Genomic DNA, 72,089 nt, shown 5'->3' with positions numbered 1-72,089 from the left:
AGAATCTGCTTTAGCAGGCATTAGGAAGAGCCATGTATATCCTAAAGAAATCATCAACTAGAGTCAAAAAGTATCTCTTACCATCATGAGTGGGAACCTTATAAGGACCCCATACATCAGCATGCACAAGATCAAAACACTTAGCAGAACAAGTAGTACTTAGAAGAAAGGGTAGTCTTGCCTGTTTAGTAATACGACATACAGAGCATATATGATTATTCGGCTGAGAGTTACACAAGCTTTCTATATTTCTCAACACTCTTAAAGTAGCATTCCCTAGTCTTCTATGCCAAAGAGACAAATCAACAGTCTTAGTTTTATTCTTGGAACTATCTTCACTTATTGAACTGGAAATGGTATTTACAGAAAACTGATTGATGACATCCTTATTCTCAGAGACTTGCTGTGAATTTGAGTTTCCTCTATTCCTCAGAATGTAAAGGCCATCCTCTTCTCTACCAATCCCTATCACCTTCCCACTTGAGAGTTCCTGAAATACACAGAAATCAGGAAAGCATGATGCACAACATTGTAACTCCTTGGTGATCTTTGATACTGATAATAGGTTGTATTTGAATTCAGGTATATATAATACTTCTCCAATTGTCTTGTCCTGAAATATGTGAGATTCTCCTGTCTTAGTGATAGTAACTTGCTCTCCAGTAGGTAGGTGTTATTCTTACTCATTTGTGACAATTCTTTGAATTTGTGAAGCAAACCTAACTGATGTACCATATGATTTGTAGCCCTGTGTCTACTATCCAGTTATGGTCTCCTAGACTAGACATTAGGGCAGTAGGAATACCGGATGTTCCCATTTGAGCTGCATTAGCCACAGGTTCTCCCTCTTTTCCTTTGTTTAGCATTTGCAGAATTTGATTGTATTGCTCTGAAGTGAAGAACTAAACTGGAGATGGTGGTGCTGTATTAGAGATAGGTGCTGTTTGCTGGGATGATCCTTGAGCTTTAGATCCCTGATTTCCTGCACCACACACATTGTTAGCATAAGTATTTGGAGTGCCTCCTTTCTTCCTGTATTTGAAATCAGCTGGATATCCATGCAGCTTGTAGCAGTTGTCCCTTGTGTGACATTTAAGCTTGCAGTAGTCATACTGAAGTGCAGACCTTCCATAGCTGTAATTGGTCCCAGCTTTGTAATTGATGTTACCACCACCAGAGTTGTTACCATTGTTGTTTCCTCTGCTGCTTAGTAGTGCAGTAACATCATTGCCATCAACACCAATGCTAGCATTAATCCCACAACTGTCATTTCTCCTTTGACTTTCTATATTCACTATCATAGCATATACTTGGTTTATGTTTGGTAAAGGCCTTGTCATAAGAATTTGATCCTTTGCGTTCTCATAGGAATCATTTAGACTTGTTAAAAACTTATATAGCTTTTGCAACTGATAATGTTCTGCATGTTTGACAGACTCTGGACATCCACATGAAGGAGGAGGAGCTAGTGTCTCATACTCATCCCATAGTTCCCTAAGCTTCAAGAAGTACACAGACACAGAGGATATGCCCTGAGTTAGTGCAGCCATTTCCTTGTGCAGATAACAGGCTCTAGAGGCATTTACTTTATCAAACCTCTCTTTAAGGTCTTCCCACACCTTATGAGCATCAGATGCATAAATTACAGTACTAAGTAGATTTGGAGATACTGTGTTCATTATCCAAGCTAGAACAATGTCATTACATCTATCCCAGAGTTCATGCAAGCTAGGATCATACATTTCTCTTCTACAAGTTCCTAAAACAAAACCTAGTTTATTTTTACCATGCAACACAATCTTCATTGACCAACTCCAAATTGAGTAATTTTCAGAGCCTTAAAGTTGAATTGAGATAAGAATAGAACCTTGTGTATCTGAAGGATGAATGTACAGAGGGAGCTTGTAATGTAGCAGATCTGGAGCATTTAATGTTTGAGCCTGAGTTGCAGTCGCCATTGGAGGAGTTGAAGCCGAGATCCCGTCATCAATTGCCATTGTAGACAGTATAGATTATATCGCACCACACTAATTGAGATGATTTAGGTCACAAATCACTAGATTTCAGCAGAAATTGAGGCTAATCGAACAAGCCCTAATTTTAGGGAATTTGCTAAAAAAATGATAAAGGAACAGAGTAAAGGAAGCAATTAACCAGTGATATTCCTCTCCTGAAGCTGCTGAGTTAATTGATCTAGCCTTAAAGCTCTGATGCCATATTGAACTAGTCAGCCATGGCAGAAGGAAGTCGATGAAGAAGAAGGAGAAGCTCCATTCTCTGTATTTGAAATGAACTGTTCTAACTAATTCTCAAAAAGCTACTATACAAGTGTAACTAACTTCTATTTATACAACTAACTAATTAACCTACCTTTTTATCAACTAACTTCACCTAATTATAATATATTAAATTAACTACTAGACCCCATATCTATTCCTTCTACGATTCTCTTCTTCTTTTTTGCTACGTGATGATTCCAAGAATAAAGTATCAAAATTTGACACACCTAATAGTCTTTTTGCACAAAATAGAGAAGCAAGTTATTTACGTGATTTCAAAGCTGGCAACACTTGTGGATGGAGTAATTTATTCTATGATCTGCTTCTGATTTAACTTCTCAAATTTTAATTTGATTTTCAACTTTGTACTGATTATACTGAGTAATTAATAAAGGGATTGTTCCAATATTAGGATTACAGCTACTCCCTAATCTATATCTTTTTTCAAATTAAGAAGTATTCGCACTACTAGAAATGCGCCAAAAACCGACCAAAAAAATCGACCAAAGTTGGTCGATTATGGTCAATTACCGACCAAAACGCGACCATTTACGTGTGGACGGTATTTTGACGGTCGATTAAGAATACCGACCAAAGTTGGTCGGAAATTACCGACCAATGTTGGTCGGCCAATTAAATTCAAAAAAAGATATTGCAAAAAAAAAACCGACCAAAGTTGGTCGGTATTTTAATTATGTAATCAAAAGATTCACCATCTGGGAATCAAATCGGGCTGTGTACTGTGGCAGGATACTATTCTACCACTAGACCATTGGTGCATTTTATTTTAAGATTGTCTTTTTATTTATTTATACTCTTTAATTGTATTTTCGCACGAAAATAACCGACCAAAATTGGTCGGTTTTGTTAAAACATAAAATTACCGACCAAAGTTGGTCGGTTTTTAAAATGACTGGCCTAAGAATTACCAACCAAAGTTGGTCGGTTTTTTTAATATTAATTTTTATTTATTTTAATTGAAAAATCGACCAAAGCTGGTCGGTTTCTTGAAAAATAAATTTCGCGGGACTCAAAAATAGTTTCCGCATTTTTGCGCCAAAGAAAACCGACCAAAGTTGGTTGGTTTCGTAAAAAAAATTAAAAATTAAAATATTTTAAAAAACCGACCAAAGTTCTTCTTGATCGGTTTTTGCCGAATTTCTAGTAGTGTCGAAATAATTGTAGAGTTGGAATTAAATGGTTATAGTTTTACTCCAGATATTGTTTAGGCTACTAAAATCAAATCAGCTACACTACATTTGGAAAGCATTTGAGTTCAATTTGAATTAGAAGGAAGGTAACAAGAGATTATGAAATGCTGAAATGGAAGAGTACTATACGCTGGAAAAAGGATGTCAATCAAGGTTCGGGTCAAAGGACGTATGCGCATTGAAAAGAAAAAATGTCGGAGAATCTCAAAATGTTCGGTGAATTATTAACATGGCTAACTTGATTTACCTAACAATATATGAAGGTGAACCGTTTTCTACCTTCATCTCTTGTGGTCGTGGGCCTATCAATCTCAAGTCTCAAAAGTACAATTTTTTTTTCTTCTTTTTACAAGTAATTAATTTGATGATCAACTAGTTTCAAACATGAAATAAAGCAGCCATATTAAAATTGCTTTGGGCTATCACAGCAAAGAAAGACGCTCTCTGGATACAATGGATCCACAGTTTCTATATTAAGGGTAGAAGCAGTACTATGGAGACACCTAGGCAAGCATGTTGGCTTGTTAGGAAAATCTTTGATGTAAGGAAATGGTATGGGAGAAATGATGTGTGTGAAGAATTACAACAACTCACTCATGCTGGGAAGTTCATGATCAAGAAGGCATACCAATACTTACTCCCTCAATATCCTAGAGCTATATGGAGAAACCTCAATATGATTCCATGTTCTGTACCAAAGTATCAATTTATACTTTGGCTTGCACTTCAAAGGAGATTTAGTACAGCAGATAGAATGGCTAAATGGGGAATACAAGTCCCTATGAACTGTGTACTATGCAGAGCTGATATTGAAGAAACTCACGCTCACTTGTTCTTTGAATGTGAATATTCCAGACAGATGTGGAGCTCCTTCTTACGATGGATAGGAGAAAACAGGCAAGTAGGGACCTGGGAAGAAGAGATTAAGAGATTAACGACCAAACAATGTAACAGCAGAGCACATGCAGAGGTGCTAGGATGGCTAGTTGCTACTGTTTACCACGTTTGGAATGAAAGCAATGCTAGAAAATTTCAAGAACAGCAGCAGGAATGTGTATCAAGACTAAGAGAGATTACCATTCAATTACATAGGACAACTTAGAAGCAATTGAAAAAAATTACTTGATAGATTAAACTCATACCCAAGTCTAGTATAGACTAGCAGTGTATTAGGTATATAGAGGGGAGGAGTAATTATAATTAGCGTAATTTAGGACTAGTTCTAGAGTAAAAAAGAACTAGTGGATGTATATATTATACTTGGTTGAATAAAATTTTATTGTTTGGCAAAAAAAAATGATCAACTAGTTTCATTTTGAAGTTGACCTATTTGTTTGACAAATGCATCCAAATCTTGACTAGAGCTCCCTCCCTTTTGAAGAGCCTCTAAGACAGAATCATGGAGTTTACTCATTCGCTCTTTCTGTGGGGGAGCTCCACTAATTGACTCGGATAAGATATGAACCAATTTGACTGAATCTGGGACTACCTGACAACCATCTTCGCAGGCTCTAATTCCCACTTTGAGTTCGTTAACCAACAATTCTGCACTTATAAATTGGTCTGCACCCATAGGCCATGTTAGCATGAGCACCTCAGAGGATATGCCTTCTAGTATGGAGTTCCATCCGCAATGAGTCAAGAAAACGCTCACAGCTCGATGACTTAGTATCGCAACTTGTGGAGCCCAACCTTTGATTATCAACCCTCTATTTGCTATTCGATTCTCATATTCCTTCGTGACTACTCCCTCGTTGCCTGCCACCTGTCCTTCCTCTTGAATTTCAAGCACCACACGAAATTCACCCCACTACACTCCAAGGCCGTCGCCAGGGCATCAACATTGCACGACTCCCGAAACTCACGTAAACAACTGAATCATCGGCCTTGTCATCTAACCACGTCATCACTTCATCACGTGGCATCACACTCGACCCGCCTCGTTGAAAATAATATGGGCCTACCAAATTATTGTCCAAAGGTAGCAAGGGCCCAACGGCCCAAACCCTATCATGGCCCATTTCTTTCTTTACTCGATCAATAAAAACGCCCTCCACTTCTCTACAAGAGTTAAACACAACCCCCCAACTCTTCATATTTTCAAAAAGAATTCCCAATCGGGGTCTCCTTTCTTGTATTGACTGCTCAAAGTACACACCTTCCATCGAGGATATTCCGGCGTATTGGGTATATTATGGAAAGTAATCAAAGAGTTTTCATTAGTTGTAGACAAGATTTCTTCAACGTTGCTCCATGTATGACTTATAACTAAGCAAGTAAAAGCTCCGGACGGCCAAAAGGCAATACGTCGAACACCTAGTCGGCATGCCAGTTCATGAGTCCAACCAAGGAAGAAATCTGAGATAATGGCCACAGGTGACGGGTGGGTACGGAACCAATCGACAATCGGATTGTAAAGCTCAGAGGTTGAACGAACCCTTGCAGCAAAACTGGATCCAGCTGGGAGTTGGGGAAATGAAAGGCAAAGTGTTTGAATAGAATCGGAAGGGTGAATTGCTCGGATTGGCTCGAGTAATGGTAGGTTTTGAGGTGTGACAAGAATTGTGAGTTTTAGGTTATGATTTATGAGGTGGTTGGCTAGGTCAAGGAGGGGGATTATGTGACCTGCAGTTGGAAATGGAAATAGGAGAACTTGTGCACCGGAAAACGCCATTAAATTTTAGCTCAAACCAAGACTTTAATTTTCCTCAAGTATTGCAAGTTTGTACACTTATTTGGTTTATACTGTGATATGATATGTTGTGACTTCTGATGTCATGCCTGACGCTTACAAAAGTATTATATTTCAAAGTTTGGGTGGTTTGTCTTCTTTTTTTCCGATCAAATGAAAATAGTTTTGGTACACGGACTAAATTATTTCGGAGGAATTAATTTATTTCACTTGAGATAATATAATCTCAAATTTGATGGAATAAAGTGGAATATTATGTAGTAAGATTGATATTAAATTTATACCGTCAATCAAATATAATATAAATTTAATCTCATACCTTATCCATATTCTAAATGTGTCATATATGTTTAACACGGCATGGACTTCTCACACGTTAGTAGTTTCATCATATTTAATCTTCTAACCACTACTATTGCATGTGGCTTCCTTTCACACGACGTTCGTCGTTTATTCGTCCTACTATTCCATTTACTATTTCCTTTTGAGCACCTGCGCAAACCTATTCACTGACGTTTTATAATCAATAAGTTCTGGTGGATAAGGCTCCATATTGTTGTTTTATGATTAAGGACTATAGTTGAACGCGTTATAATTTAATTAATGCATGTGTCTTGATGATCTGTTTTTAGAGGAAAATTTCGATACTTGCGAGTTGTTAATTAATCAATTGAAGTGTTTCAATACAGTGAACAGTATTTTAAAAGATATTTTCTGGGCGAGCCCTGAAGCAAGGCGTATCAAAAACTCACCGAGGCATATGTATCATGACGCATAAGCCTCGGCATTCCGGGCGTCCGTTTAGGGGCGTAAGCCCCGATAACTTTTCCGAAATTGAGCTAAAATTGCTTAATATTTTTTTTTAAAACTCAAATATATAAAAGTTAACTAGTAGTAAATTCTCAAACTAAAAAACTCAAAAGTCAGAGATCATTTTAATTGTTTATACTAATTTCATAATCTATTCTCTTTGTCGTTTGATGAGTAACAAATATGGACCTTTGTCTGCGAAGTGCAAACTACGAACAAAGAATTTTGTCCTCCAATTTTTACTCAGCTTTGATGCTTGCATTTTCCTTTTTTGTGCTTTATCTTTTCAGTTCCTTTTTTTTGTTTTGCATTCCTTAATTTATTCTTTTCAAGTTAGTTTTTGATTTTAGAATTTCTTTGCGCTAGTTTAGATATTATTTTGAAATGCATGTCTCTATTCTGGCTATTTGTATAACTAGTCTTGGGATACGCGCGTTGCGCGCGAACACTATCTCGATGAGTATGAACTATTAAAAATTATACTAAAAATTAAGTTTGAATGATAAACAAAAGTCATAGAAAAAATATGAGTTCTTGAAAATAGTATTTGTTGTATGTCGCTAACACAATAAAGAAAGAAACTATACCCCATATAAGTGTCACGACCGAAAATCCCACCATCGGGACCGTGATGACGCCTAACATACTACTTGATAGGCAAGCCAACGTTAGAATAATTTATCCATTTTTAACAGCTCAGATTAAATAATATAAAGAAACCGAAATAAATTCTAAAGTAAAGTGCGGAAAACCATGACATCTGAAATATCTAATACAACCCGAATCTGGTATCACAAGTGCACGAGCTACTAGAATACTACAAATAGATTCTGAAATAAATACAACTGTTTCGAATGAAATGAACGGTAAGAGAGGAAAGAGGAAGGGGACTTCAAGGTCTGCGAACGTCAGCAGATCTACCTCAAATCTCCGAATGTGAAAATCCGAGCTAGTGCACCTCACGTACAACTGGGACCAGTACTGAGATATGTACAAGAAGTGTAGAGTGTAGTATGAGTACAATTGACCCAATATACTCCGTAAGTGTCGAGTCTAACCTCGACGAGGTAGTGACAAGGTTATGACAGGACACTCACGTAATTAAACCTGTATAAACCTAGCCATTTGTACCAAATAACAACAAATAGAGATTTATTATGTACGGTTGGGAGGGGACATGCAAAAGGGGGACAAGATACGATAACTACAACAGGAATGACAACACAAGGCAGTCAACTAAATCATCAACCAATAAAGACGGATAAACATACGGAATAAAGATGGCACGGCATCACCCTTCGTGCTTTTACTCTCAATCTTATCATGTAATGATGACATAAGTAGAATGAAATGGCACGGCATCACCCTTCGTGCTTTTACTCTCGATTTGCCCATGTAATAATGAATAATTGATATAGATGGCACGACATCACCCTTCGTGCTTTATCTCTCTTCCTCACTATGTATTAGTCAATAAATAATGTAATAAAATGGCACGGCATCACCCTTAGTGCTTTAACACTCTACCTTACCATGTAAATAAATATAAAAAATTCGGGAGATAAATAATGCAAAGGGTGTACTTTACATCAATAATGATTCCAAGATACCAAACATCAACTCCCAAAATACTCAACCATCACAATTAATCCATAAATCGAAAGGAACGATCAAATAAGTAATAATCTAATCTAAGCATGGATGTCATAAATAAAGAGGAAATAAATCCCCAATTTTCATCATGAAAATCTCTAATTATACCGAAATCTCCAATTTTCACCATGAAAATCCTAGGTTTAATGATGAAAACTTATGAAATGTAATGGATAAATGAAAGGAAGTAGATTAAGGTCACTTACCAATGAATTGAGGAAGAAAAGTTCTTGGAAAAATCGCCTCTAAGGTGTTTAGGGTTGAGAATTTGAAAGAATGAGCTAAAATCTCGTTTTTCCCTTTTTATGTCCAGGCGCAGATGTCGCAATTGCGAACCCCGCAAACACGAAAAATCCTTTGCAAATGTGAAGATTTCACACTTCTGTTGCCATCGCAATTGTGATGGTTCGTTCGCAAATACGAACTTGGACTTCTCGCAATTCCAACTATATTACATGATTATATATGAGATTTAACATCAAATTTATGAGAATCAAAGGGGAATTTTGGGAAAATTTGTCTAAGTTTTGAAAAATATATATTTGGAATTTGAGAGTCGAATTGGACTCAGATTTTAAAATAAAACACATATATAGACTCGTGGGGTTATGGGTAGTCGAAATCTACCCTTGGACCCGGGTTTTGACCGGGCGGACCCGAGGTTAAATTTTGTTGACTTTTGGAAAATTTTGTAAAAATCGTAGCTTTATCTATCGTAATTAATTTCTCTTGCATTGCTTGATGTTATTAAGTCGATTTTGGTTAGATTTGAGCCGAGCGGACGCGAATGTTTAGGAAAAGCTATTGTTGAGTGTTAATTTGGCCTAGTGGAGGTAAGTATCTTGTCTAACTTTGTGGGGGGGGGGGGGGGGGAACTACCCCGTAGGGATTGGTTTGATTGCACCATTTGAATTACGTGAAAGACGTGTATATGAGCTGACGAGTGTGTACACGACCTTATATGTGAAAATGATCGGTTTAGACTCTTAGGTTTCTTATGTATATTAAATTGAAGTTGTTCTATCATGTTATATCCTCCATTGTTAAATCTACCCTTACATGGTTTATTTGAATTGGTTAGTTCATATTCTATATCTTATTGCCAATTATACTCTTATATGTTTTAACTCAAGTTGTTGCCTCTTTTTTTGCCATGTTATCTCTTTCATAGTTGAGTTATCCTTATTTGAAGTCGTTGCTACCTGTTACCTATCTCATTGTCGATTTATTCTTATTTGAAGTCATTATTATTTGTTATGTCTTTCATTGTTGAGCTTATCCTTCTGTTTCATTGTGTTGTTGTAATTCTTGTGTTGATTTACTTGTCGTACTCCCGTGTTATTGTTGTTGTACTCAGTGTTGTTGGGTCGTGGGCTATGTGTGGTTGTGGCATATGGGCACATGTGGTGCGAGTTGTTATATTGTGTTGTTATATTTTTGGCACACGTGGGATTGTTGAGAGGATTGTCGGGGTATTTGCATGAGAGTTGTGCGTGCTATTGTTATTATTGATATTTGCACACGCGACGTGATAAGGCGGGCTCTATATATGTTGGATTTGCGTATGTGGCGAGACAAGGTGGGATGATTATTATGCGCATGTGGCGAGACAAGACGGGCATTTACTTTATTATTGTGCATGTAGCGAGACAAGGTAGGCTATGTCACAGATGATTTGTGATGGCCTAGGGGCATTGTTATTAATGATATTTGTGGTGGTATGACATCTTTGCGTGTGTCATGATATTACGAATTTTGTGGTGTTGTTTCCAATGTGCCACTCGGTGTCTCTGATTTTACCTGTTGATTTGAACTGTGATAGTACACTTGCACAAGCATACACCGTAACATGTCACCTATATCAGTTCAGGAGTATGAATCTTGATGTTTATTGATCATGTACATGTGTTCTTATACCTGCCTTCTGTGCATGGATTGGACTGTGGCATGTGAGTTGTCTGTGCGGATATGAGATATTGTTACTATTGGCACGTGAGTTGTCCGTGCGGATATGAGATATTGTTATCATTGGCACGTGAGTTGTCCGTGCAGATTTGAGGTGATAATGGTATTGGCACGTGAGTTGTCCGTGCGATTATGATTGATAATGTGGGCACGAGATGCCATGCGATTATAATTCGTGACTTGGGGCCCGTGACTCGTGATTTTGAGGTGTAGTACCTGGAGGTGATTCTTGTGTAGACCTTGTGAAAGAACGATTGATTATTTGGTTGTCATTTGCTTTTCCTTAGTTGGGTTCGCAGGTACCCTAACTGCATTCTGATTACTTTGCGGCGTTATCACCTATTTACTCCTTGTTGCTATGTGTTGCTTCTACTTTTTATTTGCTAGTGTTATATTACTATTCTTTCTATGTTTAGCTTTATATTGATACTAGTTTCTCGACATGTGCGTTGCACGTGTATGTCAAGTCGTGTAGTACACCATTTTGTAAAATAATATCAGTATTATTAAAACAAAGTTTTGAGTAAATAATTATAAATGAAGAGCAACGTACAACTTTTTTTTGAAAATGATTAATGGGGATCATCTTATAGTGACATGTTTATCGAGGTTAAGATGATTGGATATTAATAGAATCTACGAAAATACATATTCAAAGGTTAATTAGATGCATGTAATTTTTATTTATTTATTTTAATTTTGTGAATAACGGGCTGTAAACAATCGTTTTTATTAACAATTTAACAGATAAATGAGCAAAAAACCATCCGTCTCATTTTCCTTAAGGATTATGTTTGCACCAGTCGAATATTCAAAGCAAAAGCAAGGAAGCCTAGGATTTTCAGCTAAAATCTTTATAGCTTAATAAGTAAATTTTTGAAACTTGTCCAAATATGCTTTATAGTTAATGCATTAAATAATTCTAATTAGTAAAAAACAGAAGTATCACCAACAGTGTGGTTGCATAATTCAAGAAACCTGTTAGAAGAAAGCAAATTAACATTGGATAAAAATATGTTCTTTCCAAATGAAAGTTCGTTCCAAACAAACATAAAACAGATTGTTCATTCCAAAAAACAAAAAAAGAATTATAACGTACCAAACTCTGCATAATGATGATTTACTTAAAAATTTGTACTCCATTACAGAGTAAAACGTCATATATAAGATGTTGACTAAAGGAGCCAAGTCTTATTAAAAACATAATGCCAAACATCTCACTATAAGACAATCTATTACTCATGTACTCATATTAAACAATATATATTTTACTTATTTGTAAAAATAAATTTAAGATCTTCTGCATTTGATCTATTTTTATTTGGATTTATTTTTGAATCGTATATGTACAATTTTTGTCTTTCGTTTAACCGTGCCTTTCTTCACTAAAGTTAGCGCTTCATATATGCTTCTATCTATCAACAAAATTTACATATAGTAGCAAAAGAGTAAACATTCAACTGAAATAAATTTCCAAAATATATATCTACAAGAAGAGAAAACAGAGCACCCATTGTCATTAGTACCTCGTTAGTATATAATAGCATAGATTGCAAATATGCACAAAATAGACACCCAATAATCCTTCACATATAGCAAAATAATACCTTGGACTAAAATTTCTTAAACCAATGCCCTATATATAACAGTATTTCCTAACTCTTTTTACGGTAGACATGTATTGCGTGGAATAAGTGAATTTCATCTTCGGTGCGGCCCTTATTAAGGTTTTGATATCATTCTGTCTGCTACGAATATTAGTTAGGAGAAATACAATCTAATTGTTACTGAAGATATCTATGGATGATGTTCAAAAGACTAATTACTTCTCTAATTATTGTTAATAGTCATTAATAATTAATGCATAAGACTAAATACCGTTAATCTTTCTTGTAAGATTACACAATATTTTGTGCCAAGACAAAACTCTCTCTGCAACTATTCCTCTCCCGCAAATACCACATCAAGGGCAAAACCATTTCCACCTTAAGCAAATCAAACTTTATCCCATAAATGTTTCTCTTTTTAACAATTATTAAGAATTAAGGAGAATAATTTTTTATTTTAACATGACCACCGCTAGATCCTAGAGAAGATAGTGAGTAAAGAAAGTTGTATACAAAGGTTTCTGAATAAGGACAGATAGACAAAGCGAAGTGATTCAAAATACAATGTTAACATTCAACTAAAATAAAATCCCCGAACTTGTTTGTAAAAAATCATAAAAGAAAAAGAAAACCCAAAATATTGATTTAACCGATAACTAATATATATGATATATGCTTTCACACCCACGCATAACACCTGGGGAAACTTTCAATGTTGACAACATGTATTTGAAAACTAAACCATTTATAACACAAGAGTTATCTACAGAAATTTATAGAGAACAAGAGAAGAACTGATCGAATGGATTCACTATGACAATATTGCTAGTATATATTCATATTATCAGTATAGGTAGCAAATATGAATAGAGGCTAACGAATACCTGGAAAAGGAGTAGACCTTGCATAACCAGAAAGAGAACAACATACCGGTAAAAATATTGTTGTGTGGTTGTAGACGTGTTTATTTTTTGGCCGAGAGAAACGTTAGAAGCAGAGTGCAAAAGTGTCAATGAACCGTTATTTTTTTCTTTGAAGCGTTGGCTTTTAGTTTTTTTGCTGTAATTACATTTTTAAAAAGGGTAAAAAAGTAATTTAACTTTTAACTTAAGGGCTTCCTACTTTTAATGTAATATAGATATAGATTCGTTCCTCTGTTAGTTTATATTAATACTTGCACAGGTTATTATGTTTAGTAGGTGTCTCGTCACTACTCCACCGGTGTTAGTCTTAATACTTATTGGGTACCACTGTGGTGTACTCATGCTACGCTTCTACACATTTTTGTGCAGATCCAGCTAATTACTCTAAGCATGCCGGTTGTTAGCTAGCTATTGGAGATTTACTACGGAGACTTCAAGGTATACTTGCCACTACGCTCGTAGGCCTCGAAGTCACCTTCTGGAGCTTTACTTTGTTACCGTTTACTTTTACTTCAAACAGTGATGCATTTGATATTCTTAGTTACTCTTAGAAAGTCTTATGACCTGTACTACCGGTTTTGGGATGTTGTATATTTCTTGATGGTTGTTGGTTATGTACGGGAATTACTGGTGTTTAATGGTTAATTGGTTTAAATCTATTAATAACTCATTATGTGTTAGGCTTACTTAGTCATAGAAATTAAGTGTCATCATGACTGCTAAGGAGGTATTTTGGATCGTGACAAAAATAAAAGAAGAAGAAGAAGTAACAGACAAGGGAAAATAATACTACTACTTAATTAGGAGTTTAAAAAAAAGGGAATGAGCCAAGCAGGAGGAGGAAACAGAAGTAGAAAATCGTCGGTGAAATTAAAATTCACCAAGAACACATCTAAGTCAATTATTTACGAGATGTTGCAGATAGAAATTAATGCACCGATGATGTTAAATAATATATATAAAGTTAATAGCAGGAATATTACGAAAATGATAGTACAAATTTTCACTCTTGCAGGACACAATAATTTATCACAATTATCACATGTTGGGTTTGTTATTTCTCGTTTTTTGTCGTACCGATGATAACAAAATCAATAGATCAATCAAGCTGTGTCAATATTAGATGGGTTAATACTCCGTACTTATATTTACACCAACTCAATAACATGGTACATATTTTCAGATATATTCTTCTTATTAAATCATAGTAGTAATTTAATGCATATTCTCTTATTAATTTTTGATTTAATCATAGTAAATTAGTCTGAGCATGAGATGTACCATGGTTTTTTTAATTCAATAATTGGTCACTCTTTCTATGTGAGAAGGTGTGAACGGTGAATATAATTAAATAACGCCAAGGTGGTTCATGCCGAGCGAACCACAAACAGTGGCGGTGGTGCTGGAAAAGAGGAAGTGGTAACAAATGGGAAAATAATAACACCCAATTTGAAAATGTACAGTTTTGCGGAATTGAAAAGCTCAACGAGAAATTTTAGACCAGATACAATATTGGGGGAAGGAGGATTTGGTAGAGTATTCAAAGGTTGGGTTGATGACAAGACATTAGCTCCTTCCAAAGTTGGCATAGGAATGGCTGTTGCTGTTAAAAAAATCTAATGCAGATAGCCTGCAAGGTCTCAAAGAATGGCAGGTAAAAATTTAAGTTATATATACAGACGCTAAACACTTGATTATATATATCGACAGTGCAAATGTTATAATAATTGAACGCGTTTCTATGATTATGTGTGCAGGCAGAGGTAAAATTTCTGGGAAAATTTAGTCATCCAAATCTAGTAAAATTAATCGGATATTGCTGGGAAGAGAAGCAATTCCTACTTGTTTATGAATACATGCAAAAAGGAAGTTTAGAAAATCACCTTATCAGAAGTAAGAACCTATATTTTTTTTTTCCATTCAAATATTTGTTATTGAATATTGATAATTAAAAGAATATATATATATATATATATATATATATATATAAAATCTAAAATATTGACACAAATATTATTGTTGGAAAACTAGAAGAGGGTGCAGAAACACTTTCGTGGGACACAAGACTTAAGATAGTCATAGGAGCAGCTCGAGGTCTAGCTTTTTTGGACACAACAGAGAAGCAAGTCATTTACCGTGATTTTAAAGCTGCCAATATTTTATTGGATGGGGTAATTTCTTTTTCTCTGGTTTGTTTAAAAGTTCAATAGTAACTTATTAATTTTCGAATTATACTGTGTAATTAACAAAGAGATTAATTGTTCCATATTTACTTGGGGCAGGATTATAATGCCAAGCTTTCTGATTTTGGATTGGCTAAATTGGGTCCTGCAAATGGCAACTCACATGTAACCACAGGAGTTGTTGGTACTTATAGCCTATGCAGCGCCGGAATACATGGCCTCTGGTAATTTTCACCCTCCTACTTCTTCTACCCTTTTGTTGTCAAATTGCCTTGTATTTAGAACAATATTAATACTTAAGTGCATGATTCGAAGTTTCGAACCACCCCTTCTTCATAAAAGAAAAAGAATTAGAAAATGGGGCTAAATCAACAAGCTCTGAGGAGATTGATTTTATGACTCATTAGAAGCGTTGTTTAGTTAATAACTTTTTTGACAACAAATAGGCATAACTTAATACGAGAGATCAATAAATAAACAGGAAATCTTGTAGGATCATTTACTTTAAATTGTAATTGGTCATAGAATGTTGGGCGAAGTGCAGCAATAGCCACTTTTAATCCCGCTATTTAAAGTATATCCATAATTTGCAATATATTTAAATATTAGCCAATTCACCCAAGCTTCAGGACTAAGTATCCTGAATTTGGAAATTCAGAACTTAGTGTCATGAATTTTTGAGCTGGTAATTTAAAATTCAGGACATAAGATTCGAACTTCATGACACAATTTTCGAACTTTAGGACACAATGTCCTGAAATTTGAATATTGAGGTTTAAACTCTAGGACGCCGTGTCCTGAAGTTTGAGCAAAATTGACTAATTTTCAAATAAATTATAAACTGTGAATATATTTTAAACAACATGCTAAAAAGTGGCTACCTGGTATCATTTCTACGAAGATGTTTCCTTCTCTTTTTCTCTTTTTCCTGGGTGCTATATGAGCAGGACCAATTTTAGCCCCAAATAGAAAAGAACAATGCGATAAATATTCAAACAGTCGTTGACCTTGTGCTACTTTATTTGGAACAGGACATTTATACGTGAAGAGTGATGTGTATGGTTTTGGTGTTGTATTGCTGGAGATCTTAACGGGCCTCCGGGTACTGGACCTGAACCGGCCCAATGGAGAACAAAATCTAGTGGACTGGGCCAAACCGTTATTACCAGACAAGAAGAAGCTAAGGAAACTAATGGACCCAAGGCTAGAGGGAGAGTACCCTACAAAGGCTGCATTTGAAATAGCACAACTAGTACTTCAATGTCTTGAGCTTGATCCTAAAACTAGACCTTCCATTTAACAAGTTTTGGGGATCAAGAAGGAACATAGAGAATACAATGCCACCCATCCACAACAACATCGACGCCACCCACAGCGTTCGCCTCTCCGCACTAAGAAAACTGGTAGTGGTACTGTAATTGGTAGCAACGCGCACCATTCACCCATCAATAAAAGCTATTGAAGCTCGAATGCGAGCATTTAACTTTCTGACAGAAATAGATTCTGAGTTAGCTAGGTCACTATGCCTTTGTAACAACAGTCTGACGTATAAATATATATATTTTTAAAGGATTTTCTGAATTACAACATCGTTATAGTAGGTTAGCATTATCTTCATTTTTCTTCTCATGATTTGCCCTTTAAGTTACTCAAGTTTTCCTTTGGGAAAAAATTATTGTCAGAGTACTCATTGCTCAACCTCACTTCTCCTCCCCCTTTTACTTTCTTGTCCTCTTCTCTATGTAATGCAATCTTAACTAAGGAAGATCTAATGGATAGAAAAGTAATACTTCCTTTGTTCCAGAACTTATTTCCTTTTTGTTCCGTTCCGAAAAAATGATCTCTTTCTAAATTTGGAAACAATCTAGCTTAAATTTCTAGTTCTACCCTTAATGAGAAGCTTTTATAACAACATAAATACTCTGGACCCCTTTCTGACTTGTTTAGGACCACAAATTTCAAAAGTCTTCTTTTTTTCTTAAATTCCGTGCCCGGTCAAACAGATTCACATAAATTGGAACGGAGTACAGAAGACAGAGAGTAGCAACTCTTCTTATTGACATGTCAATAAAACTACAATACTAGTGGCATTATAGAATTGGGGGTATGCTCCAAGCACCAAAATGAGCAAGTATGACATAATTTTGGCACAAAAACTTAGAAGTGTGAAACAAGGTAAAATAGAAAGAAGATGACAACAGTACTTGAACATACATCTGTACCTTATTCAGGTGCAACATATATTGTGTCATAGTAAACACAAGTTTGGTACAAACACATCATAAAAAAAAAAACAGTACATTTTTATAGCAAAACAGAATAAACGCAACGTTTTTCTTGGTTTAGAACTCCTTCAAACTGCACCTTGAGACGTTTTCCCAGTAGTATTTTCATCCTAGCTTCATCACATTGTAGGCTTTACAGTGAGACGAGAAGCGACCTTCTGACCACAAGACTTGTCAGCCTGCAATGCATCCGCGCAAAAGATTAGTTTCTGTTTCCCGCTCTTAATTAGGAGAAATGTAGCGAAAGAAGAAAAACTCAAACCTGAGACAAGTATGATATCCATATACTGCGTATCTCATACGTGACTCGGGGATCAGATAAATGCTCAACCCATTTGCTAACATATCTGTCTTGCCTGAAATAGTACAAGGATACTCAATTATCCCCAGGTTCTTGAGAGAAGGAAGAATTGGCGATATTAATGTTATAGAATAACAAATTTTACCTGTCAGGTTCCCAGGATCTGTATCTCTCTCCTGCCTGCTTGAAGTTGTTCTCTTTCTCAATGACACACTAAAACACCAATAATATATATGTGAGTGATAATTAAACTCATTTAAGAATACAACTCTCTGTACTGATTATGATGAACAATAAGTAAAGAGGGTCTCACCATTTCACGCCTTCCTGTCAAGACACGAGAAGGAATTGGGTACTGTTCAGCATGACGACAAGGATCGAACCTTGAGGGCAAATAATCCACCTGCAACATTAAGTCAAAACATCAGAAGAGTACTAATATGAAGTTGCAATTAGCCATGCAAGTCAATGATTTTCAAAAACATTAGTATACCTCTTCATCGCGATGCATGAAGTTCATGGCACCATCGCGGTGATTATTGTGATGAGCACACTTGGGAGCATTAACAGGAAGCTGCATATAGTTTGGTCCAATACGGTGTCTCTGAGTATCAGCATACGCGAATATCCTAGTCTGGAGAAGCTTATCCTCTGAATAGTAAACACCAGGGACAATATGGCCAGGGTTAAACGCGAGCTGCTCATTCTCAGCGAAGAAGTTATCAATGTTCCTATTCAATACCAATCGACCAACTGGCATCAGTGGCAAGATATCCTCAGGCCAGGTTTTGGTTACATCAAGAGGGTCAAAGTCGAATTTGTCTACATCCTCAGTGTCCATAATTTGGATAAAAAGTTTCCACTCGGGATAGTTTCCAGCAGCAATCGAATCGTAGAGATCCTTGGTGGCGTGGCTATGATTGGTACCTCCGACCCTAATAGCTTCTTCCTCCGACATGCACTTTACACCACAAGTTGGCTTCCAGTGAAACTTGACATAATGTGCTTTCCCAGCCTTGTTGATTAACTGATAGGCGTGAACACCATAACCTTCCATGTGTCTGTAATCTGTCGGGAGACAAACATCATCGAAGAACCAGGCGAACGTATGCAAACTCTCCGGAAGGAAAGAGAAGAAATCAAGGATCCTCCAGTATTCCTGAATGTGTGACTTTGGATTTGGTTTCAGTGCACGAATCGTGTCAGGGAACGATTTTGCATCACGATTAAAGAAGACGGGGACATTGTTTCCAACCAGATCAAAGTTACCCTGATTCATAAAAACAAGTAAGATATATACACAAGTAAATTAAGAAAATACAATTGAACAAATACATTCCAAGAAAGCAGTAAGTTCATGTGATGAGGCAAATTACCTCTCTGGTGTAGAATTTGACAGCAAAGCCACGAATGTCCCTGAGGGACTCGGGGCTTCCACGCTCATGGACGACAGTAGAGAAACGGCAAATAACAGGTGTTTGAACCCCAGGCGCTCGGAGAAAATCAGCACAGGTAAGATGAGAAATATCATGAGTGACTTCAAAGAAACCTTTGGCACTGGCACCTCTAGCATGAACAACACGTTCAGGTATCCGCTCACGATCAAAAGTCGCGAGCTTCTCTATTAAGTGATAATCCTCAAGAAGAACAGGCCCTGCCAAAAATATATAAGCAATTTACAAATTCAGCCAACATGTTCAAGTTTAGCTGAATGGAAAACAGAGGATTTCTCTTGAATGGAAAATATGAAGTATTAACTTAAACTTTATCCAGGGCTGAAACATAAGATTATTTAAGAATATTAGAGTGTGAAAAGATATGATCTATTACTTTCCATCATGTATTATTGCCTAATTCTATCATTTTTCATCTATAAAACATCTAAGTTTTCCCATAATTCTCTTACATTTTCTATGTTGACCATTATTATGGAGTATCAAATTAAGCAAACCATTTCTTAAGATTCTGTTCCGATTCACAAAAGTTGATTAAAAGACCAAACACCTAACACATTTATTACCCCCAACCAAAAATGGAAATTGCACTGAAATTTTAATTGAGATCAGAATTTCATAAAAACTGCTGATTGCCCGAGATTAATGAATAAAATATTTATTCTCCCACTAAATACATAAATTCAAATTAGGTGATCACACAATAGGTCCTGTGTTCAAGTCTCACCGCAACCATGGCAAGTGAAAGACATGCTGATATGTTAAAAGTAGTGGTATTTCTAACAAAGAGTTTTATCTTGTAAATATTATATATTGATGAACACATGGAAACAGTAGTACTAAAGCAACTCATATCGCTTGTTCTAAAATCAGATCTATACAGTTCTTTATGTGGATCATTAAAAAGTTGCATTTCACACTTAAGTAGAAACCTTAGTTAACATGAATATATAGTTTAGAAAAGAAAAAAAATAAAGATAAATACCTCTAGGTCCAACAGTCAAGGAAGAAACGTTGTTGTAGACAGGACCACCAGCATTTGTTGTCAAGAAAGGGGAATCATATGCGCTTGATGGTCGAAACTGCATCATAATTAATTAATTCCCAATCAAATCCAACATTAACTATAATAAAAACAATATCCATAGAAATAAATTACTATCCCACTAGTTAGAATAATCGGCTATATATAAGTCCGATGTAAGCAATTATATAAGTTGACTATAATCCTCTTTTGTATATCTGAGAAAAAGCTATTGATCCCTCATATATCGTCCCTTATACGTTTACATTATGAAGCATTAATATAGCATATATATTTGGTTTCTTCTCACTGAAATATAGTTTACTTGTTGTAAAGGAAGTGGAGAAATCAGCACAGCTCAGACCCAATTCCATCTGTTCCAAGTTATTTATCCACATAGACAAAGATTCAAAAGCCTAGACCCATCATGGCCTTGTCTATGGCGTTTCTAGTGGCGCTTTCAAGATTTAGAGACGGACTCAGAATTTTAATATGACGGTGCAACCACTATTTTGCTCACTTAGTGTCCCTAAATGCTTTTAGTATTTAACGTGTCATGTTATAAGATTTTTGGCAAAGTTTACGTGACCCCACAATACTACACATAGATCCGCTTCTGCCTTTGTACACAGTATAATTTTGAAATACCGACCACCTTCACAATATGTAGCTCCGCTACTGCGTATGCCGCCGTTTCTCAGCCCAAAGAAGGGCTGTCTTACGTTGTTGTATTCAACTGGAAAGATCGGCGGCGAAGTGAGCCGATCACATGTCGGAGGTTTTCCGACAGCTACAGACAGTTTGTTTAATTAGTTGCTTTTTTTCTTCTTCTCTCTTTTTAGGGGCTGATTTAGCCATGAGCACGTGACAATTTTACATGAGAAATTAATTTATCAAATGTGTCGGTGATGTTTGTCTTAGAAATTTATTTTGAAGGAATTTGAGGATTTTTTTTCTTTTAAATATCCTATTTTCACATAGAAGATTCGTATAATTTTTTTACAAAATGAAAAATTATAGTATGTATATTTTTTTCGCAGTCTATTCAAAATACTATTTTTAATGGCTTTTTCCGAAGTTGTTCGAATGAGTAGGGAGAAATTCAAAAATAGTTAGATTTATAAGAGGTCATTCAAAATAGCACAATTTCAAAAGTAATCGAAATTTAATTAGTCACTTTTCATGTAAAGATAAATCTGAACGAAAATACTGTTCAAAATCCGGAAAAATACTCCAGTATAATATACTGGAATTCCAGTATAATATATTGGAGTTCCATGATAATATACCGGTCCAGCATAATATACTGGAACTTTCCGCGTGTTGGAGTTCCAGCATAATATGCTGGAAGTTCATACACAGGTGTACCGATTTCCAGTATATTATGCTGGAACTTTCCGTGTTGCAGCAAAATAATGGTTATTTTACAATGACTTTGCAAATGCTGGCTATTTTTGAATGACCAGTCCGAAAACTGGCTAGTCCGTGCTATTTTTAGGTAATTAGAGGGTGTGTGGCCCGTGACTTCACTCAGCAGATACTGATGTTATTGTTTGCAAGTTAAAGTTTGGAAATCAGTATATATTTCCATATTGAACCTAATCAGGTGTTTAAACTACAAAATGGAAAAGCTTTTAATTACCAAAGATTTATGTATCCAAATGATAATACCATTTAATCAAATAACACAAGAACTAAGAAAACAAAGGATCAATAAAAGGTGTTAAATAAAGCAACATCAAATTGATATACCTTAGAGAGATCCATATTGATCGAAATTAAACGAGAGGAGAGAGAGGAGCAGAGATCGATATATATCTTTTGGTTCGAGTGTGCTGAGAGTGAGAAACAGCAGCTTATTTATAAGCTGTGGAGGGCACTTAGGTAAAATGTTGATACACGTAAAGATCTCATAATGTAAATATATTTTTGGTATATGTTCTTTCAAACGAAATTATATTTCTCAATAATTGATGATACTGTTCAAACAGTGGCGGACCCAGAATTTTGTGCAAGCGGGTTCAATCTTAGGTTCAATCTTAGAAGTACATAATTTTAGTCATAAAATAGTAGTTGTCAAGTGGGTTCAAATAAATTTATACAAAATTTATGCAGCTTTAATCGCAATTTATACATATACACAGTGTGACGACCCAAAGGGGTCATCACCTGTTTCCTCATTTATTCCGTGCTTCCAAGGCCTTGAAAACCCCATTTTTTTTACTTGCCTCGATTTGCGTGCGCAGTCCGGGCGCGTAGCCGGAAAAGCTTAAATATGAGTTCTGTGTGAAAAATGATGAATTTTGATATTAATATGATTAAAGTTGACTTTGGTCAACATTTTTGGTAAACGGACCCGGACCCGTGATTGGATGGTCCCGGAGGGTCCGTAGAAAAATATGGGACTCGGGCATATGCCCGGAGTCGAATTCCGAGGTCCAGAGCCCGAGAAATGAATTTTTCTGTGAAATTGTTTTTCTGAAATTTATATGAAAATTTGAAATGAAAATTGATTAAAAGACTGTGGTATCGGGCTCGTATTTTGGTTCCGACGCCCGGTACAAGTCTTATATATGGTTTAAGCGCTTTGTGTGAAATTTGGTTGAAATCGGACATCATTTGACGTGTCTCGGACCCAAATATCTAAAATTTGAAGTTTATGAAGTTTGATGAAAAAGTGATGATTTTGAGGTTTGATTCCTCGTTTTTGATGTTATTTTGGCGATTTAACGCATGGTTAAGTCCGTAAGATGTTGTCGAGTTAGTGTGTGTGATTGGTTAGGAGCCTCGAGGGCTCGGGAGTGTTTTCGGAGATTTTCGGAGTAGTTTTNCTTCCCAGTTCCCAGGTGGTGCACTTCAGTTTTTTGATCTTCTCCTAAGGTGTTACGCCTCTTCAAGGATAACCTGCTCTGATACCAATTGATGTTTTAGACGTCAATACCACACAAGAGGGGGTGATTTTTGTGGTACCTAATTTTCGCACTAGAGAACCTGGTTCTTCTAGGTGTTCTAACTTCTACTGTTTGCGGAATTAAAATACAGAAATAAAGAACACAGAGATTTTTACGTGGAAAACACCTGGCTCAAAAGGTGAAAAAACCACGACCTACTACTCAGTAGGATTTTTCCAAACTTCCACTAAACTTCAATGAGCCAAAAACAGCATTTACAAAACTCTTTGTAAACCTAAGGATTAACTCTAATCCCAGTGTAGCACACAACCTCAACTGTTGCGAACTTTCAAGTTAACTCTAACTTGAATACTCAATGCACCTAATACAATTGCTTCTAAGAAAGCTGGAAAGGTACAATGTTAAAACACCTACTACAATTGAACTAGAAATAAAGAAAGACACAATAGAATTGGTTCTTCACACTTAGTTCTTGTAGCTTCAGATTTGCACACTTGTATCACAAATTGCTTGCAACAATCGCCTAGCTCTTTTGCTCTCAATTTGGTTTAACTTCAGCTTATGTGCAATCACCTGTAAAAGAGAACAATCGTTATATTTATAGAGTTAGTAATCAGAGTTTGATAAGAACTCGAATTGTGGATCCTTTGACAATTCGAGTCCAAGAACAACTCTAACTCCTAATCCATATTCTTGATCCGGATGTAATTCTCTTTTCATAAGGAGACTTCAGCTCCTTATCCTATATGCAATTTTTTCGATCAGTTCAGAAGATATTCATCAAGATATTGCTGCTTCATCTCAAGGACTTATCTTCTTCACGTGCATCTTATGTGTATGGGCCATAACAACTGTGTCTCCTTAGATGAACCTGGTCCTTTACTGAGTTCGTTTGTCATTCTTCATAACTTCAACTGATCTTGGGCCAACAGCTCTGATACCAACTTGTCACGACCCCAACCCCGGTCGTGATGGCGCCCAACACACTGCTAGGCAAGCCCGACCAATTTAATAACCTTAACCATTTTTATACAGTTCATGAATTAATCAACATGGATAAATTACTAAGTCATAATAATGGAATTCTGAAATAGAGTTAAAACATGCAGAAATCCGAAATATCAATACTACTACATAGCCCGAAGAATCCGGTGTCACAAGTCTGAGCCTCTAGTACATGGGTATCAACCTACTACATATCGTTCTCTAGAAAATACGGAAATAAAGCAATAAGATAGAAGGAAGATTAGAACTGCGGACGTCAAATGCAGCTACCTTGATATTCCCGGATAAGCTGCTAGGCAGAGAAATCCTCACACAGCCTCAGATGTACCTGGATCTGCACGCAAGGTGCAGGGAATAATGTGAGTACTCCGACCCAGTGAGTAATAAACATAAATAAAGACTGAGAATAAGAAATCCTGAGTAGGCACAAAGTAATTTTATAGATACAACAACTTACCAAGTAGTCTAAAATCAGTAAATCAATGAAAACAATTATGGAAATACCACAACAGGTAAATAAGTAAATGACAATCAAATATGCAATGCAACACATAAACCGGTACTCTCCAGTACCTGCTGCGGCGTGCAGCCCGCTCCAGTTATTTATCGTCGGCAGCGCTCACTAGGGGTGTACAGACTCCGGGAGGGGCCCCTTATGGCCCAAGCGCAATAATAAGTCATCTCGTGGCATCAACTAGGCCCTCGGCCTCATATCAATATGTGACGACCCAAAGGGGTCATCACCTGTTTCCTCATTTATTCCGTGCTTCTGAGGCCTTGAAAACCTCATATTTACTTGCCTCGATTTGCGTGCGCAGTCCGGGCGCGTAGCCTGAAAAGCTTAAATATGAGTTCTGTGTGAAAAACGATGAATTTTGATATTAATATGATTAAAGTTGACTTTGGTCAACATTTTTGGTAAACGGACCCGGACCCGTGATTGGATGGTCCCGGATGGTCCGTAGAAAAATATGGGACTCGGGCATATGCCCGGAGTCGAATTCCGAGGTCCAGAGCTCGAGAAATGAATTTTTCTGTGAAATTATTTTTCTGAAATTTATACGAAAATTTGAAATGAAAATTGATTAAAAGACTGTGGTATCGGGCTCGTATTTTGGTTCCGACGCTCGGTACAAGTCTTATATATGGTTTAAGCGCTTTCTGTGAAATTTGGTTGAAATCGGACATCATTTGACGTGTCTCGGACCCAAATATCTAAAATTTGAAGTTTATGAAGTTTGATGAAAAAGTGATGATTTTGAGATTTGATTCCTCGTTTTTGATGTTATTTTGGCGATTTAATCGCATGGTTAAGTCCGTAAGATGTTGTCGAGTTAGTGTGTGTGATTGGTTAGGAGCCCCGAGGGCTCGGGAGTGTTTTCAGAGGTTTTCGGGGTAGTTTTGGACTTAGGGAGTTAGCAGATTTTCTGCAATTTTTACACAGGGATTTTCTTCATCGCGTTCGCACTAGCCCTCCCGCGTTCGCATAGCCTTTCTCCCTTTTCTCCTTCACGTTCGCGTTCTGGCCATCGCGATCGCGAAGCTTTGCTGCTTCCTTCAACGCGTTCGCGTGTCACCTCACGCGTTCGCGTAGGCCCAGATCCTAGACCCCAGCCATTTACTCTACGCGTTCGCACTCCCCCTGTTGCGAACGCGGTGCTTCTCAGCCCCCTTCTTCGCGAACGCGACCCCCATGTCGCGAACGCGAAAGGCAAATTTGTCCAGCGATTTTAAATACCCAAAACAGAACCCATTTCGGGATTTTTCCCCATTTNGACACCAGTCTTGGGTAGAGAAATGTTAACTTCTGCAAATTTTTTGGGTTTTCAGTTATTTAAGTTCTAAAGACTTTCGCTTTTATATTAACTGTCTCGTTGATCTTTATATTTGTTGATGATGTTAAGAGTAATATTAAATCAATTGGCTTGCCTAGCTCCTATTAGTAGGCACCATCACGACTCCCGATGGTGGGAAATCCGGGTCGTGACACACAGTATTATTTTTTTATGAAGCGGGTTCAGTTGAACCCGCTTGCCACCACGTGCGTCTGCCACTCCGTTCAAATGGATAGGATTTAGTACATATAATAGTTGTAAGCTAATAATAAAACTACAGCACACTAATATATAGCATTTTACATTCTATTTCCTGATTTTAAAAAAAGATAGATAATACATTCAGGGCAGACCTAGTTTAAAAGTTACATGTTCATCGTTTATATTCATGTGAATTCAAGAGTTTTTGCTCGGGCACTGTATATGTATTAAGAATTCTATTATTTCTTTTTTTTTTTTTTATAAATATTTGATTGTAACTCATTTATAATTATATACTAACTTGAGGTCGCTGTGGAAATATATAAACTTTTAATTTTGGATCTGCCTCTTAACACGTGAACTAGACAAACACCCAAGAAGAATAGAAAGAAAAAATAGAAAGAAAAAAGAGAGAAGAAACTTAGTCAATTTTGGCTACCAGAATCATTATCTAGTTGACTATTAATGCGTTTAGCTACTATTTTGATGATGGTAATTTCTTTAGGAGCTTCTACGTTCTACGTAGCTAGGTTAAAACATTATACTCTTGTCACATTGTACACATCTACGGTTCTACAGATTCGTTTCTTTCATAATTTACTGTGTATATATGTATTCTTTGAGAATATGTTGTGTATTTTAATTTAGAATGAAGAGAATCTAATTGGGAAAACTTGGGTAAAATTTAATTTTTATTGGAGACTTAGAGCCTGTTTGGCTTAGCTGATTGAAAGTAGTTGATTATAAGTATTAAGTGTTGAAAAGTAATTTTATGTGCTAAGCGTATTTTAAAAATAAGTTGTCACGTGTTTAGATTAAGTGTTGAAACTTATAAAGAAGTTAAAATATTTGGTAACGACTCGAACGGTCGTTTGGAGCATTTGCACTTCGCTCGGTAGTTTGGGGGCTCGAGTAGCTCCATATGATGTATTAGGACTTGTGTGCAAGATTTGAGTTTATTCCTAGTTGATTTGATATGTTTCGGCGCGAGTTTTTGAGAGCCGAAAGTTCGAAAGTTCATTAAGTTTGATTTGAGGTGTGTTTCATTATTTCGATGTTATTATGCGTGATTTGAGGCCTCGAGTAGATGTTATGGGACTTGTTGGTATATTCATATGGGGTCCCGAGGGGCTCGGGTGAGTTTTGGATATAATTGGGTTGTGTTGCGCTCGTTTTTCTTATGTTTCGACGTCGTTTCTTCTAGCATAAATGGTACCACATTGAACAAATGAGCTCCGATTTCTGTTTTGGTTGAAGCATTAGATCCGTATCGTAATTACGGATTCGTAGCAAAAAGAATCGTCGAATTTGGATATCGCATGAGGATTTTATGGTCATTTTACTAAGAATTGGGTTGCAAGATTTTTCAGATTAATTACGAATTTGCCATTGACTTCGTATTTAAAAATCTGCACTATTTCCAAATTTTGAAACCAACATATCTCCTTCATTATAAGGTCAAATGGAGTGATTCAAAAGCCTATATTGATTGAACTTTCATAAGGAATCCATTGGAGGCATCAAAAGTAAGTTTTCGGATCGTTTGGCATGCAAAACGAGGCAGAACAGCTGGGCAAAAGTACTTAATATCGAAGGTTTGTTCATTTGGTCATATTTTGAGTTGGGTAGCTCGGATTTGGACAATTTTTGGAGGGGATTTCACCATATGGATTTGGGTAAGTGTTCTATACTCAATTTTGGTTATATTTCATGAATCCATCTTCGTTTTTGGCATTGGATTGATGATTTCAAAGTGAAATTCCGGGGTTTTGTCTAAAATAAAGTGAATTTTTGAGTTATGAACATCGATTCGGAGTCAGATTTGAGTGAAACTAGTATGGTTGGACTCGTAATTGAATGGATTGTCGGATTTTATGAGTTTTGTCGGGTTCCGCTTTTTGGCCGATTTTGGGCCTTTGATTAAAGATTCGACCTTTTTCAATTTGGATTGGTTCCTTTAGCATCGTTTGATGTATTTGAGTTGTTTTTGGTTATTTTCGAGCTGTTCGGAGGTCGAAACGCGCGGGATGGCATTTTTGGAGCATCACTTGGCTTGCTCGGTATTGGAATTGGCTTGTTCAAGGTAAGTAACTCTTCTAAACTTAGTGTTATTGATGATGAGGTGACGGGCGTGTGGGCGTGCACCCTGTGAATTGTGATGCCGTTGTCTCCGTGGCACTGTATAGTTGCCCTATTTTCGTTGGTATCTGTGTTTTCACCATATGATAAAGTAACTGAGCTGTCAATCATGCTAGATATCATGTTCAGGCTTTATGCTGATATCGTTAGGACCCATAGTGGTCGTTGCGTGCTCTCATCTCACTGATTTCATTGATATTTTGTACTCAGTCATATTCTTGCATTCATATTATATCTCAGTCTCAATTGTTGGTTATCGATACATCATATGATTATTCCGGGTCAGTTTTCATGACATTGTGAGCCCGTGGGTGAGATTGGAGAGATTGATGACTGAGTGAGGCCTAGGGCCCAGTGGTGAGATATTGATATTATAGCACGTGAGTTGTCCGTGCGGATCTTGATTTGATATTATAGCACGTGAGCTATCCGTGTAGGTCTTGTTTTGATAATATACCACGTGAGTTGTCCGTGCGGATTATAGCGCTTGAGGTGAAGGAGCCCCTCCGGAGTCTGCACATACCCAGTGAGCACGGATGATATTATTGAGGGATTTATTTCCCTGAACATGGATTTGTCCGAAGTACTTGATATCTAGAGATGGATTTCTCCACAGGGTTGGATTGCCCTTTTTCCTCGGTACTTAGTGACTTATAGTCAGTGTTATATATGTTTTGGGATGGATTTCCCTGGGCCGTATGGGCCATATACAGTACCGAGTGGTTGAGCATGATGAGTGTAAAGTGTGAGATAGTGTGATTTAGTACCCTGAGAGTGTGAGTACATGATTCATCTCTGAGATACATGGCATTGGCATGCATATATGACATACATGCATAGAGATGCATTTTTCTCATGCTGTACGGTATCACGTCATTCATGATTTTTACACACATTGATATGTGGTCATAGAGAGATATTTTACACTTGCTATCTGGAAAGAAAATGAAATATCTTATTTATTGTAAAAAGGATTTTTAGAAAAATTACAGTTTTCAAACTATCTCACATTTTACGACGATTTCGGTAAAGAATTTGAGTTTTCACTGATATTCTTGAAAAGCGAAACTATTTTTGAAAACTGTGAAAAAGTTGAGCATTTTACTTCAGTCATGACCCAAAATCCCTCCGAAGGAGTCATGATGGCACCTAGTCTCTAAAACTAGGTAAGCTTAACATTAACAGAAATAACGACAATATTTGCTAACATCGAACAATTTCGAAATAGAAATCTCTGTACAATTTACAATCTCAAAATCGATAGTACAAGTCATAAGCCTTTCTAGGAGTAGTTATACATAATGAATATATCACTGTTCCAGAATAAAAGGAAATAATAGAAATAAATACAATAGAAGGTGACTTCGGTGCCTGCGAACGCCCATCAGATGTACCTTGAAGTCTCCAGCCACACCAAGCATAAGTCTCAAAACCAACCCGATCCGAAGTATCTGGTTCTGCACAAAAAAATTTGCAGAAGTGTAGTATGAGTACACCACGGTGGTACCCAGTAAGTATCAAGCCTAACCTCGGTAGAGTAGTGACGAGACCAGGTCAAGACACTACCGAATATATAACCTGCAGGATATGACTTAAATCTAACAAGAGAGGACTGTCAGAGTAATACCAATAGCAGAAGGATATCAAATTGCAAACATTATAACGATAAGAGGAAAACACGAATGACAACGAGAATTAACCAAGTAATTAAACAACAACATAGTTGGGGTCCGGTTGAAGCATAAATGAGTTCAAGTAGGGAAAATGATGTTAACTCAACCAATTGAATCGTTTCTAATACAAAATTCTGACAATCCCAATCCTCGTAATCTCATATCATAATCACAACTTTCAAACCTTTAACACACATGACACCTTGTGCCCACATAGTTCCATCTCACTTTGCAAGGCAAAATCCACGTGCTACTCAGTACATAATATCCGTGTCACATGCTAATTAAGGTGTCCAAGAGATTTTTACTTATATATCATAAAGTAGTAGTACAGTTTCTAGACCAAGTAGGAAATCAGTGAGAAAGATGTGTTTATTTTAAAAATCATTTAAGTGAAGAAGAATACATTTTCAAATAAAATACAACATTGAATAAACTATTGAATTTAACATAATGTTTATTAAATTAAGACATAATAAATATTCCTTTTTAAGTGAAATAAAAACCTCAGACAGGTTAAGGATATTAAGTAGAGAATTTAATTGAAGTAAAATGTAACAACTATTAGAAATAGTAAATACCAAAATATATGGCGAGTCTTAACCTAGAAGTCACACAAGTTAGCACGATATTAATTTTTTTATATTTTAAATCACTATATTACTAACAGCTAAGCAGGGCACGATGTAATAACTCAAGTAGTAAATTCACTTCGAAAATCAATTCACTAGAATAATAGTATTAGGAAAAGAGCTCATGAAATGATGGTAAAGCAATAAGTCAATGGCAATAACTCGATCCTCAGAATACAGTGAAAACCAAAAATACAGATTATCAGAGTCTCGTACGAAGGAACTGAAGCAAATGCAGTAAAACAGGGGATACCAAAATACAAGATATGTTGCGGCGCGCAACCCGATCCTACCATATAATATCAATATCATAAGTCACCCTTATTCCACCATATCAATTAACCCTTATTTCACCTGTTACGGCGTGCAACCTGATCCCACCGTACAATATTAATATCATAACAATAAACATAATATGTTGCGGCGCGCAACCCGATCCCACCATATAATATCAATATCATAATTCACTCTTATTTAACCATAACAATTCACCCTTATTTCTCCTGTTGCGGCGTGCGGCCCGATCCCACTGTACAATAGCAATATCACAATATGAATATCCTCCCATATTCCACCACCTCCCTTATTTCACCTGTTGCGACGTGCAACCCGATCCCTCGTACAATAACTTAAATCAACGATAACAATTCAATAACTAAATTTACCAGAATCTCTACAATCAAGGGTATGAGTACACGACAACAAGGGAACCACGTGAAATCAAAGGAATACAACAAGCTTTATAGAATGACAAGACATGTAAGGCACGTGATAACTAAGCAGGCAATCACAACAATTTGGACATGTAGCAGATATGCACATAGTCATAGAAGAATTCAACAATTAAGAGGTAACAAGACAATAAGGAAGGCAATGACTTCAACCAATTCATATAAGAGCCAAATAACGAGTAAGAGGTAAATAAGTGCTAACAACATCATATAGAGCATGTAAGAGTAGTCTAATAACGAGATACCACATGTTATGACAATTTAATCAAAAGCATCGAAAGAGACTAGACAATCTAAATCGGTCAATACCACATATAGGCCGTGTACCCACTCGTCACCTTGAGTACACGGCTTTCACATAACAGGAACACAATTAACTCAATTCCTAAGGGGTGGTTTCCCCCACACAAAGTTAGACAAGACACTTACCTCAATTCGGCCAACTCAATACTCAATTTACCTTTTCCTTTACCAATTCACCATCGCTCGGCCCAATCTATCCAAAGAAGACTTAAATACATCAAACAATGCAAGAGAAAATAATTTTAATTAACAAAGCTATGATCCTTATACAATTTGCAAAAAATCAACAAAAGTCAACTCCCCAGGCCCGCACCTTGGAACCCGACAAAATTTACAAAACCCGTACACCCATTCAATTACGAGTCCAACCATACTAGTTTCACTCAAATCCGATTCCGAATCGTTATTCAAAACTCAAAAATTCACTTTATGAAATTTTAGACAAAACCCCCAAATTTAACTTTGAAATCATCAATCAAATGCCTAAAACGAAGATGAATTTATGAAATATAACCAAAATCAAGTATAAAACACTTACCCCAATCCATATAGTGAAAATCACCTTCAAAAATTATCCAAATCCGAGCTCCTCAACTCAAAATATGACCAAATGAACAAACTTTTGATATTAAGTATTTTTGCCCAGCTGTTCTACCTCATTTTGTATGCCAAATGATCCCGAAACTCACTTTTAATGCCTACAATAGATTCCTTATGAAATTTCAGTCAAGTTAGACTTTTGAATCACACCATTTGACCTTATAATGAAGGAGATATGTTGGTTTCAATATTTGAAAATAGTGCAGATTTTTAAATACGAAGACAGTGGTAATTTCGTAATTATCTGAAAAATCTGGCAGGCAAATTCTTAGTAAAATGACAATAATGATGATTCTTTTTGCTATGGCTCTTTAATTAAGATACGGATCTAATGCTCCAATCAAAATAGAAATCGGAGCTCGTTTGTTTAATGTGGTACTATTTATGCTTGAAGAAACAACGTCAAAACATAAGAAAAACGAGCGCAACACAACCCAAACCTATCCGAAACTCATCCGAGCCCCTCGGGACCCCATACGAGCATACCAACAAGTCCCATAACAAAACACGTACCTACTTGAGGCCTTAAATCACGCATAACAACATCGAAACAGCGAAACACACCTCAAATCAAACTTAATGAACTTTTGAACTTTCGACTTCCAAAAACTCGTGCCGAAACATATCAAATCAACTCGGAATGAACTCAAATTTTTCACATAAGTCCTAATACATCATACGGAGCTACTTGTTCCCCCAAACTATCGAGCAAAGTGCAAATTCTCAAAACGACCGGTCGGGTCGTTACAACTTCTGAGTTACTTCCTTATTTATACGCTCTATGTTGTTATGAACTGTTGTTGGATATTGTGTTGGATCCGACCTATGTTTCAGTCGTCACTTCTTTCAACCTAAGGTTAGGTTAATTACTTACTCAGTACATGGGGTCGGTTGTACTGATACTACACTTTTACACATTACGTGCAGATGTTAGCTGTTGTTGTTGTGGTGCTCGATGGTTGCCGGATTTGAAGATGTACCTGCGTTCTTGTTGTAGCTGTCTCTTGTTCATGGTAGCCTTAGAGTTATAAAAACTCTATTTTTGTACTTTTCAAACAGAAGATATATTTACTTCATATCAGCTTTGTAGATTCTATTTTTAGAAGCTCATGATTTGTACTACCAGTCCTTGGGGAATGTATAAGATTTATATAATTCCTTTTGTTTAATTGTCTTATTAATATTGTTGGAATTGGATAGTTGTTAGTTGCCTAACCTAGCGGGTTGGGTTAGGTGCCATCACGACTAGTGGATTTTGGGTCGTGACAGAAAAATTTGGGTAAAATTTAATTTTATTGGAGACTTAGAGCCTGTTTGGCTTAGCCGATTGAAAGTAGTAGATTATAAGTATTAAGTGTTGAAAAGTAATTTTATGTGCTAAAGCTTATTTTACAAATAAGTTGTCACGTATTTAGATATAAGTGGTTGAAACTTATAAAAGAAGTTAAAATATTTGGTAAAAACCGTTGATAAGCACTTTTATGTTAAAATGATAGAGTTGTTTGTACTAATAAGAAGCTAATTATTGCAAGATTTTAAATTCCAAATTGATTTATATAGACACTATTTTGTGTGTCAATTTACTTTTAATTCTAAATTGATTGGATAAGAATGTTTTCAACAAGTATAAATTAATTTGAGATAAATGTATATATAATAATTAATATTTGATTAAGGTTGTACGTAAAAAAAAAATGCTTAGAGAGTGTAAAAAGAATTCCTATAGAAAGGCAACACATTTCTCTATTATTTGTGAAGAATCCATAAGCACTTTTGGTGTTTGTCAAATGCGTAAATAAGCTAGAAAGTATTTACAAACTAATTTGACCAACTTATAAGCCTAGCTAAATGTCTTCATAAATTGTTCAATTTCTGTTTCCTTTTAACACCGATTTGTAGATGTATTTAAAATGTCACTCTGCCAATTCTTTTACGGATACTTGTTGAATTTTTCTAGAAAATATTTAATTGGAAAACAAAAATGCGTAAGAAAAAAATTATTTTTGAAATCTATTTTTATATTTTAATTGCTGTCACTTTCTTCTAGAGAAGTAAACATAGTCGAGTTTTACGACTCTAACTCAGAATTCAAAATCTCTCTTGTTATTCCTTTCCGAATGAGAATAAATCTCCATAGCATTTTGTAAATTTCAGTTGTTCAGCCAAAGAAAATTTGACGTAAAACAGCACAAACTCAAATTATTCGAATCAGTAATTAGTTTACATATTGAATTGGTTACTAAAAGGAATATAAAAAATTTCGATTTACGGTTGGCTGTTTTAAAAATTCAGTGTAGTTTCATATTGGGCTTCAAGGACATTATTTGTCCAACAAAAAAGGAATTTTATGGATATTTTTAAGGAATCTTTGAACTTTTTAGTATCGTAAATAAGTCATAATATAGAGGTATTTAGTGTAGTTAATTCTTTTTTTATTTTATTATCAATTATTGAAGCGTCCATAACATATGAGTAGGACTAATAATGGGAAAGAAACCCACCGAGAACCTACCCTTGTGTCGGAGAAAATATCTGATTGTATTATAAAATAATAAAAGAAGAATTAACTCAAACCCTACCACTTAAGTTAAAAATTAGCCAGTGAATATATAATATATACATAATTTATATATTACATGTGTATAATTATGTATAATCAGTGTATAATTATATATAATCATTGTATAATTATGTATAATCAGTATATAATTAGTGTATAATTATGTATAATCAATATATAATTTATGTATATGACCGACTATTTGTGTAAAAATCCCGTATTCGAATTGCCCTTTCTTGTTTTCAGTCTTTAGAAATTGAAATTTCACTGATTCAAATTACCAAAAGGACGTCCCACACCCACTTCTTTTCTACTTTATTTGGCAGTACTGTTTAGCTCTTCCCAATACTATCATCAGAGGTCGTTTAATTTGAGGGATAAAATGGGTTTATTACGGTATAAATTTTAGAATTAAGTTCATTTTGGGTCTGATTGAAGGTATTAGCTAAAACAGGTTATAATCTCGATGTTAATCCCATAGTTACGAGGTATTCTGATTTTGAACTAACGAGGTATTGTGAAAGAGGTTTGGGTTTAAGGTCATTTGTCTTCTCTGCTTTATCCTTGGACATAATTATTAGAACTAAAGGAAAAGAAAAAGTTTTTCTTTTCCCTTAACCAAAAAAAATAAAGTGTTATAGCTTTATTTTGAACTTGACTCCTTGTAGTCAGAAATCTTAACAAATTAAGGAATTAGATAATGCAATATTGTTAATTAGCTAGGTTTTAAACATGACCTAAAACAAGTTTTGAACCCCAGTACCATTGCATTTAATTGAGCTTATTCTATATCAAAGGGTTCAAAAACTTAATCATATATATAATTTACTATATTTAGATAATATAATTTTTTGACGAAAAAGATGTAGAGGCGAGAACTCAGCTCCATCACTGCCCATGTGAAGACCACGCAAGCTTGACTCCTCTTTGGGGTGACTAAAAGCAATAATAGCAGTTACGGCATAACCTATTTTGACCTATACGTACGTAAATACATAAATATACACATGTACATACACGTAATATATATACTAAATTTAGCTAGGTGTGGTGAATTTGATCCGATCGAGCCGCTGCAATTATATCAGGTCCATCCTGACGGCTGATTGCCATTTGCCAGATTGCCCAACCCATCGCTTTTTTGCCGCACTCATTCATTTATGTGATGGCATTTGATGAACATAAAATTTACAAATGAAAGAATAATTTTTAAAATTTGTGCTTTATAAATCATCACATTAAAAATAAAATAAAAAGTCTCTAATTAAACAATTATTAAAAATATTAAGATATTGTTCTTTTAAGAACTGATTAAAGAAAAGACTGTTACATAAATTACGATGATGTGAGGATAATATACAATAATATCTCTTTCAATTTGCTCACTATAAATTTGCTTGCCTCGTAACCAGAGGTGATGCAACATAAAGTTACCGGGTTCAACTGAATTCAATACTTTTGATATAGAGCATAAATTTATATGTAAAATAAAAAAATATTACGCAACACGGAAAAATATTTATGTTGTATTTATCATCCGTAGCTATACTTTTCAAAAAATTACAATTCATAGCTATATTTGTCACGACCCCAAATACCTCGGTCGTGATGGCGCCTATCACAGTACTAGGCAAGCCAATCCAATATTTACCACATCGAGTTCTTTCTAAAATTTCATTTTTCTAAAACAGATTAAGTCTCAAATCTTTCATATGTAATATAGAAATCAACAGAAGTATGCGGACACTAGTACGAAATATACCAACACAGCTCGAATCTGGTGTCACTAGTCATGAGCCTCTAAGTACAACCAAACACTGTCTACATAATACAAAATGAGTCTGAAATACAAAGTACTAAGATAGGAAGTAGGAAGGCAGGGTTGCGAATGCCGTGCAACTACCTTGCGATCTTCGGATAAAACGCTGAGAGTGCTGGAAGCTCTCACTCTAATAATCGGCCACCTGGATCTGCACACAAGGTGCAGGGAATAACGTGAGTACGCCAACTCAGTAAGTAATAAAAGTAAATAAAGTCTGAATGCAGTGACGAGCATTTAAAATCATATAAGAAATCTCAATATGAATATCAAGTCAAAATCTGCAGTTCATTAGCCAATTATCTCGTAAAACTCCAGTTTCAATTAAAATCTTTTGAAAACATTTATTCAACATTTCTCAACGGAGGCTCAGTATAAAAGAAGAGTGAAAGCAGCAAAATGTCATAAACAAGCCCCTCGGGTAAGGTATCACTCATAAGTATAGCTTCTCGGGCAAGCCTCTCAGTCACTCGTGACTCAGCTCTCGTTAATCAGTACTCACTCTCAGCACTCCGGCTCAATAGATATCTCATAATAATAATAGTAGCCGCTTCAGCGTGCAACCCGATCCGTAATATATAGTCGACTACGCTCACTGGGGGTGTGCAGACCCCGGAGGGCTCCTACAGTCCAAGCGTCATATCGCTGCGGCGCGCAGCCCTATCCAATACATACCGCTACGTCGTGCAGCCCGATCCACATAAATATCGCTGCAGCGTGCAACCCGATCCATTATATATATATATATATACACTATTAGGTCCTCAACCGTTCTCAGTTATTAACCTCACGGCCACTCAGGCACATCAGTGAAAATCAGGGAAACTCAGCCCAAACAGTTTTCATATATTAAGAGGTAGAGTAATGATAGTAAGAAAAAGGCCCCTAAGGGTCCAAACAGGTCGGCACAAAGGCCCCAAACATGGCATTCAAGCCAAGTTAACAAACCAATTTCTAAAACACATGGATATCATATACAATATATCAAAATATGCAACTATACAGTCGCCACAGGATGGACCAAGTCACAATCCCTACGGGTGCACGCCCACACGCCCGTCACCTAACATGTGTGTCACCTTATTTATCAAAACAGTACGAAATTCTGGGGTTTCATACCCTCAGGTCTAGATTTACAATGGTTACTTACCTCAAACCGGATGAAATACTACTCCGCGATGCCCTTGCCACTCGACTCGTCCTCAACTCGTATCGAATCTATCCAAAACCAGAATTATAACATCAATATATGCTAAGGGAATGAAGCCCATTCGAAAATAATTAAATTATATCAAAAATCCCGAAATTGGTCAAACCCGACCCCCGGGCCTACGTGTCGGATTTCGATAAAAATCACAAAACTAGAATCCTTACACACTCATGAGTTCATACATATGAAATACATCAAAATCCGACCACAAACGTCCCCTCAATTCCTCAAATCAAAGTCTCCAATTTCAAGCCCTAATTCCCCAATTTTCTTCCTTAATTTCCACTAATACCATGATTAAACAATGGAAAAATGATCATAAATACAAGTAATGAAGCTTAAGAAGCTTACCCAACTGAAAACCTTCGATTCTCTCGAAAAATCACTGCCCTAGCTATTTTCCCGTCTTCAAAAATGGAGAAACTTAGCAAATTTCGCGAAGAGGGCCTTTTTATACCTTCTGGCCCAGGGATTCTGCACCTGCGGCCCTTTTACCGCTTTTGCGGTACCGCTTCTGCGGCCTAGCCAACCGCATTCGCGGTTTCCACTTAAAGTCCTGGGGCCGCACCTGCGCCTCAACTACCGCACCTGCGGTCTCGCAGGTGCATTCAACCTTCCGCACATGCGACTTCTGGTCTTCTAGTTCATGGCTGCATCTGCGGCTGTTCTAACGCTTCTGCGATCTCGCACCTACGGTTTCCAACCCGCAGGTGCGGTTATGATAGGGGTAGCAGTTGAAGCTGTTCACTTCCAAAACCAAACTTTTCCGAAAATCTTCCGAATTCATCCCGAGGCCCCCGTGACCTCAACCAAAATTACAAACAAGTCACATTACACTATTCAAACTTATACCAACCTTACCCTCAAAACAACATCAAATCATCAAAACACCCTCGGATTTAAGCCTAAGGTTTTCAAAACTTTCAAATTTCGATTTCGATCAAAAAGTCTGTCAAACCTCGTCCGAATGACATGAAATTTTTCACACACGTTCCAAATGACACAGCGGACCTACTCCAATTTCCGAAATTCCATTCCGACCCCTATATCAAAATCTCCACTACCAACCGGAAAATGCCAAAATTCTAATTTTGCCAATTCAAGCCTAAATCTACCACAAACCTCCAAAATACATTCCGATCACGCTCCTAAGTCCCAAATCACCTTACGAAGCTATCCGAATCATAAAAACTAAATTGCGAATCGTTTTCACACAAGTCAACTTCCACTTGACTTTTTTCAACTAAAAGCCCAACTTAAGAGACTAAGTGTCTCATAAAAATTCAAAACTACTCCAAACTCGAACCTACCAACATGATACGATGAAATGAAGCTGAACAACACATAAAGAAGAAGAAATGGGGGAAACGGAGTGGTAACTCATGAAATGACCGGCCGGGTCATTACATCCTCCCCCTCTTAAACAAACGTTCGTCTTTGAATGAGTCAAGAAATAAACCTGAAGCCTCAAATAGGTGAGGATATCTGCTCCGCCTCTCCCGCTCGGTCTCCCAGGTAGCCTCCTCCACCGGCCGACCTCTCCACTGCATTTTCACTGAAGCTATATCCGTTGATCTCAACTTTTGAACCTGACGCTCCAAAATAGCCACTGGCTCCACATCATAAGTCAAATCATCATCTAACTGAACCGTGCTAAAATCCAAAACATGATACGGATCGCCAATATACTTCCGGAGCATAGAAATATGAAATACCGGATGCATACTCGACAAGCTAGGTGGCAAAGAAAGCTCATAAGCCACCTCCCCAATCCTCCGAAGCACCTCAAAAAGCCCAATGAATCGAGGACTCAATTTACCCTTCTTCCCAAATCTCATATCACCCTTAATGGGTGAAACCTTTAGTAGAAACTTCTCCCCAACCATATAGGACACATCATGAGCCTTCATGTCAGCATAACGCTTTTGTCTCGACTTCGTTGTACGAAGCCGCTCCTGGATCACCTTCACCTTGTCCAAAGCATCCTGCACGAAGTTTGTACTCAAAAGCCTAGCCTCATCCTGGCTCAAACCAACCAACTGGAGATTTACACCATCTCTCATATAAAGCCTCATACAGGGCCATCTGAATAGTCGACTGATAGCTGTTGTTATAAGCAAACTTCGCGAGCGATAGAAACTGATCCCATGACCCTCCAAAATCAATGACACAAGCGCGCAATATGTCCTCCAATAACTGAAATGTGCGCTCGGACTGCCCGTCCGTCTGAGGGTGAAAAGCTGTGCTCAACTCAACCAGAGTACCCAACTCTCGCTGCGACCCTCCAAAACTATGACGTAAACTGAGTACCTCTATCTTAAATGATGGAAACTGGGACACCATGTAGGCGAACAACCTCTCGGATATAAATCTCTACTAACCCCTCTGAGGAGTAGGTAGTACACATAGCAATGAAGTGCGCGGACTTGGTCAGCCGATCCACAATCACCCAAATAGCATCGAACTTCTTCAAAGTCCGTGGGAGACCAACTACGAAGTCCATGGTGATTTGCTCCCAGTTCCCCTCTGGAATATCTAACTGCTGAAGCAAGCCACCCGGTCTCTAATGCTCATATTTCACCTGCTGACTATTGAGACATCGAGCTATAAATCCCACAATATCCTTCTTCATTCTTCTCCACCAATAATGCTGTCTGAAATCCTGATACATCTTCGCGACACCCGGATGAATGGAATATCGCGAGCTATGGGCCTACTCTAAGATAAACTCCCGAAGCCCATCCACATTGGGCACGCATATCCGGCCCTGCATCCTCAATACCCCATCATCACCTATAGTCACATCTTTGGCATCGTCGTGCTGAACTCTATCCTTAAGGACAAGCAAATGAGTATCGTCATACCGACGCTTTCTGATACGATCAAATAAGGAAGATCGAGAAATAAGGGCTCTGAAATATCCAACCTCACTAACCGATTGGCCAAGGCCCGAACATCAACAACATGAAGTCTCTCCCCAACAGGAATATATGCCAAACTCCCCATACTCATCTCCTTCCTACTCAAAGCATCGGCCACTACATTAGCCTTTCCTGGATGGTACAAGATAGTAATATCATAATCCTTTAGAAGCTCCAACCATCTCCGCTTCCTCAAATTGATATCCTTCAGCTTGAACAAGTGTTGGAGGCTACGATGATTAGTAAACACCTCACAAGACACACCATACAAATAATGCCGCCAAATCTTCAATACGTGAACAATGGTCCCCCAACTCTAGATCATGAACAGGGTAGTTCTTCTCATGGGGCTTCAACTGGCGAGAAGCATAAGCAATCACTCTACCCTCCTGCATCAACACACACCCAATACCAACTCTCGAAGTGTAAAAAACACGGTATATGAACCTGAAGCTGATGGCAAAACTAAAACCGGAGCTGTGGTCAAGACAGTCTTGAGCTTCTAAAAGCTCGCCTCACGTTCATCCGACCAACTGAACAAAGCACCCTTTTGAGTCAATTTGGTCAAGGGTGATGCGATAGATGAAAATCCCTAAACGAATCGACGGTAATAACCCGCCAAACCAAGAAAGCTGCGAATCTCTGTGGCTAAGGATGGCCTGGGCCAACTCTGAACCGCCTCTATCTTCTTCGGATCAACCTGAATACCCTCACTGGACACACTTGCCCCAAGAAAGCCACTAAACTGAGCCAAAACTCACATTTGGAGAACTTTGCATAAAGCTTCTCCTCCCTCAATTTCTACAACACAACTCTCAAATGCTCCACGTGCTCCTCCTGACTACGCGAGTACACTATAATATCATCAATGAAAACAATCATGAACGAGTCAAGATAAGGCCGAAACACGCTGTTCATCAAATGCATGAACGCTGCTGGGGCATTGGTCAGCCCAAAAGACATCACAAGAAACTCATATTGACCATATCGGGTCCTGAAAAATGTCTTAAGAATATCTGAGTCCCTGATCTTCAATTGGTGATACCCTAAACAAAGATCAATCTTGGAGAACACTCTCGCTCCCTAAAGCTGGTCGAATAATTCATCGATACGAGGCAAAGGATACTTGTCTTGATTGTAACTTTGTTTAACTTCCTGTAATCAATGCACATTCTCATTGTGCCATCCTTCTTCTTCACAAATAGGACATGCGCACCCCAAGGCGACACACTAGGCCGAATATATCCCTTATCAAAGAGTTCCTGAAGCTTCTCCTTCAACTCCATTGGTGACATACGATATGGAGGAATAGAAATTAGCTAAGTGCCCGACACCAAATCAATACCAAAGTCAATATCCTTGTCCGGTGGCATGCCCGGCAGGTTTGCAGGAAACACATCGGGAAAATCGCTCACTACAGGAACATAATCAATACTAGGAGTCTCTGCACTGACATCCCTCACAAAGGCTAAGTATGAAAGACAACCCTTCCCAACAATCCGCTGGGCCTTCAGAAATGAAATCACCCTACTAGGGACACAATCAGTCGAACCTCGCCACTTAATTCGTGGCACACCCGGCATAGCCAACGTCACTGTCTTAGCATGACAGTCCAATATCGCACGCCACGGAGATAGCCAATCCATGCCTAATATCACATCAAAGTCCACCATACAAAGCAACAAAAGGTCCTCTCGGGTCTCTAGACCCCCAATAGTCACCACACACGATCGTTATACACGATCCACAATAATAGTATCGCCCACTGGAGTAGATACACGAACAGACGAAACAAGAGACTCACGGGGCGTATCCAAATAACGAGCAAAATATGATAACACATATGAAAAAATGGAACTAGGATCAAATAGTACAGATGCATCTCTGTGGCAGACTGAGACAATACCTGTAATCACAGCATCCGAAGCAATAACATCTGGTTTGGCTGGGAGTGCATAGAAACGGGCTTGACCACCAACTGATCGACCTCCCCCTCTGGGGCGACCCCTAGCTGACTGACCCCCACCCCTAGCTACCTGAGCGGGTGGTGAAGTAACTGGAGCTGAAGTCGAGGGCTGACTCATCTGCTGAGACGGACTCTCAAGAAGACGAGGACACTAACTCCTCATATGTCCAAACCCTCCACACTCGTAACAACTCCTTGGTGCGGGGAACGGGGATTGAATGGAACCCCTAGCACCGGAATGACCAATAGAAGGACCTAGCATGGAAGAACCCTGAACCGTTGGAGCACGGGACGAACTCTGGGCTGGTAGGGCACTGAGTGATAAATGGCCCTGATGTGAGTTTTGAGAACCATGGCCTGATGATGCCCCACGATGAACTGGGCGGGCTGACTGAGCATGCCTGAAAGGGCGGCCTCTGCCGTGCTAAAACTGACCTCTCGAAGGAGCTCCACCAAAACTACCAAATCCCTGAGGCCTCTTGGCCTCCCTCTCATCTCGCTCCTGGCGACGAACTAACTCAATATCACGAGTGAATCAAAAACCTCCTCAAAAGTAGCACCTGACACCCTCTCCCTGGTCATGAGAATCCAAAGCTGATATGTAAGGCCATCAACGAACCTCCTAATCCTCTCTCAATTCGTGGGAACCAACCGAGAAACATGACGACCTAACTCCAAGAACCTCATCTCACACTGTGTCATAGTCATATCTCCCTTACGCAGCTACTCGAACTATCTGCGCAGCTCTTCTCTGCGAGACTGTGGCACATACTTCTCCAAAAAGAGAACGGAGAACTGCTGCAAGGTAAGGGACGTTGCATCAACAGACCTATGCCTCTCATAAGCCTCCCACCAAGTAAACGCAGCTCTAGAAAATTGAAAAGTAGTAAATGCGACCCCACTGGTCTCACGAATACCTGCATTACAAAGAATCCTCTGACACTTGTCCAAGAAACCCTGGGCATCCTTGCCCTTTGTACCACTGGAAGTCGAGGGTTGAAGTCTACCAAACCTCTCCAATCGATGCTGCTCGTCGTTAGGCATAATTGGTACCACAAAATCCTGGGCTGGTGCAATCGGTTACGCTGGAGGTGCCCCCAGTGTCTGAAGTCCCTACACTACCTGATGAGGTGTGCGAGCAGTGGGAGTCTGAGTACCTCCTCCGGCCTGAGAAGTGGTTGAGGCCGTAGTAACTGAGGCCACCTGAGCCAGGCCAGTGCACACTGATAGAATCTGAGCTAGTGCCTCCTGAAGGCCTGGAATCACAATAGGCACAACCGGTGCCTGAGCTGGTGCTGCTGGAGCATCCATAACTGGGACCTGATCCTGAACTGGGGCAGCTGGTAGATCTGCAGGTGCTGCCCTTGCTGCTGTGCGGGCTACACCCCTGCCCCTACCACGGCCTCGTCCGCATTCTCGGCCTCTAGTGGCCCCAACTGGTGTTACTGGTGATCGTCCGTCCTGACCGGTAGCACGTGTCCTCACCATCTGTGAGAGAATAGAATAAGAGGTTTAGTACTAGAATCAACAGATTCGCACGACAGGAATTTCAAGAATGTGATGTTTTTCCTAAAGGTTCTGCGGCCTCCCAAGGATAAGTACAGACATCTCTGTACCAATCTGCAAGACTCTACTAAACCGGCTCATGACCCTCGAGACCTATGTAACCTATGTTCTAATACCAACTTGTCACGACCCCAAATACCCCGGTCGTGATGGCGCCTATCACAGTACTAGGCAAGCCAATCCAACATTTACCACATCGAATTCCTTTTAAAATTTCATTTTTCTAAAACAGATTAAGTCTTAAATCTTTCATACATAATATATAAATCAACAAAAATATACGGACACCAGTACGAAATATACCAACACAACCCAAATTTGGTATCACTCGTCACGAGCCTCTAAGTACAACCGAATACTGTCTACATAATACAAAGTACTAAGATAGGAAGGAGGAAGGCAGGGATGCAAACGCCATGCAGCTACCTTGCGATCTCCGGATAAAACTCTGAGAGTGCTGGAAACTCTCACTCTGATGCTCGGGCACCTGGATCTGCACACAAGGTGCAGGGAGTAACGTGAGTACACCAACTCAGTAAGTAACTAAAGTAAATAAAGTCTGAGTTCAGTGACGAGCATTTAAAATCATGTAAGAAATCTCAACAGGAATTTCAAGTCAAAAACTGCAGTTCATTAGCCAGTTATCCCGTAAAACTCCAGTTTCAATTAAAGTCTTTTGAAAACATTTATTCAACATTTCTCAACAGAGGCTCAGTATAAAAGAAGAGTAAAAGCAGCAAAATGTCATAAACAAGCCCCTCGTGCAAGGTATCACTCATAAGTATAGCCTCTCGGGCAAGCCTCTCAGTCACTCGTGACTCAGCTCTTGTCAATCACTCTCAGCACTCCAGCTTAATAGATATCTTATAATAATAATAATAGTAATCGCTGTGGCGTGCAGCCCGATCCGTAATATATAGTTGATCACGCCCAACTATGTCTTCTAAAAGACAAAGCGGTCGTTGCAAATATAATCTGGTTTTAAGTCCGGAGTCGAATCCTCAGGGAACTAACCTATCTATTACAACTCTTTGGCAATGCTATTATCAACTCAACCAATTTCTAGATGCAAGATTTTTATCAATCAATCTTGGGTCTTTGTTTAACTATTTCAAATAATATTAGAAATAACGATATGCTAGATTAAAGATAATTCAATGGTAAAAAGGTCTAGGGCATTGATTTCCCCAATTGCTAGTTTAGGTCTTGATGTTTGGTGATAAATGATGAAAAGTGCATATTTTTTAGTATATTTGCATATTAATTTTTGTGTGTGTCACGGGTGATTACATGATTTTTGAAGTGAAATATACTCATTATGTGTTTCTTATGTGTAGGAATGAGTTTGGATGCTAAATGATCAAAAGATGACAATTCGACACAAAAAGAAGAAATTAAAGGAGTGGGAGCTCGTCTATTCTCGTGCATGGCACGAAGTCGGACGCGAAAAAGGAGAAAAGTTAAGGCACAAAACAGCGAAGCGAAGCGAAGCAAAGGCACGGAGCGCTTCACGAAATGGAAGAATCTCAAAAGCTGGATCCGTGTCAAAGTCTGCGTCTAGACACGAAGGCAAACGCGGATCCGCGTAAAAGTCCGCGTCTAGACGCGAAGGCAGACGCGGATTCCAACTCTCCCATCCGAAGTTGGATTGAAGAATTCCGCCCCTCATCAACCCTAGGTCATATAAATACATCTTAAAACACCACTTTGAGGGAGGAGGACGTTTTTGAGAGTAATTTTTGGACCAAGGAAGAGCACAGAGCCGCCGTGGAGGCCGGGTTTCATCTTTTCTTCCATCAAACTTAGTAATTTTTATGTTTCTTTGTATGATTTGTTGTTTTGCTACCATGTCTATGTGGAACTAAACTTCACGTTCTAGGGTTGTGGTTCTTTCATGACTATTGTTATTCGGATATTGATTTTTATTTCTTAGTTTATAATATTGGTTTATTTATTTAATCCTGCACTTAATTATTTGATTGCTTGATCACCAATTGAATACTATCTACGAATATAGAGTTGAACTCGAAAGTGGGAATTCTAGATTGCATATAGGATTGAGTAGAGCAAGTTCTTGAACCTGGGCATCGGGGAACGGATTCGCGGTTAGGATAGACATATACCTAATTGCCTTGCTTGGTTGAAATATAGGAATTATAAATGCGTTCTTGTTGATTCTAACTCCATAGACATATAGGCGTTGGGTTAGCTTGAATAGGCGAGTAAGAACTCGACAGATTCTTATGAGCAATATTAACCCTGTCAACCAATAAACTAGATAAATTAGTTAGTTAATTCAATTGAAGAATACAATAGGAATGTTAGATAGCCCATAACCTTAGATCGTTTTCATTACATTGATATCACAAAAATTTGCTCTTTCTCTGTCCAAAGTTCATATTTGTTTTTATTTATTTTAATTAGTTTAGAATCAAATACTTCTTGGTTTAATTCTTGATAGATAATTAGGATAGTCTAATTTAGTTAATAGTTAATCATAAGTCCTCGTGGGAACGATACTCTACTCACTACTTTATTACTTGACGATCACGTGCACTTGCGTGTGTGCGTTTGGCCGCAACAAGTTTTTGGCGGCGTTGCCGGGGACTTGGAAATTAGCTATTTTTCTAGATTAGACTTTTAATTTTATTAATTTATTTATTATTTGTATATACTTTTATTTTTACAAATATTTGATATTTTTCTTTTAGTGTGTTCCTAGTTCTCTCAACATGACATATGGGGATGAAATATATGGAGGTAAGGCTATTGATGAAGACTCTTGGTTGACAAAAGACTTTTGTGGCTCGTATTTTTGGTCTTGTCATGGCCCCACTACTTGGAGATCTGAATTTGAATATGGGAGTAAGGGTTGGTATTGGGAAGAATATTCACGATTAAGGGAATATGAGAAACGACGTTGTCTTTTAACAACGTTGGTGAATGATTGGTCTAAGGAGATAGATGAACTTGCACATAAAATTGATAATTTTGGCTTGGTTGTACGTAACTTAGATGCAGATTTGAGTGCAAAGGTTGATGCGTGTAATGCCCAACAATTTAATAATGAGTTGTGTGAAGCTGAAAAAAATCTTCTAGACCAAATTGAGGAGCTAAAACGAGAATACCAATCACTAGACCATATTTTTCTTGAGGATGCCAATATTAAGAAGAGTGCTTTAGAGTCATGTCAGGGAGTAGATAATATTACTTTGGGAGACTTGAGTGTGTGTAAATATGGGGATGTAAATAATAGTACAATTCATGAGTTAGGGCGCATTAGACCTCATTCCAATCATTTTTCCACATTGTGTTTAGATAGTGAGATACTAATCAAGCCATCTGAGCCTATGGGGGAGTCAAAGAGTGAGGATGAAAGTGCCTATATTCTTGAATTTGTTGTGCTAGAAAGCAAATATTATATTTCTCATCTAAAGGCCAAGTGGTGCAGAGTGAAAAATTTATTACTTGGCCTGGTTATCTTTGTAGCCCCACCAAAGCTGCATAGCCACAGACTGGATGCCATGTTAGGGGTACAATTCATAAGTTTAAGGTGGAGACAAAAATTGGTTCAAGTCGTGCCGCGACTTTAAATAAGGCGCTTGTTGGGAGGCAACCCAGCTTTATTGCTTTCTTTTATTTTTATTTATTTTTGTTTATTTTATTTTTCTATCTTTGTAGCGTTGTTTTTGTAGGATTATGAGCATAGAAGAAAATCCATTGGAAGTGTTCAAAAGTGAGCTATGTGGTTGAAATAAGTGTGGGGTCCCCGCACAAAGGACTGTACCTGGGAGAAGTCTGAGTATCCCGTGAGCTGCTAATGCTTCGGCCTTTGGCCTACCAGGGAGTCTCTTTTACCCTCTTGTTATTTTCAGTGTGCATTGAGGACATTGCACAATTTTAAGTGTGGGGTGAGGAGATTGTATGGGTGATTTTCTGTGCTATGTTAGCTTAGTTATAGTACTCGTTCTTAGTGTAGTAATTTTTAAATAAAAAAAACAAAAAAAAATCAAAAAATTTGGACATTTTCCGACGATGGATTTTGTGGACAGCTTTCTTGAGGTATTAAAGTCTAAACAAAAAAAACAAAAATATGTCTTTTAGCTTTCTTTAGGTAGTAATAATCCCCCGTGGTTTTTCTTTGTGCCTCGGTTCTTTTCCATGGGATGTAGTTTGAACCGGGTAATTTTTTTCTTTTAGAGTAGATTAGAATTTTAGGGAATAAAATGGAGGAAGAAAGATGAGATAAACCTAGGCGCCCTTGACTTGTTTGATAGTAGCATATTTAGGCTTTGGATGTGTAGTATCTTCCCTATGATTTGAATTTATTCATGATGCCTTGCTTACTTGGATAGCATGTTTTGTGGCGCCTATGTCTCATTTTCTTGACTTATGTTCACTTTGTGCTTAATGCTTAATATCTCGTGACTCCGTGAATACTTGCATGTGTTTGAGAGTCGGAATGGGATCGTCCTTAGTGAGTCATGTGCCATGTGTGGTGAGGTTTTTGTGTAGTCCATGTATTGTACTTGTGTCTAGAACTTGCCCGGTATGTGAGTTGAAGCGAAATTTTAGGTGATGCTCGGTTTGAGAAATGATTTTAGGCTTTCCTTGATCTTTTTGAGCTTAGTGCTTATCATAAATAAAATTTATCCCTAGTTAACCCTTTTGAGCCTATAGACTTTTATTTGGCACCCACATTACAAGCCTATACCCTCTTTGTTCGTAATTGATATTGTTTTGGTCCTTGTGCCTCTTAAAGCACTTTAATTGCAAAATGAGTGCTAAAAGAAGTAAGACGGGACTAAGTGTGAGGTGGTGATGTTTGGTGATAAATGATGAAAAGTGCATATTTTTAAGTATATTTGCATATTAATTTTTGTGTGTGTCGCGGGAGATTACATGATTTCCGAAGTGAAATATACTCATTATGTGTTTTTTATGTGTATGAACGAGTTTGGATGCTAAATGATCAAAAGATGACAATTCGACACAAAAAGAAGAAATTAAAGGAGTGGGAGCTCGTCTATTCTCGTGCGTGGCACGAAGTCGGACGCGAAAAAGGAGAAAAGTTAAGGCACGAAACAGCGAAACGAAGCAAAGTCACGGAGCGCTTCGCAAAATGGAAGAATCTCAAAAGCTGGATCCGCGTAAAAGTCCGCGTCTAGACGCGGATCCGCATAAAAGTCCGCGTCTAGACGCGAAGGCAGACGCGGATTCCAGCTCTCCCATCCGAAGTTGGATTGAAGAATTCCACCCCACATCAATCCTAGGTTGTATAAATACATCCTAAAACACCACTTTGAGGGAGGAGGACGTTTTTTAGAGTAATTTTTGGACCAAGGAAGAGCACAGAGCCGCCGTGGAGGCCGGGTTTCATCTTTTCTTCCATCAAACTTAGTAATTTTTATGTTTCTTTGTATGATTTGTTATTTTGCTACCATGTCTATGTGGAGCTAAACTTCACGTTATAGGGTTGTGGTTCTTTCATGACTCTTGTTATTCGGATATTGATTTTGATTTCTTAGTTTATAATATTGGTTTATTTATTTAATCCTGCACTTAATTATTTGATTGCTTGATCACCAATTGAATACTATCTACGAATCTAGAGTTGAACTCGAAAGTGGGAATTCTAGATTGCATATAGGATTGAGTAGAGCAAGTTCTTGAACCTGGGCATCGGGGAACAGATTCGCGGTTAGGATAGACATATACCTAATTGCCTTGCTTGGTTGAAATACAGGAATTATAAATGCGTTCTTGTTGATTCTAACTCCATAGACATATAGGCGTTGGGTTAGCTTGAATAGGCTAGTAAGAACTCGACAGATTCTTATGAGCAATATTAACCCTGTCAACCAATAAACTAGATAAATTAGTTAGTTAATTCAATTGAAGAATACAATAGGAATCTTAGATAGCCCATAACCCTAGATCGTTTTCATTACATTGATATCACAAAAATCTGCTCTTTCTCTGTCCAAAGTTCATTATTTGTTTTTATTTATTTTAATTAGTTTAGAATCAAATACTTCCTGGTTTAATTCTTGTATAGATAACTAGGATAGTCTAATTTAGTTAATAGTTAATCATAAGTCCTCGTGGGAACGATACTCTACTCACTACTTTATTACTTGACGATCACGTGCACTTGCGTGAGTGCGTTTGGCCGCAACAGGTCTTAACTCTTTCGCTATAATCTCGCTGTAATACTATATGAGGATTATGAGCTATGGGTTATCGTAATTATCTCTCGATCAACTACGATAATTTACTAGAGCATTCTCTCGAACTACTCTAGCTAGCAATATGTGCAGCTCTAATTTATCCCACCAAAGTTTCATTATCTCTAAACCCACTTTTAAGTTCAAGTAATGAATCTCTTCAATTACCCAAAAGCGGTGTTGTTCAACAGCAGTCTAACCTAATATTCTTTCTCAAGCAATATAAGGTAATTAGACACGATTAATCAAGGGCCCATTCAATTAATCACCATACAAAACGTAGTTGAACAATCATAGAATAATTCCGGCTCGATTATAACAAGTTGAGTCAAAACTTCAACCAACAATTGGTTCCATCAATCCTAGATCAATTGTTTAGCTACTCATAACAAAACAAGATAAAAGTACAAAGTTAATCATAATGTATAATTGCAAGAATTAAAAGGAGATAGAAAAACTCTAATGTTTGGTTGATCTTCTCACACTTGTTCTTGCCTCCAAAGTAGTCTAAAAATAAGGTTAATAATATCTTGGGTGAGCTTCTAGAGTTTATAAGGGTTTGGAATAAGTTTTTCCTGAGTTACACTTTGGTCCCCAAATTTTCTGGCAACTGAACAGTTCACCGCGGTCGCGGCACGACCGCGGCGTGACCGCGGTGAAGGCTGAACATTCTAGCTCGCGTTAGTTGTCTGCCGCGATCCAACCGCGGTCGCGGTGGATTTCACTTCAGTCCATTTTTGCTTCTTTATGCTCAGGTGCTTCTTGATTAGACGTTTTCTTCACATTATTGACTCCAAAACACTCCGTAGTGCTTTCTAACTTAGATTATTCCCTGCGAAGCAAAACAACACCAATTAGAGCATTTTGTTATCAATTCGCCTATAAAACAACAATAAAGCATGGTAATATTAAGGTGTAAATATCATCTATATAGCCTAATATCAACACCCCACACTTAAATCATTGCTAGTCCTCGAGCAATCCACCACACTCTATCAAAGTTCCTTCCCTAAGCTTTTCCCTTAACGAATTATACCCTGAACAATTCGCCATAGTTGCAACTAATAGTGAACAACCTTTGCCTCAGAAGTCGAATCTCTCGTACCATGCACTATTCGCACTTACTCAAACTACTCTATACAGAAGTCAGGACTTACCTTTCCTTCATGAATCACATGCCCTCACATCACACAAGAGAGTAGTTCCACAATTAATATGATTAAGAACAATTAGGAACTCAGATGGACAAAATTCGCTCACTCTTCAAAAGAACATTCACATGCCACAAAGATGCACCATAGGCTTGCCCGTAGTGTAATACTCTACTAATCGAGCCTATCCAGTCTAAGATCAATTAGGACTTCACTTGGTTGTAATGTAGGCTAAGGGATGGGTAGGATATATTTAAATATAGTGACTAACCTCCCTAAGCACTTTTAATAGAAAACACATCAACATTCCAAATCATTCTTATGTCAACCAGACGTTCCACCACAATTTATTTATAACATCCCATTCCTTTAGGTGCATTTATATCAAGCTACCACTTATCAACTACTACATTTATTCACAAATTTTCCACAAGTTTTTTTCGTGGCACTTCTTCTTTTATTCTTCAAAGCTGCACCTTTCCTCTATTTCATTAGCTCCACTCAAAACCAAATCACCACCCCAAACTTTAACTTTTGCATATGTCAAGGCCATTCAAGTGCTCATGGGAGGTAAAAGGGGTTCAAATAGAAGACTATTCAAAAAATTGGGTAAGGTTCGCAATGTGGTTGCCAAAGAAATAGGTTTATAGGCTCAACGGGGTTAACTACGATGTATTACATTCAGGTGGGTTTACGTTATATATCTGGCTTACAAAGAAACCCCTATATCACTTTTAAGACTGCGTGAAGCTACTATTTTGCTTTGCAAACACACAGGGCAAGTTCTAGGCATCAAATGTAAAGCATAGAATACAATATAGCTCACACACACATGGCATATGACTCACTCCAGATTGATTTATCAAGACATTCTCTTTTGAGTGTTCAAGTCAGTTACAAATATACAACTTTAAGGCACTTTAGCAAGAGTCAACCATTGAGACTAGGCGTTACACTCTAGTGTCGATTGTGTTCAGGTATATTAACACTAAGGGATTCTCTTTCTATTTCAGCTCGTAGCCCATCAATGCTAACTAAAAACTAAAAACAATCATAAACAAAAACTACCTACACCCGGTTCAAGCTAAACCCTTGGAAAAGAACTGTGGCCCAAAGAAAAACCAAGGGGGAGTTGCTACACTACCTTAAAAAAGATCTTTTGGTATTTTTTCCTAGACTAACTTCCCTCAAGAACTGTCTTAAATATCCTTCATCAGGAAGAGTCCTTATATTCTCTCTTTTTTTTGTTCGACTCATGTCCCTCAAGAGACCTGTCGAAAGGTGTCCGTCTTTGGGCCAAGTCGAAGTTAATTACATGACCCTACCATACCAATCAATCAGAAATAAAGCAACATCATACAAAGTTACACAATCTATTTACAACAACATCATACAACAACAACCATCCCCTACCCCACACTTAAAAGTATGGCATGTCCTCATGTCAACAAATATAAAGCAGAGTAATGTAGGGGGACTTCCCTGAAAATTAATCCTGATCAGAGACGGTGCCAAGATCGAGGTGACATGCTCGTCCTAGCGCTCGAAGCCATCCCATAATCTTTTTTTCCGACTTTGCGTGTTGAGTGGTCAGAGTGTCAACTCTGGTGCCCAGGTCTGTGATAGAAGTGCGGAGACCAGCCATTTCCTGCTCCAGGGATGTCAGGCGGGTACTTTGGCGGGGTTGTGATGGGCCCGCCTCATCAGTTCTTGGAGGTACCGACAACGGCAATTTCAGCAGCCTCATCAGCTTCCTCATCATCTTCAACTACCACCGTTGGTTCTCTTCCCACTGTTATCTTACTAGCCCGAAAAGGGGCTTTCAATTGCAATTTCCCATCAACCCTGAGGTTTTCAGAGACTCTAGCAGCACGACACAGTTTGGTAACCAGAGAAGGGAGGTAAAAACTTTTGAGTATCTCAGGTGAGCGAATGAACATCTCATCATGGATGAGCCGGGCAACATCAAAATCCTGGTGGGTCATAAAACTGTATATAGCCGCTGCCCGTGGCCCATTGACATCAGTCGTGTTGCTGGAGGGTAACAAGCGGCTGTTGATAATAGTGAGCCAACACTTAGCCTCCTAATTGAGAGACTGTGAATTCAATGTTATCAGACGCTTTATCCATATGAAATTCTTGTCAGGTACACATATGACATTAAGAATTGGTACCCAATTAACCATTGGACGATGGTTGTCAAGGTAAGAGTCTGACTCCCCCGTGAAAACTAGTAGCCGGTATACCCGGCGGATGGCCTCGATGGACACATTTACCCGGGTATTGCGTACAGTGACAACCCCATTCTCATGTTCCGGGCAGTTAGCATAGAATTCCCTTACCATCTGAACATTGGCCTCCTCCGGTTCCCCAAAGAAGATGTCCAGCTGGCACCTCCTCAACTCAGCAAAGATATTCGAGCCTTCCACTTCTAAGGCTTCCCGGTCAATATGCACCTCATGTAACAATTTCTTAGATGCCTTTTCATTGTACCTGTCCTCCGCTGGTTTGGAGACAAACCTAGTGCGGTCAAACTGAGCCGCACTAGCTTGATACCTAGCTCTTGAGGAGTTGCCCGGTCCACTAGCAGAGGATCCTGTGTTGCATCTCTTCCTAGATGGATGCACTTTACCTGTCAAACAGGGAAACACCTATCAGTGAGGGTGTGAGATGTGTGAACTATGGGTGATTACTCAGACTTCACCACAACCATGTCATATTAGCCCTTATTACTCCATTGGGGCAATTCTCCAAACACCTTGTGAGCAAGACAATTCCTCACACATATAGCCCATATGGATACATCAATGCTTCCCCCAAATAACAAGTTGTACTACACCATTACACCCCACAACAATTAGTTCAACACCCACAAACATACACCTCTCCACCACATTATACACATAACCCCTCCACAAGTGACTACAAAAACAAAATTCAAAAGAAAAAAGAAAATATAGCAAAAATCTACTAAAATTACTACCCAATTAAAAACATGACTAACATACAACTAAAATAAAATACAAAAGAAAAGGTAGGGAGGGAAGTGACATACCTTGATGGAGGAAAGAGTGTGAGGAATGGAGATGGGGAAAGTAGGATGAGTGAAGAAGAAGAAGAAGAGAGGAGGGATTTGAAAGGTTAGGGTTTAGAGAGAGAGAGAGAGGGAGAGAGAGAGAGAGAGAGAGAGAGAGAGGAATTGGGGGAGTGATGGGGGTGGGCGGGTATTTTGTGAAANCACTAGCATCCCTTTGAACCTTTCCCAAGTTTCCTGCAAGGTCTCAGTCGGCTGCTGCTTGTACTGCAATATTTCATCAATCTGCCTTGCAGTCTTATTGGGCTGGTAGAACTTACTCAGGAACTGCTTGACTAATTCCTCCCAGGTGACAATGGAATTTATAGGGAGCGAATTCAACCAAGTCTGAGCTTCCCCAGTCACAGAGAATGGGAACAGTAATAGCTTGATAGCTTATGGGGTCACATTAGGCTGCCTTTGGGTCACACAAATCGACAGAAAAATTTTCAAGTATTGCTGAGGGTCTTCAATGTGTGACCCGGAGAACAATCCCTTATTCTGCAGAACATGCAGCATGTTGTTGGTGATCTGGAATGTCTCCGCTTGAATTGGGGGCACAGCTATGGCAGTAGCCAGGTTGTCAGCTGTTGGATGTGCCCAATCATAAAGTGCAGCTTCTGGCACAAGAGGTGCCACTACTCTGACGTTTGGGGCAGCTGGCGCATCCCCGATGTTTCCGTTGACGTTCTCTACGTCACCCATATCAATTTCAAGCTGGTGTGGTTGTTGGATCCACTTGTTAGCACAGTTCAATGCCCTGAATGTTTTCTCGGCGTCTGAGAGTCCTTCAAGTAGTTCTCCAGTCCTCGAAGAGTTTCTAGGTGTATACCTGAATTCCACAAGAGTTCAAACGTGAGAATTTCAATGAAAAGATTGTTTAACACCTTCGAAAATTGCTCTAAACTAATAATTCTAACACTACTTCTAAGTTGTAATAAATAACATCGTTAGTTCCCGGCAATGGCGCCAAAATTTGATCACGCCCAACTATGTCTTCTAAAAGACAAAGCGGTCGTTGCAAATATAATCCGGTTTTAAGTCCGCAGTCGAATCCTCAGGGAACTAACCTATCTATTACAACTCTTTGGCAATGGTATTATCGACTCAACCAATTTCTAGATGCAAGATTTTTATCAATCAATCTTGGGTCTTTGTTTAACTACTTCAAATAATATTAGAAATAACAATATGCTAGATTAAAGATAATTCAATGGTAAAAAGGTCTAGGGCATTGATTTTCCCAATTGCTAGTTTAGGTCTTAACTCTTTCGCTATGATCTCGCCGTAATACTATGTGAGGATTGTGAGCTATGGGTTATCGCAATTATCTCTCGATCAACTACGATAATTTATTAGAGCATTCTCTCGAACTACTCTAGCTAACAATATGTGCAGCTCTAATTTATCCGACCAAAGTTTCGTTATCTCTAAACCCACTTTTAAGTTCAAGTAATGAATCTCTTCAATTACCCAAAAGTGGTGTTGTTGAACAACAGTCTAACCTAATATTCTTTCTCAAGCAATATAAGGTAATTAGACACGATTAATCAAGGGCCCATTCAATTAATCACCATACAAACGTAGTTGAACAATCATAGAATAATTCCGGCTCGATTATAACAAGTTGAGTCAAAACTTCAACCAACAATTGGTTCCATCAACCCTAGATCAATTGTTTAGATACTCATAACAAAACAAGATAAAACTACAAAGTTGTTCATAATGTATAATTACAAGAATTAAAAGGAGATAGAAAAACTCTAATGTTTGGTTGATCTTCTCACACCTGTTCTTGCCTTCAAAGTAGTCTAAAAACAAGCTTAATAATATCTTGGGCGAGCTTCTAGAGTTTATAAGGGTTTGGATAAGTTTTCCCCGAGTTACACTTTGGTCCCCAAATTTTCTGGCAACTGAACAGTTCACCTCGGCCGCGGCACGACCGCGGTGAAGGCTGAACATTCTGCCTCGCGTTAGTAGCCTGCCGCGGTCCCACTGCGATCGCGGTGGATTTCACCTCAGTCCATTTTTGCTTCTTTATGCTCGAGTGGTTCTTGATTGGACGTTTTCTTCACATTATTGACTCCAAAACACTCCGTAGTGCTTCCTAACTTAGATTATTCCCTGCGAAGCAAAAGAACACCAATTAGAGCATTTTGTTATCAATTCGCCTATAAAACAACAATAAAGCATGGTAATATTAAGGTGTAAATATCATCTATATAGCCTAATATCAATAGTAGACAACGCTCACTGGGGTGTGCAGACTACGGAGGGGCTCCTACAACCCAAGCTTCATATCGCTGCGGCGCGCAGCCCAATCCAATACATACCGCTGCGGCGTGCACCGATCCATATAAATATCGCTGCGGCGTGCATCCCGATCCATAATATATGTATAATATCGCTGCGGTGTGCTGATGTGTGTGTATATATATATATAAAATCCTCACCATTAGGTCCTCAACCACTCTCAGTCATTAACCTCACGGCCATTCGGGCACATCAGTGAAAACTAGGGAAACTCAGCCCAAACAGTTTTCATATATTAAGAGGTAGAGTAATGATAGTAAGAAAAAGGCCCCTAAGGGTCCAAAGAGGTCGGCACAAAGGCCCCAAACATGGCATTCATCCCAAATTAACAAACCAATTTCTAAAACACATGGATACCATATACAATATATCAAAATATTCAACTATACAGTCGCCACGGGATGGACAAAGTCACAATCCCTACGGGTGCATGCCCACACGCCCGTAACCTAGCATGTGTGTCACCTTATTTATCAAAACAGTACGAAATTCAGGGTTTCATACCCTCAGGTCTAGATTTACAATGGTTACTTACCTCAAACCGGATGAAATACTACTCCGCGACGCCCTTTCCTCTCGACTCAGCCTCAATTCGCGTCGAATCTATCCAAAACCAGAATCATAACATCAATATATGATAAGGGAATGAAGCCCATGCGAAAATAATCAAATTATATCAAAAATCCCGAAATTGGTCAAACCTGAACCCGGGGCCCACGTCTCGAATTCTGATAAAAATTACAAAACTAGAATCCTTACACTCTCACATGTTCATACATAGGAAATACATCAAAATCTGACCAAAAACGACCCCTCAAATCCTCAAATAAAAGTCTCCAATTTCAAGCCCTAATTCCCCAATTTTCTTCCTTAATTTCCACTAATACCATGATTAAAAAATAGAAAGATGATCATAAACACAAGTAATGAAGCTTAAGAAGCTTACCCAACTGAAACCCTTCGATTCTCTTGATAAATCACTACCCTAGCTCTCTTCCCGTCTTTAAAAATGGAGAAACTTAGCAAATTTCGCGAAGAGGACCTTTTTATACCTTCTGGCCCAGGGATTCCGCACCTGCGGCACTTTTACCGTTTCTGTAGTACCGCTTCTATGGTCTAGCCAACCGCACATGCGATTTCCACTTAAAGTCCTGGGGTCGCACCTATGCCTCAACTACTGCACATGCGGTCGCGCAGGTGCTTTCAACCTTCCGCACCTGCGACTTCTGGTCTCATAGTTCATGGCTGCATCTGCGACTGCTTTAATGCTTCTACGATCTCGCACCTGCGCTCCCCAATCCGCAGGTGCGGTTATGACAGGGGCAGCAGCTGAAGCTGCTCACTTCCAAAACCAAACTTTTCCGAGAATCTTTTGAATTCATCCCGAGGCCCTCGGGACCTCAACCAAAATTACAAACAAGTCACATAATACTATTCAAACTTATACCAACCTGCGGAACCCTCAAAACAACATCGAATCATCAAAATACCCTCGGATTCAAGCCTAAGGTTTCCAAAACTTCCAAATTCCTCTTTCGATCAAAAAGTCTATCAAACCTCGTCCGAATGACCTGAAATTTTGCACACACATCCCAAATGACACAACGGACCTACTCTAATTTCCAGAATTTCATTCCGACCCCTATATCAAAATCTCAACTACCAACCGAAAAACGCTAAAATTTCAATTTCGCCAATTCAAGCCTAAATCTACCACGGACCTCCAAAATACATTCCGATCACGCTTCTAAGTCCCAAATATCCGCACGAAGCTATCCGAATCATAAAAACCAAATTCTGAGATCGTTTTCACACAAGTCAACTTCCGATTGACTTTTTCCAACTAAAAGGCCAACTTAAGAGACTAAGTGTCTCATAACACTTCAAAACTACTCCAAACCCGAACTTACCGACATGATACGATGAAATGAAGCTGAACAACACATAAAGAAGAAGAAATGGGGGAAACGGAGCGGTAACTCATGAAACGACCGGCCGGGTCGTTACAATATTTGACTTCATAACAAATCCACCTCTAGCATTGAAACAAAAGATCGATTGATTTGAACTGAAACAAGAGAGCAACAAGCTCTCGTAGCTTAGTTGGTAGAGCACCCGCTAAGTAAATAGAGGTCTTGAGTTTGACTCCTAACAATAGCATTTTATGTACTGTATTTCTATATTTTGCCTTGGTTTTATTTGTTGCGCGAACGAATACTTGGTTGTATTATTACAAGCTCAGTTGGTAGAGCATCCGCTTAGTAAACAAAGGCCTTGAGTTCGACTCCTAACAATAATATTTTATTTACTGTATTTCTGTATTTTGCCTTGGTTGTTCGTTGCGCGAATGAATACTTGGTTGCATTGTTACAAGCTCTCATAGGTTAGTTGGTAGAGCACCCGCTTAGTAAACAGAGGTCTTGAGTTCGACTCCTAACAATAGCATTTATTTACTGTATTGTTACTTGGTTGTTCCCTAAAAATTAGGCTCTAAAGTGTAGTGCTTTATGAGAGAGTTCCCCTAAAAATTACTAAGCTAAACTTTTTAAATATTAAACTCATAAATTAAAATTCTAGATTCGCCTATGTACGTAACCGTTTGTGACTCGTTAAATTGATGATGACCCACGCCAAATCAAGGAACATGGCGTGTGGTTGCTGGAACCCAGCAAGCTGTATTTGTCCAAAAGCATCCTAGTGATGAAAGGAATATATAATATATTTATTCATGTTTCGACAACTTAAAGAAAATGGTGAGCACAAAAATCTAAACATACTTTGATTAATGTTATATATCATAACTCTCAAAGAAAATGGTAGAGGAAAAATCTGTCATAGTGAGTATTTCTTCATGGTTTAGTGAAGAAGTGAGTAGATTTCACCTGATAGGTCTGATTCAATTCTCACTGTCCTCTGTTTCGCTTCTTTTAATTAATTTAAATAATCGTTCACCTAATATTTTAAACTAAAAGTAATTGACGAATTTATAATATATATAATTTATATAAAATATAAATATAATTGTGTATATTCAATATATTATATATAGTCTACGTATACCCACTATAAAAGATAAAAATGAAATGGCCGGCTTTTTTCTACTCTCCATGTAATTGGAAAAAAGTTTTTCAAAAAAGAATGTTTGTGATAATGTCTGATTCAGTGGGTCCAAATTTTGTGAAAGAAGCTAAATTGTTTCGCCATTTACGGTGAAAATCAATCACGGAAGTATCTCATGATTTTCTGCATAAATATTCAAAGATATGACCTCTGTTAACCAAACGGATATACCTTTATTATACTGTTTGGTCTTTTTTAGCAACCTTTCTCTTTTCTTTTGTTACACATTTAAAAGTCGCGAAAATCTTCTTCACGGAATCAAGGGATAATGTAATTTCGACTATTAATTATTCTTTTTTAATATCATTCACGTCAAGTAAATTTCCTCTCATATGCTTGTTTACCTTGAAAATAGTAATAACAATTAAATTTGATTTTGTGATTTCAAAAATACGTGATTAATTTTTATGCTAGTTGTTAGGCAATAAATGCTAAGTGACAGACTAGAAATTAAGATAAGAGCTTGAAGATAGTATAATAATCAAAACGAACGATTGGAAATCAAGGCCTCGAGCTGGCATATACAGGGCCTCGAGGTCGAGTTGGATGCTTAGCTAGGGGCAGTCGATGAAGGACTAACAATTATGAGAGCTTTGATGGCAGCTCTTTATGATCAATAATGGGCACTAAATGAAGAACAATTAATGAAATATAATAAATGCAAGTAAGATAACGAATGTAAGCAATAGAATCAATAGAGAGTATATTTAAGTTAAAGAGCAGAGAATGTTCTTCTTCTTGTATTCAATGTTGTGTGTCCTTTACAAGATGATAAGGGTCTTTATATAGCAGGGGGAATTCCAACATGGTACATGTATAGTTATTACAAAGAACTGGTACATCTATTTAATGGTCGGGTACAGACTAGTACTATTCTTGCAGGCGTTGTTAGCTTTGACCACGTGCCTTGGGAATTTTCCGCTTGTCCATGATAGCCACCGATTTGCGCTGGCCCGAGGTCGAGCATAGGGGACCCTCGGGGTCGAACCTTGAGGTGTGCCTAGAGCCTTCTGGAGACGGGCTCGATGGAATGTCATCAGGATCATAAAATCAGACTCTCTGATTTTAGCCGTGTACAGATAGTCCCGCATTTCTTAGAGCGAAAACGAAACGGTCTTGAATTCTTGCCTCTTCAATACTTTCCCTCACGATGTCAGCCCGTCAGAGAAATGACATGACTCAAAGGCTGCGCAGAGGTCGCTGTCAGCACGATTAAGTGGTACACTTGTGCTTTTGTCATTTTTGTTCATAGTGGAGGCAGAGTTTGCCCAGAGGTGAAAAAGAGATGCAACCGTTGAGAGGATGCAACGGAAGGGAGCGGCCATACATCGATGGCTTGAGCCGAGAGACCTCTCGGGGCAGCTGAGCCTACAATACCCGAGGTTTCTAGCCTCGGGGGAGTGGCTCCTCTTTTGCCATCGTTTTCTTCCCTGGACGAAGGAACTTTGAGGGACAAGGATCTTTCGCTGCTATCTTCTTCTCCCGTCGAAGGTACTTCGAGGGATACAGATTTTTCTGCCACCGTCTTCTTCTTACGTCGAAGGTACTTCGAGGGATGTTCGGGGCCAGGGGCCGCCTAAATCAAGCAGGGTCTCGAGAGACAGGTAATCTTTGTTTCAAGGGGATGCATCTATCCTCGGAGATTAATATTTTGATACTTCAGTTGCAGAGTAAGACGGAGGACCTGGAACGTCTTTGGGGAAAAGTTGGTCAGGCCAAGTATGAGTGTAATGAGCTAAGGGTTCAGATAAATGCCCATGTTGCGGCCGAGAAGAATGCTTTGGCCGAGGCTTCTGCCCTCGACGAGCAACTCCGGAATGCTCGTGAAAACAGCTTGGTCCAGACGAGCATGATTGCAAGGCTCGAGTCTGACCTTTTTAAGATGAAGGTCGAGGTGGTGGACGCCCGGGCTGAAGCTGAAGCGATTCGAGCTAAGGCTGACAAGAAAGTGGCTGTCTATTTAAAAGACGCTGCCGATGCTCGGACTGAGTTGAGAGGGGCTTCCGATCAGGAGATCAGAAGCAATGAATGTGCCCGGTGCAAATCTCGGAGGGAAACCCTCGAGGAGATCCATGCTAGGGACTTCGATCCCTCGGAAGAGATACCGCAGGCCAAGGCGCATGAATACGATGCCAAGTTCCTCATGTCTGATGCCGAGGATAATGAGGAATAGGCTGATGGAGCCGCAGTCCCCGAGGGGAAGTAGAACAGGCCTTTCCTTGCTGATTCTATGTATAATTCTCTTAGAGAACATTGTAAATGAAGCTTTGTATTTTTACACATATACATAAAAGGAAACCTTTCGGTTTTCTCTTTTCATGAATTTCTCTTCGCTTGTGTGCTCCTTTCTTTGTCTTGTATTTTGACATTTGTCAATGATTAGCTCGATGAACTGGACTTCGAGGTGAAAAACCCTTAGGCTTACAAATCGGCCCTAAGACTTGTTAGGCTTTTGAATTTTGAGCTGGCTCTTACGCGTCGGGTCGGTACGACATTTAATATAGGCTGGCGCTTAAGCTCTTACGTGTTGGGTCGGTACGACCTTTAATTTAAGCTGGCAACAGTGGCTCTTACGCGTTGGGTCGGTACGACCTTTAATTTAAGCTGGCGATAGTGGCTCTTACGCGTAGAGTCTGTACGACCTCTAGTATAGGCTTTATTTTTCCCTCTTTGAAGGTTTTTGTGTTCGTCCAACTCTTCGATGGTTCGATAAGAACCTCGATTGTGAGTTGTTATGTGACGATAGACGAGCACCTCGGGAGGTTTCGCTCGATGGCTGAATTGTTTCGAAGCCTTTTTATTGTTTGGGGCTGATGTGATCGAAGATCTTTTGCTTATGCCGAGGGTAGCTTGGTTAACCGGTTCTTTTCGAAGTATTTTCGAAGTAATTGAAGGCCTGTGATTTTATGGCGACGATCGAGCGTCCCCGAGTCACGTTAGTTTGGTTGGTATATCCTTGTGACCGTAGTCATTATATTTGGCCGTAGCCTTTTAGTCCCCGAGTGAAGTAGCCTCGGCGTCTATATCGAGGGTATGCCTTTTTTGGGGTCGTACAAGTTCGAATATATAGCCTTGACTTTAAGATCGGGATTATGCCTTTTGTAAGGTCTTATAAATTTGAACATGCCTTACTCGAGGTCTTACTGATTTGTTACTTGGCACAAGTATAATTTATGCCTTGCTTGAGGTCTTACAGATAGGTTACTTGGTACAAGTATAATTCATGCCTTGCTTGAGGTCTTACAGATTTGGTATTGCCTTATGGAGGTCTTATGAGCTCGAGGTTGCCTTATGGAGGTCTTACACTGTTGATAATGCCTTATGTTGGTCTTACATTTTCTAGCATTGCCACATGGAGGGCTTTCGGACTCGAGGTTTCCTGCTTAGGGTCTTATGGCCTCGAGTTTTGATAGCTCGATGGGGTGACAGTCGGTGATAGTCCCCGAGACATCGAAAGTTTTTGGCTGTGGAGCCGTTATTTGTAAACTTGATGTTGCCTCATTGAGGGCTTATGAGCTCGAAGTTTCCGGCCCGGAGGTCTTACGGCTTCTAGTTTTTGATGTCGATTCCCGAGTGTTCGGGAAATTTCTGGCCCTGGGGCCGTTTCTTGTAAAAATAGCAAACATCTCTGAAGTGTGAAGCGTTTTGATGGTAAAAGATACTCCTTTGATTACTTGGTACAAGTATTCATATTTTCGTCATCGAGGGTTCGATTATTCTATGCGGACACGGTTTATTTGACCGTTTGGCCCGATACATCATTTTTCTATCGAGACCCTCTTTGGCTCATCTTGATTTTTCCGGGGAGGTGATCTCCCGGGGGGATGCCCCCCAGTATTCGAGGTTGATTGAAGAGAAGCCTTGAATACTTGTCAAGTTCTCCTTAGGTAGCATATAGATATTGCCTCGTTAAAAACCTTGCCGGTAAAACCCTTCTCAGGATAAAATCCGACCGAAGGAAAAGAGTGCAACGCATGCTTTAAAACCTAAGGTCTTCAAGCTAGAAGGTGCTCCAATTTTTCTAATCGGACACCTACACACGGGTTAGTGTAAGACGTAAATAAAAAGGGAGACGTTTATACCTTAGTAGTGATGGCGCTTCAAGCCTCTATGCTTCGACTGCTCGCTCCGGGGACGCGGCACGGTCCTTTGCCAGGAGCCTGCTAGGATATATTGAGCCCGAGGGGGCTCCTAGTTGGTCGTCCTCGACCCTAATCTATGATTAATACTGATTGTAGACATCCGCCCATGTCACGACGGGATATTCGACCAAGTTCTGCTTTAGCTGCTTCGAAGCTATCGAGCTTCGTCCGTTCAAACCTTGGGTGAAAGCCTGCACTGCCCAGTCATCGGAGACTGGTGGTAATTCCATTCGCTCCATTTGAAAGCGAGATACAAACTCCCGTAGCATCTCGTTTTCTCTCTGTTTGATTTTGAAGATGTCGGATTTCCTTGTAGCAACCTTGATCGCACCGGCATGTGCCTTTATAAAAGAATTTGCCAGCATGGCAAATGAGTCTATCGAACTCGGGGACAGGTTGTGATACCACATCATGGCCCCTTTTGAAAGTGTTTCTTCGAATTTTTTCAGCAGGACGGACTCAATCTCGTCGTTGTTGATACTCAATTTTTCACTATAATAGTTAAATGCATATATATCTTCAAAATCATACATTAGCATCAATTGATATTTTTCCATAATTTTTAATTTTTTAAATTAATTTATCTCAGTATTTTATTCATACAAATAATTACAAATTGCATCACAAATGTTTTTAAAACATTTCTTGATTTAATATTACTATTTATGGTCCTATTGAGTCCAAATTATTTCATAAATAGCCAAATTGGCACCTTTTGGCTATAATTGCAATAACTTTGCAATTATAGCCCATGCGTACATTTTTTATATTATTTTACCAGAAATTGGTCATTTGCATTTTTTAAATACTAAATACTATTTTTAAAATATTTCCATGCATGAAAAATCATGTTTTATAATTAATAATTATCTTACAAATTATTTTATTTGGGTATTTAACACATAGCCTTTTTTTATTTGGACTTAACCTAATTAAAATGCCCAAATTCGGTCCCAACCAGCCCAAATCCACCCTAGCCCAAACCAATAAAAGTCAACCCGGCCCCAAATCCTTTTAATCCTGGCCGTTGATCACAAAGATCAACGGCCACCGTTCCCCCTTTCCTTTTTTAGTCCAAAATTACCCCTAAACCCTAGTCATTTCTCTACACCCGCCGCCCCTGAAACCTTCTCCTCTCTAATTCTCTCTGAGACCAAACTTTAACCCTATCCGCCGCCACCCAAAATCTAATCCCTTTGATTGCTACTCGATCTATGGATTCCCTGGTTGTACGAGGCCTCTACTTGTCTCCTATTTCCCCTGGTTGCTTGATTGTGTGGTTTCGTGGAAGGACCTCGAAGAGATCTGGTCCAACTCGTTTAAAACTCTTCAAGAGTCTGTCTATGGTCTGTGGGTGCTTTCTATCAATGTTTTACGGCTCAAATCTTTGATTCAAAGGCCAGATTTTCTTTACCTTTTCTCTTTTCTTTGAAACTTAGTGTTTGCACTTGAATCCGCCTAGATCCTTGTAGATCTGGAGCGATTTTGAGTTCGTCATTGTCTTTTTCCCTTAAGGCTCCTTTATTTCTTTACTGATTAATCGATTTTTGAACATTTTGTTATATTAGGGTTTGTTGTTCTTATTGTTTGTTGGTCAAACCTCTGGGTATCTGAAGTATTTTCAAACTTCCATGGCTATTCTTTTAGGGTCTTTTACTTCTCTACTACTAATCGGTTTTTAAGCACTACGCTAGTTCAAGTTTCGATTTCTTTAATTTATGTTGTTCGAATCTCTGTGTGTTGACATGCTTTTAAGTTTTCCATGGTTGTTTCCCTTCTTTAAGTATTTTCAAATTAGGGTTCTTACCAGTCTCCTCTTCAAGAGGTTTTTCTACTTTCAATGTTTAACCTGTTCCTCTCTTTACGTGTTTGGTTAATTTTCGTATATATGCTCGAGCCTAGATGTATCTGATGGTAACACTGATTTCTTCATTTTTTTCTTAATGATATTATGTTTATGACTGTGAACCAGTCGTATTATCTAATTATAGTTAGGGATGTGAGTGATTTTCCTATTAATTCCAGCATTTTTTTGGATTTTCTTTTGCTTAATTGATTTGGGAAAATTTGAATAGTTCTTTCCTACAAAAATCAGTATTTTTCGGAATCTAATTGTTTCCCTATTTTTGACTAACTATATTTGCCTTAATTAGTTATCAGTCTTGGGGACTTGATAGACTCCTTATATGGTTTGGTGTTGATTTATTACCTTATTTGAGTCCCAGTTTTGACCGTTAATTAATTGCCCGAATTAAGGGATCTATTCCGGATTCCTCTATAGGAATGGACTCTGTGATTGATTAATTGCTCCTAATGATTGAATTATGATTTTTACCTTATTTGTTGTACTCCCCAAAGTGTTATATATACACTCTCATTCTGCTCCTTCAGGACACCGACATTAGTTCACCATTATTCTTACACTCTAAAAACTCTCTTTGTTCTTCCTGCTACTTGTGATTTTCATTAGCCTTGCCAGCCGTAAGCTAAGGCTAGAAATTACACAAAACCTATCTTACTTCTTGTGTTCTCTTTCTCTAACTGGTATGCCTCTAATTAAATTTTGGAATCTAAACATTATGTGTTTCATTACTGCCTTAGTTCATCAGTCATGAGTTAATTTTCTACTCCTGTCTATCCAGCATGCCTAATATATTGTCTTTTCCAATATGTGATTAGCATGCCTCAACCTTACTTGCCTGTCTACTGTCGATCCAGCATGCCTAATATTGTCTTGTTCAATATGTGATTAGCATGTCTCAACTTTACTTGCATGTCTACTGTTTATCTAGCATGTCTAATCTTGTTTTGCTCAGTGTGTGATTAGCATATTTGCATTATGAATGCTTGTGTGGTGTTTTGCCTAGTCGGTTCATTTAAGTCCTTTCCTACTCTGCTTTGCTAAGTCATCTAGTCTCTCAAGGCAACTCTAGTTGTGTGTTTGGGGTTGATGTGTTCTCAACGTCTTTGCTCCATGTCTCAATCACCTACCCTTGTACCTAACTTAGTAATTCTGTACATCTGTTTGCTTCTGTGCTCCACTATACACTAAGGTGTATTCTATGTATCCCTAACTCCTCTCTCCTTGTGTGGAACCTGCTTGCCAAGTGTTCCTCAATATGGTTATTCTGTGATTTGTGTTTTGACTTCAAAGTGTTTTTCATACTTTTCTCAAGCTGTTTTACCTCCAAATTAGTACTAGTTTTCAGAAAATCTATTCACCTCTAAGAGTCCTCTCTATACTGTTTACCAAAACTCTTTCAAATCATGTCAAACACTCTCACTTATTCTTAGGTTATTAAGTGCTGCCCCTCTGGTATGTGTACTGCTTAGAGGTCCCTGAGATCTCTATGAACTCTGGCATATCAGGGCTGGCTCTTCCACACTGCACATAATCAGTCTTTATTTGAGAAAGTCTGGGTGTTGAGCACTGCCCGGGATCCTTGAGGCCCTTAGGGAACTCTAACATATCTGGACACAAATATGGCAATGAATCTTGGGCATTTGAGACTAGTGAAGGCCTGGTACACCAGGATTTGCTTTGGGCCTACTTTAGGCTCCCTATAGCTTAATTTATATTTTTATTTATGTATTTTATTCAATCATTGGTCTGTAATAATTAATTGTAAACAAATATTGGGGTGACTAGTGAAAAGGGAGGGTAGTTGTATGGTACTGTGGGTAAAATGGGTAGAAAATATGCTATAGGATTTATATTCTGCAAATCTGTGTTAGAAGCCATGTTTTAGGATTGTTATGTTTGTTTGCATTTAAACCCTGTTGAACTTGTGCATTAGATAACCTGTTCTTAGGGTATTCATACTTATTGCTTCAGAGTACTATATGTCACGTATCCCATGCTTTAATCTTGCACAAGTATTGTCACTTAGAGATCCTGCTACTAGGCTAATAATCCTGTCGTAATAAGGCTAGCATTCCTGTATGCATTATATATCATGTCCTTAGGAACTCTATTTGCATTTCATTGAACATGTCTACTTCGACTAAATAAATAGTTGGCTATAAAAAGGTTTAAGCAGCCTCACACATAGACATCATGTCTAAAATATACAAATAAAATGCATGTTATAATCTTTGTCATCTAGAATAGCATGTTTGTAGTTTGAACAATTTCTTAAACTATTAATCATCTCCTGTAATTGTGATTGTAAACAGTCCCTCGTCTAGGCAAGCCTTAGGTTATCAGTCTCTATATATACAGAAACTGGGAACTGCGTTTGATTGTGTTAAATTGCTTAAGCTTAACAGGCTATAAAAAACCAGTAGGCAAACCGGTTAGGATTCTGCCACTTTCCTTATGCATATCCTGAATTTGTAACATTCATCTATATATCATGTTCTTAGGATTTCTGAAATTTGTGTTTTAGACGTGCTGTTTGTTTGCCTATATACATGCGGAGGTAAATATGAGCCTTCTAACTGTTTGCCCCTATTTTCTTGTCGTACATGTTATTTTCTTGTCGCCTAGTTTTTACCTTTTAAAAACCTTAGGTTGTCTAGAACTTTCCAGACATGTTCGATCAACCTAAGGATGTTGTGGCGTGGGTACAGTTTTTCAACAAGCTGACTGAAGACCAGGTTCAGTGGATGTTCGAATGGTTCCCCAACGACGAGTTCATCATAAGATCCAGAGATGTCCTACATTTAGTGTTGATCGGGTTGATGGGGATATATCCTTATGCTCCCCTCAGGATTGTGAGATAAGCAAGCAGGAGACAGGTCGTACCACGGGTCGCCAAGATGAGTCACTTCATAGCTGATTTTCAGGGTGACGCCATCCCATATAAGAACAAAGTACAACATATGTGGACTTTGAAGATTATTGTGGAGAAGGATACTATCGAGCCGGACAGATACCATGCGGGCCATTCATACTTTTACCCCACATGGTTGGATGATAATCTATCAGGAGTCTTTGAGCCAAGGGTTGGTCCAGGAAATAGGGTCATAGATGAGTTTGCCGAAGCTGAGGTGAAGTACAACAAGCTGCGGAAAAGAGTTCGAGAGTCTGAGGCTGAGCATGTGGCGCAGCATAAGGCGAATATGGAAATGATTAACGAGTGGAGAGAAAGTGATGTTATATCCAGCGAGAGGCTGGAATATCTGGAGTACAGTTTAATGGAATTGGAAGGGAAGATAAGGAAGAGGGTCACCGACTGTCAGAACGCTGAAGGAAATGAAGGAGGGCATTTGGTAAGAGCATTCCTACTGTTGAACCTGCGCGAGCTGGGAGAGTTGATTGATAACAGCATCCGGTCTGGAAAGGTCCTTCTGGGACCAAGTAGATTAGATTTACTTGCTTTCCTTTTTAATGTAATAAGGCCAAGAGCCATTAACAACATTATCTTATATTGTTTTGGGGCGTTTACTTTTACATTAATGAAATGAGGCAATTATTGGCACTAAATTTCTCCAAATTTATTTGTCGCTAGGCCTACCTCGGGCACAACGAGGTTCCCAAAGTAGGACGCGAATTTACATTCGCGCAATATGTGTTTAAATGCTGCAAATATTTCACAATCCTTACTGAGTTGTTTAACTTTTGTTTTTCTTTATTTTTATTCCTATCCCCTAAGGCTGGTTCGCTCATACTGGCATCATTAGCGTATAACACCAGATCTAGAGGCCCTCCACCACCTCCTCCTCCAAGTAATACAAAGGGCAAAGGGAAAGCTAAAATGGACGATTTAAGTGGTATTCGAAAAGAGAATGTGGAAAATGCAGAAACTTCGAATGGCCGGAGTTCTCCGGCACCAAATGATTTAGTTTTGAGGTTAGAACAAAAGATACTGGAGCTATAGGGAGAGCTTGAGCAGGTTCGCAACTTGGCAAACCTATCCCTCACTTTGAATGTGCCCGACATTAACTAACAAAACACAAAGAATCCAGCACCTCCACAAAACACACCAAACCAACATCCACAAAACCCTCATGTACTACATCAATATGCAACCCCACCTCAAAATCTCAATTCTTTACCGATACCAACTCCGCCACAACACCACCATCAACCAATTGAGTACCCACCAACCACCATTTATCACACTCCCCAAAACACACCACAACCCGTTCCCGATCCTCAAAACTCAACCAATGACCATCACTACACCCAAGTCCCTGGCACTTGCCAAAACAACCCTATATATGTGGAAACCGTACCTCACTCTACTCAACCAACTTCCTATACACCAGAATCCGCTGAGAAGGACCTGCTCATCAATAATATGGCTGAAGAACTCAAGAAATTGACAAGTCGGGTTCAGGTTGTCGAAGGTGGCAAAGGAATAGAAGGTTTGAACTATGAAGACCTATGCATACAGCCAGATATAGAGCTGCCAGGGGGGGTATAATTCTCCCAAGTTCGAGATGTTTGACGGTATAGGTGACTCAGGGTTCATCTGATGACCTATTGTTACAAGCTTGTCGAGGTCGGAAAGGATGAAAAGATCTGGATGAAGCTTTTCATGAGGAGTCTTATGGGAGACGCTTTGTCCTGGTACATCAACAAGGATCCTAAGAAATGGTCCAACTGGGTGAGTATGGCATCAAATTTCATGGACCGGTTCAGGTTCAACACAGAAAATGCACTAGATGTTTTCTACATTCAGAACCTCAAGAAGAAGCCCTCCGAGATTTTCCGCGAGTATGCTACTCGTTGGAGGTCAGAAGCAGCCAATGTCAGGCCATCTTTGGACGAGGAACAGGTGAACAAATTCTTCGTCAGAGCACAGGATCTGCAATACTATGAAAGATTGATGGTTATTGAAAACCATAAGTTCTCTAATATCATCAAACTTGGGGAAAGAATCGAAGAAGGCATCAAAAGCGGGATGGTAACAAACTTTGAGGCACAGGACACAAAAAAGGCATTACAATCAGGCGGCGTATCAAAGAAGAAAGACGTTGGGGCAGTAATGGTGGCTCAAGGCCCGAAATCTCCGCTTACATATCAAACACCTCCACCCACATACCAAGCACCACCATCCACATATCAAACACCTCCACCTATATACCAAGCACCACCACCCACATATCAACAATCATCTCCCAGATATTCCCAACCAGCCACTGTCTATCATACCTATAATTCCCAACCATCTCATTTCCAGTCACCTCCAACTTGCCAAAGCATTCCAAGACCACGACCCAATTTTGACCACAAGCCACCCTAACAATACACCGCTATTGCTGAACCCATCGACCAGCTGTATGTAAGGTTAAAAGTCACTGGTTACGTCACCCCTGTTCCCGCTGTGGTATTAGAGAATCCATACCAATGGGTCAATCCAAACAAAACCTGTGCATACCATTCTTGTATAAAAGGGCACACCATTGACGAGTGCCGAACATTGAAACCCAGACACTAATTGACAACAAGGCCATACAGGCAAAAGAAGTTGCACCCAATATTCGCAACAACCCTCTCTCGGATCATAGGGGTGGTGGGATACATGTGATAGAGATGGACGAAGAATGGGATCCTGAGGGGTCTATTGGGCTTATTTGAGAAGGCGATGACTTTAAACGCTCAGTCAAACTTACTCCTGTTGTAGTACAGACTCAGTCACCAATTGAGGTTGAG

General features: G+C 38.6%; 1 protein-coding gene, 1 long non-coding RNA gene and 1 pseudogene across 2 annotated transcripts; 1 reads left to right on the top strand and 2 right to left on the bottom strand.

Annotated features, from left to right (window-relative positions):
- On the bottom strand, positions 3,894 to 6,299 carry LOC109232205. Its single transcript, XR_002068923.1, has 2 exons — positions 4,980 to 6,299; positions 3,894 to 4,399 (listed from the first exon to the last, which is right to left on the bottom strand). It is a non-coding gene; the product is annotated as an uncharacterized LOC109232205 (long non-coding RNA).
- Positions 13,853 to 16,882, top strand: LOC109232623 (annotated as a pseudogene).
- On the bottom strand, positions 17,349 to 22,290 carry LOC109232204 (catalase isozyme 1). Its single transcript, XM_019397890.1, has 8 exons — positions 22,140 to 22,290; positions 20,349 to 20,445; positions 19,286 to 19,563; positions 18,403 to 19,179; positions 18,223 to 18,312; positions 18,055 to 18,122; positions 17,871 to 17,964; positions 17,349 to 17,787 (listed from the first exon to the last, which is right to left on the bottom strand). The coding sequence occupies exons 1-8, from the start codon at positions 22,152 to 22,154 to the stop codon at positions 17,728 to 17,730; spliced, it is 1,479 nt and encodes a 492-aa protein (XP_019253435.1). The 5' UTR covers positions 22,155 to 22,290; the 3' UTR covers positions 17,349 to 17,727.

The sequence above is a fragment of the Nicotiana attenuata genome, chromosome 9 (assembly GCF_001879085.1).
Source record: "Nicotiana attenuata strain UT chromosome 9, NIATTr2, whole genome shotgun sequence".
NCBI lineage: Eukaryota > Viridiplantae > Streptophyta > Magnoliopsida > Solanales > Solanaceae > Nicotiana > Nicotiana attenuata.
The sequence above is the reverse complement of the archived record's forward strand: the minus strand, read 5'-3'. Positions and strand labels throughout refer to the sequence as shown.

Coding starts and splice junctions, on each gene's coding strand:
- LOC109232204 (XM_019397890.1), bottom strand. Junction 19,564..20,348: donor CTTGACTGTTGGACCTAGAG/GTATTTATCTTT, acceptor TATTTTTGGCAG/GGCCTGTTCTTCTTGAGGAT. Junction 17,965..18,054: donor AGATCCTGGGAACCTGACAG/GTAAAATTTGTT, acceptor GTACTATTTCAG/GCAAGACAGATATGTTAGCA.